At 55.4% G+C, this 67,086-nt stretch overlaps 4 protein-coding genes across 20 annotated transcripts; 3 read left to right on the top strand and 1 right to left on the bottom strand.

Moving 5' to 3' along the window:
- The first annotated feature begins 4,035 nt into the window (after positions 1-4,035).
- SLC4A1 (solute carrier family 4 member 1 (Diego blood group)) lies at positions 4,036-15,730 on the top strand. Its single transcript, XM_069481504.1, has 19 exons — positions 4,036-4,050; positions 4,161-4,251; positions 5,282-5,343; positions 6,121-6,301; positions 6,377-6,512; positions 7,308-7,431; positions 7,593-7,662; positions 7,830-8,014; positions 8,533-8,743; positions 8,993-9,187; positions 9,356-9,504; positions 9,615-9,809; positions 11,264-11,437; positions 11,877-11,966; positions 12,469-12,635; positions 13,443-13,696; positions 14,598-14,767; positions 14,862-15,035; positions 15,650-15,730. Exons 1-19 carry the CDS (start codon positions 4,036-4,038, stop codon positions 15,728-15,730), a joined length of 2,724 nt encoding a protein of 907 aa, XP_069337605.1.
- Positions 15,731-34,129: 18,399 nt separating this feature from the next.
- UBTF (upstream binding transcription factor) lies at positions 34,130-50,302 on the top strand. 8 transcript variants are annotated; one of them, XM_069482697.1, is made up of 21 exons: positions 34,130-34,246; positions 37,098-37,219; positions 39,042-39,217; positions 39,777-39,860; positions 39,961-40,116; positions 42,510-42,574; positions 42,810-42,930; positions 43,282-43,392; positions 43,726-43,859; positions 43,985-44,126; positions 44,421-44,462; positions 44,596-44,709; positions 44,803-44,958; positions 45,298-45,453; positions 45,541-45,651; positions 46,281-46,369; positions 46,471-46,660; positions 47,438-47,485; positions 47,585-47,656; positions 47,735-47,878; positions 47,974-50,302. In XM_069482697.1, exons 2-21 carry the CDS (start codon positions 37,162-37,164, stop codon positions 48,097-48,099), a joined length of 2,295 nt encoding a protein of 764 aa, XP_069338798.1. In that variant the 5' UTR covers positions 34,130-34,246; positions 37,098-37,161; the 3' UTR covers positions 48,100-50,302. The 8 variants fall into 8 exon arrangements, with proteins under 8 accessions (XP_069338798.1, XP_069338799.1, XP_069338805.1 ...); XM_069482698.1 differs by lacking the exon at positions 34,130-34,246 and adding an exon at positions 34,496-34,691 and having other exon boundaries at positions 47,974-50,247; XM_069482696.1 differs by lacking the exon at positions 34,130-34,246 and adding an exon at positions 35,746-35,967.
- A 4,301-nt stretch (positions 50,303-54,603) lies between these two features.
- On the top strand, positions 54,604-62,530 carry ATXN7L3 (ataxin 7 like 3). Of its 7 annotated transcripts, none has more exons than XM_069482687.1 (13): positions 54,604-55,163; positions 56,513-56,623; positions 56,925-57,057; positions 57,245-57,416; positions 57,603-57,700; positions 57,895-57,917; positions 58,242-58,287; positions 58,514-58,542; positions 58,843-58,911; positions 59,182-59,225; positions 59,508-59,579; positions 59,669-59,826; positions 59,916-62,530. In XM_069482687.1, exons 2-13 carry the CDS (start codon positions 56,573-56,575, stop codon positions 60,062-60,064), a joined length of 1,044 nt encoding a protein of 347 aa, XP_069338788.1. In that variant the 5' UTR covers positions 54,604-55,163; positions 56,513-56,572; the 3' UTR covers positions 60,065-62,530. The 7 variants fall into 7 exon arrangements, with proteins under 7 accessions (XP_069338788.1, XP_069338785.1, XP_069338786.1 ...); XM_069482684.1 differs by having other exon boundaries at positions 58,457-58,542; XM_069482685.1 differs by having other exon boundaries at positions 58,221-58,287.
- A 605-nt stretch (positions 62,531-63,135) lies between these two features.
- On the bottom strand, positions 63,136-66,676 carry TMUB2 (transmembrane and ubiquitin like domain containing 2). 4 transcript variants are annotated; one of them, XM_069482694.1, is made up of 4 exons: positions 65,961-66,462; positions 64,402-64,679; positions 64,113-64,290; positions 63,136-63,869 (listed from the first exon to the last, which is right to left on the bottom strand). In XM_069482694.1, the coding sequence occupies exons 1-4, from the start codon at positions 65,993-65,995 to the stop codon at positions 63,506-63,508; spliced, it is 855 nt and encodes a 284-aa protein (XP_069338795.1). In that variant the 5' UTR covers positions 65,996-66,462; the 3' UTR covers positions 63,136-63,505. The 4 variants fall into 4 exon arrangements, with proteins under 4 accessions (XP_069338795.1, XP_069338793.1, XP_069338792.1 ...); XM_069482692.1 differs by lacking the exon at positions 65,961-66,462 and adding an exon at positions 66,586-66,676 and having other exon boundaries at positions 64,113-64,679; XM_069482691.1 differs by having other exon boundaries at positions 64,113-64,679.
- Between the last annotated feature and the right edge of the window lie 410 nt (positions 66,677-67,086).

The following is a 67,086-nucleotide window of genomic DNA, read 5'->3' as shown; positions in this document are numbered from 1 at the left end:
TCCTCTCTGCAGGACGTAGCTCAGCGCAGGCTTGTGGTTGAGACCACCAAATGGTTGCGGAATTGCGGGTCACGCCTATCTCCCTGTCCCTGTCTCTGAGCTTCTATTGCTTGAATCTGGACTTCAGGCTGGTGGCCACAGAACCCATCACTCTCACTTTATCCATGAGGAAACGGAAGCCCAGACAGGGCCAGGGACTTGGCCAGGTTCCCACAGCCAGTCAATGCTAGAGCGGGGCTGGGGCAGGTTCCTCTCTCTGAGCTCAGAGCGATGTCCACAACACGTTTTCTGTCTGCTCTGAAACCTGTCTTCATTTGTGCTGATCTGAACTCATCTTTCAGTCTCTGTCCCTTTAGCAACCAGAGCCTAGGAGCAGGTGACCAGTCCCTGGCCACCCCCCAGGAGCAGAGAGACTGCCCCACTGGGTTGTGGGGAGAGGCACTTGGTGGGCCGAGAATGCGGGCTGCTCTGGCCTGGGGGCCTGGGCCGGGCTGCGACAGAGGAGCCAGTGTGCCCAGACATTGGGGCTTTGTGAGCTGCAGAGCTCGGTGTGGGGACGGTTGTTTTTGTTGACCTGACATTGTTTCGGGTTGACTAAGTGTCAGCGTCTTAGCCCCCAGGGGCCAGCTCTTTGGAGACAGCTGGGATCTTGGGGAGAGGGTGGCTAGGGTGCTCTGGTCTGGGGCAAGGAGGGGAGGGGCCTGCCTGGGCCCTGAGTGCACTGAGCAGGTCCCCGTGGGGAAGGCTGCAGAGGAGGACTGAGTCCTCAGGGCAGATGCAAGGAGAGAAGAGAGGAGAAGGTGCCCGTGCACCTGGGGCCGGAGCAGGAGGGCCTGGCCAGAGTGGAGGATGGACAGGGACTTCCGGAAGCTGGTGCCTTCCTGCCGGGGGCCGGGAGCCCTGAGAACCCAGCCATCAAACCTTCATCCACGAAGGAAGACCCAGGAAAACCCTAGGGGGCCTTGGGGGCTGGCCAGGCCAGGGTGGGGTGTGCCAGACTCACAGCTGTCCAGATGTGGGTGAGAGATAACTGTGTTTACTGGGCACCCGGTGGGAGCGGAGGGGGGGTGGGAAGGGGCTCCCAGTCCCGTGGGGCGGGCAGATAGGAGGCGGGAGCATGAGTCAGGGGTTTGCAAGCTGCCCCCGGGGCGCTGGTGCTGTCAGAGCGGGTGTGAGCTCAGCTGGTCGCAGAGGGCACCTGTGGCTGCAGGACTGCACCGAGGGACCCTGAGACTCGAAAGCAGGTGAGCAGGGCAGGGAGGGGCTGGGGGTGGTCCTTTGGCGCCTGCTCTGAGGGTTTCTGCAGGTGCCCAGCCTGAATCTCTGCCCAGGTGGGCACCGCCGACCTCCAAGGGGGTGCAGGTGGGTGGGGTAAGAATGTTACCGTGTGTGTTGCCCCAAAAGGGCACAGGCCCATTGGCACCTGCAGCCAGGAAGAGGAGGGTGGCCGGTGGCTCATGGCAGCAGAGAAGCACGGTTGGTGTGTGTGAACAAGACAATCCGCTCCCCTGCAGGGCGGGTCCTTGTCAGCTTGGATTCCGCTTACCCATCCGAGACCCCTCCTTCCTTGGTGATGGGGGTCCCCAGGCCACCTTATCTCCCACCTAGGAAGCCAGACGTCAGCTGACACTGCTTCCCATCTGGGACAATTCCAGGGGTCTACCTGGGGGACCTGGCACCGTCCCCAGCCTGGGAGCATTTGGAGGGAAATGTGGAGCCTCCTGTCACCTGAGGATCTTAAAACACTTAGCCTAGGCTAATTCCATGGGGACCGAAGACAAATCCGAAGGGGATGAAGATAGCAAGTCTGACCTTGACCCCAGTGGCAGGGACAATGACAGCAAACATTTACATAGAGCTCTTTGTGTGCTAGGCACTGTTTTAAGTGCCTCCTCTATATGAACTTCCTTAATGCTCACAGCAGGTCTATGAGGGAGGTATTAGTCTGATCGTCCCCATTTGACAGATGAGCAAATCAAGGCATAGAGGGCTTGAGTCACTTGCCCAAGGTCGCACAGTTAGTAAATGGCGGGGCTGGGGTTTGAATCCAGGCAGACTGACTGCAGAGTCCGTGCTAGTTAACCACTAACTCCAAGCCACTAGTAGTTGGTTTCTTTTCTGGGAGGCAATTCCGAGTAGCGCTTACAGACTGGGGTCAGGCTGGCTGGGGTTTAGTCCTGCCTCTGCTGCCTACCCGCTGGGCGACTGAAGCAGGTAAACTTCTAGGAACCTCAGCTTTCCTGTCTATAAAGCAGGCTAATGGCATTACCCACTTCACAGCGTGTTTGGGGATTGTACGAGATAAGGCAGGACAGCTTTCTGTGCCATGTGGGGTGATTACACAGGGGTGGAGCCGTCCCTGTCATCTGGTCACCCCCCAGCCTCTCCCTGGCTGTGCCCCACCTCTTGGGCTCCAGATGTCGCTTACCCTTATCTGGCCCAGCCCTGGCTGGCTGGCTGGCCAGGTGTTTGGTGTGCTTCCAAACACAGGGCAGCCATGGGTCGGCCCTTATCAGTGCCAGGCAGAAAGGCCTGCAGCTTGGGGGCCACTGGGCTTGGGGGCAGCAATCTGAGTCATGGGTGCACCCTACAAGGCCCTGGCTGAACTCAGGGCACCTCCGTTTTCCCCTTTTCTCTCTCACTGCGGTCTGAGAACCCCGGTGGGAAGGCCCTCCCATTTTACAGATGGAGTGACTGAGGCCTAGAGGCTGACAGCTGCCCACGGCCATGTGGCCAGCCAGTGGCAGAGGGGCAGCCTGGATCTCTGCATTCTCTACCTCTGGAGGGCCCCTCTGATCATCCCAGCCCCCTGATGGGAAACCAAGGCCACAACACCGGCCCTCTGGGTGGGACTTTCAGCACCTGAGGCCACTCGGGATCAGAGGCCCGGGAGGGCGCGTGGGCAAGTGCAGAGGAGGAGGAAAGAGAGTAAAGGTGGGAGAAGGGAGGGAGGAGAGGAGGAAAAGAGAAAGCTGTGTGGCCAGAGGCCTCAAGGGGAAAAGCCCCTGCAGTAGGGACGGCCCCATCCTTAGGCTCTGGGACCCTCCCCTGGCTGTCACTTGCTCTGCCCCCCAAGGCAGGGACCCCTCCCTTTTCCAATCTGGTGGGGCTCGGTCATGCCCCTCTCCCTGTCGCCGAGGACTGCAGGACCACCCATTCCTCAGACAGAAGGTTCTCTGCCCCCAGCGCAGGCACCCAGCACCGCCCTGCACAGCCCACCTGTGTGTCCAGGCCCAGCTCCCGCGACCCCTCCTCCAGGCTCGCTCCAGCCCGTCCCTGCCCCACCAGTGGGTCCTGCTCTTCCTCCTGCCACACAGGCCCTCGGCATTCAGCACACTCGGCCTTGTAACTTGTGTTTGTTTTGGGAATTTGTCACTTCTGGGAACACCGAAGCTGCCCCAGCTTCCTGGGCTGGGAGCTTCCTGAGAGGAGGAACGTGCGTTGTTCAGCTCAGCCCTCTGGCACGTTTGTCAACCCTACCCAAGTCCCTGTCACCACAATGCCCTGTGCTGTAGGCAGGGAGGGAGGAAAGGAGGCCTCCCTCCCCAGACTGGGGCCACCTTAGAGACCCCTGTCCTCCCCGCGGGCCTGTCTCGCATTCCTGGGGCAGGCACACCTTCCTCTCTGCTAGAGACACGCCTGAGAAAACTGAGGCCCAGGGCTCAGTGGCCTTCTGGCTGGATCCTGGTCACTCTGTCTCCCCAGTCCCAGAGCCCAGGTCTACAATTAGGAGTCCCTAGGGAGCCGTTCTTACAGTCATTCCACAAATATTTATTGAGCATCTACTATGTGGCAACCACTTTGCTGGGAGCAGGGGACTCCGCGGGGACTGAGACCTGCAGGGTCTTTGCGCTCAGTGGCCTCCCTTTCAGAGGCTTCGTCAGACAGTGAGTGCGCAAGTCAATCACCAGAAAAGGACAGTCTGGGTCAGGGAGGGCCCCACTCAGCCTGTGCCCCTCCTCTGCAGGGACCCACGGTGTGGGTTATGCTGGGGTCTTGGATCGCCGTGGACAACTGGACACTCAAGGCAGCACCATGGCCGATCTGCAGGTGGGTCTTTCCTGGCATCTGGAGGCTCTGGGGACCCGGCCCTGGCCTCCTACCTTTACGGGGGCCTGGAGAGCCCCTCACAGCCCAGCCTTGATGGCCACTTCCCACAGGAGGATTACGAAGAGGAGCTGGAGGAGATTATGGAGCCGGGGGAGTATGAAGAACCAATCGTCTCCGTGCCCGAAGAGGCGGAGCCAGCAGGTGAGCCCCATCTCCCTCCCTCTGCTGGGATGAGCTGCTGAGCCCTGGACAGGGTCACAGGGGACCGTGTCCTCTCCCCTTCTCCACAGCACCCCGCCTCCCTGCCCCGCAGCCCCTTGGCCAGTTCTCCCCACGATTCTGGCTGATTGAAGGATAAACAGCATTTTGTTTGAAATGATCACAGGAGGTGACTGGGGCGGGGCAGGGCAGTCACCCATCGCAGTGCCCCTTCCAGGTGTGAGAGGGCAACCAGGCCCATCTGGGACCAGGCCGTGAGCCCACATGCCACCTGTGCCCACCCAATGCCAGCTTCCAGGCTAGAGACTGGGCCTGCTCTTGGGGGCCAGAGGTCCTGAGGAATGAGGGGCCGTGGGGACACCCCTGGGCAGACAGGCATCAGGAACTGGCACCACCTTCCTTGGCCTGTCCAAGGTCTTAGGTGGGGAGCCCCAGGCAGGGACCTGTTTACTGTCAACAGGACTTAAGTGCTGGCGATTGGGATTGAAGTTAAGAGGCCCCTCTGGGAAATGAGGACGGGGGTGGGGGTGGAATATAAGGGGCTGCCCCCACCCTGGTGCCCGAGCTCAGCTTGGAGGCGGTGAGAAGCTGGCGGGCTTGTTGAGGCCTGTGGGCAGGTGCGACGAGGGAGGCGAGTCTGGCCCTAGAGGTGGCAGGGAAGGAGGCCTCTCTAGGAGGGTCCTGAAAATTGCCATTCAGGACTCACCAGTCACCTCGGAGAGGTCCCTTCCTGTCATCACTGAGGAGGGGCCAGGCCACCCGAGTTGCATCTCCGGGGTCCTCAACAAGGCTCAGGTGGGGGGCGTGAGGCTCACCTAGGGGATGCCGGGCTGGGCCTAGGACAGGTGTGGGAAGCCATGTCCCACTGGGGCACCAGGGGCCCAGCCCAGAGCCAGAGGGAGGGAGCCAGGCATCCGCCACGCCTGGGCCTCTGGGGCTCAGAGTGGACGGTTGCAGAAGGGCCTCAAGGGGCATTGTTGGGGGCGACACTAACCGGCCGCTGGGTTTTCAGCTGACCTCACTGAGCTGACAGCCCCAGACTACGCCACCGCATCGCAGCCGGGCACGCACGAGGTGAGGACCCCAGGCCACCTGATTCTCTCTCCCACGCTGCCTCTGGGACCCACCATCCCACCAGGGGAAGGGAGGAGCAAAGGGGCAGAGGCAGCTTCAGGCTGCCCGTGAACAGGCAAAGGAGTGGCGGGTCCCAGGAAACAGGTGGGAGGAAAGAGGACACCCCCACTGACAGGGAGACCTGGGCCCCCTGGGGGAGGTCCCTGGGCAGAGATAACCGACTGCTGAGGGCTGAGTCGCAGGCCCCGGGCCCTGGCTGGGCTGTCAGGTGCTCGCTGGGGAGGCACAGAATTCAACACATGCTCTCCTCTGCCTGGCCCCCCAGGTCCCTGCTGGGCGCCAGCCTGCCTAGCTGGTTAGGAATTTGGGCTGGCCCTCAGTTATGGCCTTGGGAGTGGCCACCTGGCCCCAAGACATGCTGAGACTCACATCCACTCAACGTCCCTGGAGGCAGGATCGGATGACTGACCTGATGACTCCCCAGGGCCCTCTAGCCTCAGCCACCAGGCCCGAGCTTCCCACGCCTTCCCCTCCCCGCCCCCCGCAGTGGCCACTGCGCACCCCTTTTGGTCCAGAGGTTCTCCAAATGCCTGCTGAAATGGGATGAGGGCCTGCTCAGGAGGCTGGGACCCTCGAGCTTCTCCCATGCTCTCAGCTCAAGGTCTGCCCCTGGCCCTCCAGGGCCCTGGGCCTCTTATAAGCCCCTCTCCAGGGCTGCTGATGCCCGCTGTGCCCTGGGCCCCGCCAGGGGACTAACTCAGGCCGGTGGGGCCTCAGGTCTACGTGCAGCTGCAGGAGCTGGTGATGGACAGGAAGAACCAGGAGCTGCAATGGATGGAGGTGGCACACTGGATGCGACTGGAGGAGAACCTGGGTGAGGACGGGGCCTGGGGCCGCCCGCACCTGTCTTACCTCACCTTCTGGAGCCTCCTGGAGCTGCAGAGAGTCTTTGCCAAGGGTGAGTCTCCTGGGCCCCTCTGGGACCCCTGCGTGTGAGCTTTGTTGGCCCCGCTAACCCCTTCACTGCCTGCAGGTACTGTCCTCCTGGACCTGCCGGAGACCTCTCTGGCCGGAGTGGCCAACCAACTGCTGGACAGGTTTATCTTCGAGGACCAGATCCGGCCTCAGGACCGAGAGACGCTGCTCCGGACCCTGCTGCTCAAACACAGGTGCCCCTGCCTGGCAGGGCCTGAATTCCACACCCAGCGAGCCCAGCCCCGCCCAGGCCACCTGGCTCAAGGTCTCCACCAGGGTCCACCTGGCCCATCAGGCAGGGGCCCACTTTTCCTCCACTATGGATCCCACCTGTGACACCTCGGCAAGAGTGGCCATGTTTCATGCTCAGAGTCGGGAGCCGCTGGTCCCCAGGGAGGCAGACCCGTGAGGCCCTTTCCTCCATCCATTCTTTTTTTTCATTTTTTTATTTTTTTTTTTTGAGACAGAGTCTCGCTCTGTTGCTCGGGCTAGAGTGCCATGGCATCAGCCTAGCTCACAGCAACCTCAAACTCCTGGGCTTGAGCAATCCTCCTGCCTCAGCCTCCCGAGTAGCTGGGACTACAGGCATGTGCCACCGTGCCTGGCTAATTTTTTCCATATATTTTTAGGTGTCCAGCTAATTTCTTTCTATTTTTAGTAGAGACGGGGTCTCACTCTTGCTCAGGCTGATCTCGAACTCCTGACCTTGAGCGATCCTCCCACCTCGGCCTCCCAGAGTGCTAGGATTACGGGCATGAGCCACTGTACCTGGCCCCTCCATCCATTCTTGATCCCACCTAGTCGTTCCACAAAGAGGCCACTCACTTACATCCACAATGTCCTTGGAGCGGAGGCTCTGATTCTTCCACCCCAGGGTCACTCTGGTCTGGTCTGGGAAGTCTCACTTGATGTCCACCCTTGATCCCTCACACCACTGATAGCCCAGCCTGAACAGCTTGCTCAGCCCATGTCCCCTGTATGTCCTTCAGCCACGCCGGAGACCTAGAGAGCCTGGGGGGTGTGGAGCCTGCGGTCCTGGAACGCTCTGGGGACGCGTCACGGCCACTGCTCCAGCAACAACCCTCGCTGGAGAGGCAGCTCTTCTGCCAGCAGGTGAGGCTGTGACAGGGGTGTGTAGGGAGAGCAGGAAAGCCTCCAGCCCAAATGGAACGTGCTTAGAAGTGAGAATGGGAAGGGGAGGAGGGGGCTGGATGCTCAGGTCTCCCAGGTCCAGAGTGGCCTGGGGACTCCCCTCAACACCCTCCTTCCCACAGGGAGGGCACTCGCCATCTGAAATTCTGAAAGAGATGCCCCCGGATGCAGAGGCCACCCTGGTGCTAGTGGGTAAGAGCTGGTGTCTCTGCCCCTCAGCCCTCCACAGTCCCCGCTTCTGCCCCATGTCCTGGCTTAGCCAGCCCTTCCTTGAGCCAGGACCCCCGCAGCTCCTCTCATGAGTACACCGCCCCCAGGCCCCCTCAGCCTGGCCTGAGCCCCTCTTCCCCCCACAACAGGCCGCGCCACCTTCCTGGAACGGCCGGTGCTGGGCTTCGTGCGGCTGCAGGAGGCCGCACCGCTGGAGGAGACCGTACGGCTGCCGGTACCCGTGCGCTTCCTCTTCGTGTTGCTGGGACCCGAGGCGCCCCACACCGACTACACCCAGCTCGGCCGGGCTGCTGCCACCCTCATGTCAGAGAGGGTGAGGAGGGCCCGCGAGGGCTGGGGTGGTGGTTGAGACCCATTCTCCACCCGGGCCCAGCCTGGGTCACGTTAGGTTCACTAGTTTGACCCATTCAGTCTAATTCAGCTGCTTTTGTCCCCCCTGGCCAGGGGCAGCCCAGGTATGTGTCGTCTGGCCTCCGCTGCCTGAGTGGCCTGGTTTAGTCTGGTTGGCTCTGGCCTGGAGGCTCCAGTCTGGCCCGCTCTGACCTGGTTCCGCCTGCTTAGGTCTGGCGTGATCTGGCCTAGTCGCTCTAGTTCCAGGTGGTCTGCCTGACACACCTGGTTAGCTTTAGCTCCTCTTTCCCCACCCGGGGCCCTGTCTGTCTCCCCAGGGCCCTTTCTTAGTGGGGAGCAGGGGGCAGAGGGGCAGGAAACCCAGTGCCTGGCAGTGGGAGCTGCACGAGAGGGTTCTGGTCCCTGGAGACCCTGGCTGCGGACGCCTGGGTGCCTCCGCTGAGCAGGCCCAGGCAGCCTGACCCTCTCTCCTGCCGCCAGGTGTTCCGCATAGATGCCTACCACGCCCAGGGCCGGAGGGAGCTGATGCGCTCCCTGGAGGGCTTTCTGGACAGCAGCCTGGTGCTGCCCCCCACGGACACCCCCTCCGAGCAGGCCCTGCTGAGTCTGGTGCCCGTGCAGAAGGCGCTGCTCCGGAAGCGCTACCTACCCAGCCCTGCCAAGCCAGACCCCGGCTTCTATAAGGGCCTAGGTAGGTACCTGCCCTGCCCAGCCAAGGCTCTCTGTCCCCACAGACCCTCAGACACCCAGCACAGCCTCCACCTTCCCACCAAGTGCTCCTCTATCACCACCCCCTGTGCCCATGCCTGCCAGCCTCCTTGGCCACCTATTCCCATCAGACAATCGCCCTCGCCCCTCCACTCACCTCTCCCATGCCTCCCCCTGCTGCCCTCCCTGACCATGCTCTTATCCTCCACCACAGCCTTGGCTGAGGACTCAGGGGGCCCTGAAGGCCCAGATGACCCCCTGCAGCGGACAGGCCGGCTCTTCGGGGGCCTGGTACGTGACATCCGGCGCCGCTACCCCCATTACCTGAGTGACATCACAGACGCACTGAGCCCCCAGGTCCTGGCTGCCGTCATCTTCATCTACTTTGCTGCCTTGTCACCCGCCATCACCTTCGGTGGCCTCTTGGGTCAGTGCCAACACCTGTCCCCCTAACTCTCACTTCTGATTCTCTGGCCTCTGTCTTGGACCCGGACTTCCGACCTTTGGACCTCTGCAACAGCCTACCCATGACTTGCTCTATTGGCCCCTGGAAATGATCTCCTGACCTTGACCCCACTGTGATCTCTACCCACAGGAGAGAAGACCAGGAACCAGATGGGGGTGTCGGAACTGCTCATCTCTACTGCAGTGCAGGGCATTCTCTTCGCCATGCTGGGGGCTCAGCCCCTGCTTGTGGTTGGCTTCTCGGGCCCCCTGCTGGTGTTCGAGGAAGCCTTCTTCTCGGTAGCCCTGGCCTGGGCCCCCTCTGACCCTGACCCTGTACCTGACCCCTGGCTCCACCTGCCTGGTGCCTGAGGCCCTTACTGACCTGACTCCCTCTGTCTGCCCCGCAGTTCTGCGAGAGCAACGGCCTGGAGTACATCGTGGGCCGCGCCTGGATTGGCTTCTGGCTCATCCTGCTGGTGGTGCTGGTGGTGGCCTTTGAGGGCAGCTTCCTGGTCCGCTTCATCTCTCGCTATACCCAGGAGATCTTTTCCATCCTCATCTCCCTCATCTTCATCTATGAGACCTTCTCCAAGCTGATCAAGGTGGGGGCCCATGTGGATGTGACTGCACGTGTGAGACTATGTATAAGGCCATGTGACAGTGTGTATCCTTGTACAGCATTTGTGTGGCCTTGTGTCCACCTGTGCATATAACCGTGTGTCTGTGCATATGACTGCGGGAACACGTGTCTATGTGTTGTCACACGTCTACACACAGGACTGTGCCACTGTGTTAACTGTGTACGTGTTGACACCTGCTGCCTGTGGCCCAGGATTCTTGTCCTGACTGTGTAGTGACTGTGCCTGAGAGGGCGCCTGTGTGCACAAAACCAGTTCACGACCACACACGATGTGACTAATGGGCAGGTGTGTGTGAGATGGGATACCGGACGGTGCCTGCATAGCGAGGACAGTGGACGTTCTGGAGGCTCTGAAGTCCCTCACTCCTTCTCCTGCACTTGTCCTCAAGAACTTCAGGGCCTGTGGACCAAGGGCCCTGCCCCTTTAGCTTATGTCTTGTCATCTTAAGCTGTGCTTGCCTCGGTGTCTGCCTTTCATATGGAGGAAGGCTGGAACGTTGTATGCCTTCCCTGATTCTGTTGGTTGGTGGGGCTTTCTGTGTCCAGATCTTTTAAGCCCTTTTTAGAAACCTCCCTGGCAATTGTTTCCTGTCCTCCAGGCTTCTCTCATCTCCCAGGCCCTGGTGTGAATGTACGCATACACACACACACTCATTGCCTCTGTGGCCTGCCCCATCCAAGTCTAGCGTGGTCTTTACTCCTGAAAACCACACCGTAGAATCCCATTGCTCCTCTGTTACCATGTCAGTTGAGGAAGATGGTTGAATGGATGGATCATCGATGGATGAATGAATGAATGGACGGATGATGGTTGGATGGATGGACAATGGATGGGTGAATGAATGGATGGATGATGGATGGATGGATGAATGAATGGATGGATGATGGATGGATGATGGTTGGATGAATGAATGGATGGATGACGGTTGGATGGATGAATGATGGTTGGATGAATAAATGGATGGATGATGGTTGGATGGATGAATGAATGGATGGCTGGATGATGGCTGGATGAATAAATGGATGGATGACGGTTGGATGGATGAATGATGGTTGGATGAATAAATGGATGGATGATGGATGGATGATGGCTGGATGAATGAATGGATGGATGATGGATGGCTGGATGAATGAATGGATGGATGATGGTTGGATGGATGAATGAATGGATGGATGGATGATGGCTGGATGAATGAATGGATGGATGATGGTTGGATGACGGTTGGATGGATGAATGATGGTTGGATGAATAAATGGATGGATGATGGATGGATGATGGTTGGATGGATGGATGGATGATGGATGGATGAGTGGACGATGGATGGCGGGAACGGCAGTGCTGGGTAGATTTAGCTGATCCTTTCCAGCCCAAGCCAAGGCTGGGAAGGAACAGGATGCCTGGGTTTTCTGCTTCAGATTTTCCAGGACCACCCACTGCAGAGGAACTATAACTCCAGTGTGCTGACAGTGCCCGATCCTCAGGGCCCCCTGCCCAACACAGCTCTCCTCTCCCTTGTGCTCATGGCTGGCACCTTCTTCTTTGCCATGATGCTGCGCAAGTTCAAGAACAGCTCCTACTTCCCTGGCAAGGTTGGCACAGCCTCCCCACCCATCCTTGCCTACACTGCCCTATCTCAGCCCTAATCCCTCACCCCAGCTTTCCCAGTGCCCTCAGTTCCCCTTCTTTCCCCAGATTTCCATTCCCAATCCCAAGGCTCCCTGGCCCCCTCCCTACACGGGGCTTCACTCTGCATGCAAGGCTGTCTACCTTCCTTGGCATGCCCAGGCTGAGAACCCAGCGGGGAATGAAGGACAGTTCTTGGGAGGAGTGGAGAAGCTGTGGGGCCAGGGCTGGGGTCAGGGGAAGAAGAAAGGAGGCAGATGTGGTCGAGGTGCAGGACAGGGCATTGGATGCTGATGTGTCCCCCAGGAAGAGCAGGGCCCCTGGGTAAATGTGGGGAAGGGGGGAGGAGGGGGAGGAAGAGGTGGGGAGAAACCACTGACCACTGGTCCCTTTGCTTCCCTCCAGCTGCGTCGAGTGATTGGGGACTTCGGGGTCCCCATTTCCATCCTGATCATGGTTCTGGTGGATTTCTTCATTGAGCATACCTACACCCAGGTGAGCCTCCTCCCAGCGCTCACACCCATGACACTCCCCAGGTCCTTATTTCCTTCCCCCAGCATGCCCCCTCCCCAGAACAGCTTTCCCCAACCTGAAGCCAATTAGGGTACCTCTACCCCCTCTCTCCCTCCCCGGGAGCCCTATGTTCTTCTCACAGCCCCACGGGACCCCTCTGGCCAAAGCAAGGGGTTGGCTCAGTCGTCCCCTTTATTCTTTAAACTAGGGCAGTAGAAAAAAGTCTGCTTTGGAGCCAGACAGATTTGGGCATGAATATCAGCTCTGCCACCAAACAGCTGTGCAATGTGGGGCAAGCTGCATAACCTCTCTGATCTGGTTTCCTCATCTATAAAGTTGGGAATGAGCAGATGGTGTAAAGGCATTAGTGCAGTGGCTGGGTTCAGAGCAGGTGCTCAACAAGTGCCCCCCACCCAACCCCCCGATGCCCGGGATCCTGGGTCCCCCTGCCTCTAATGTTCTCACCAGCTGTCCCCTCCCACAGAAACTCTCGGTGCCCGACGGCCTCCAGGTATCCAACTCCTCTGCCCGGGGCTGGGTCATCCACCCGCTGGGCTTGTTTTCTCCCTTCCCCATCTGGATGATGTTCGCGGCCGCCCTGCCTGCACTGCTGGTCTTCATCCTCATATTCCTCGAATCCCAGATCACCACGTGAGAGACGGGGCGGGAGGGGGGGGGGGGCCCTGGCCAGAGGCAGGGAAGAGAGGAGGCTCCAGGCCAGAAAAGACCAAGCACTGCAAACTAAGTCTCAGCGGGGCATGTGGCCTCCCTGCATGCTCAGGGGCAAGTCTGTTTTGTGGGACCCGAAGTTGTATAACTTGGAGAGCTCTTTTTAAGAAAAAGGATGCAAAATGAGGCCGGGCGTGGCTCACACCAGTAATCCCAGCACTTTAGGAGGGCAAGACGGGAGGATCATTTGAGCCCAGGAGTTCAAGACCAACCTGGGCAATATAGAGAAACCTCATCTCCACAAAAAAGATTAAAAATTAGCCAGGGGTGGCAGCACATGCCTGTGGTCCCAGCTACTCCGGTGGCTGAGGCAGGAGGATCGCTTGAGCCTAGGAATTTGAGGTTACAGTGAACTAGGATCACGCCACTGCACTCCAGCCTGGGTCAAAAACCAAGACCCTGTCTCAAAAGAAAACAAAGCAAAACAAAAAAAGAATGCAAAATGAAAAGTATAGAATTAGGAGCTGGATCTTGGAAGGGGCAGAAGCGAAGGCCCTGGAGCTTAAGCTGCGTGAGCCTGTGACTCGGGCTGCGCAGTTCTGCAGATGTTCATGCTCTTAGAGTCTGCATTTTCATGCCGGGCAGGAGGGCAGGGAGCAAGAGCTCACAGAGGGAAACGCACAGAAGACAGAACCAAGGCTCAAGGCCCCCAAGTGTGGAGAAGGAAGGAGCGGGCAGGGTGGGGTGGGGGGAGAGCGCTGCTGACCCCTGACCTCCCCCCTCCCCCAGGCTGATAATCAGCAAACCCGAGCGCAAAATGGTCAAGGGCTCTGGCTTCCACATGGATCTGCTGCTGGTTGTGGGCATGGGCGGGGTGGCTGCCCTCTTTGGGATGCCCTGGCTCAGCGCCACCACGGTGCGTTCTGTCACCCACGCCAACGCCCTCACCGTCATGGGCAAGGCCAGCACCCCAGGGGCTGCGGCCCAGATCCAGGAGGTCAAGGAGCAACGGATCAGCGGGCTCCTGGTCTCTGTGCTTGTGGGTGAGTGAGAGCTACCTTCCCTCCCCCATCCTCCTGCCCCACCCCCGCTCCCAACCTGCCCTTAGGATGCAGTGCCCCCCAGCCCTGCCCACGCTGCAGCCTGGTCCCCACACACCCACTGCCCACATCCCCCTGGCATCCACAAGGCACTGGGTTGGGCATCTGAGCAGGGAGGAAGGGAGTCCTCCACTCCTGGGGCCGTCTCTAGACCAGACCCTGCCTTCTGAGCTTGTCCAACAGAAGTTCAATGGACTGTGGCTTCCGGCCTGCCCTGCTGCTAACTCGGCATCCCTCCTTGCCTCTGGGTCTCAGTCTGCACGGTTACGGGGGTCATGCGACATCCCCAGTTCTGTCACAGCTCAGCTGCTCTACGGCTGATGCAGGGGCCAATGCTCCAGGCACAGTCTGGGGGGTGCAGGGCAGAAGACAGAAGAAGGGTCACTGGGGTTGATCCCTGTTCTGGAGCAGTCAAGAGTCCAGCCGGGCTCAGGGTGGGCAGTGCCATGGTCGCTGATGGAGGGTGGGGGAAGTTTCTCAAAGGAGGTAAAGTTGACTTGGAGGAGGGTTAGGATTTGGAAGGTGATGGAGGCGTTCTGGGCCTGGCTGAGCGGGAAGGTGTCTCTCTGAGCTCTGTGACCCCCACTATGTTAAGGGAGTGGGCTTAAGTCAGTTAGGCAGGCGTCTGACTGCCTGCTCGCTGTGTGGCCTTAGGTGGGTTGTTCACCTCTCTGAGCCTGTTTCCCCATCTGTAAAGTGGGGGCAATGCCTATTAACGGGGCCCATAGAAAAGGCTCCATATGGCACCTGTTGTTTCACTCCCAGCCCCAGACAGGGTCCTGGCCCCGCTGGCACAGGGTCACTGGGTGCCCGGGGATGAGAGTGTGTGTGGCTCCCCCCACAGGCCTGTCCATCCTCATGGAGCCCATCCTGTCGCGCATCCCCCTGGCTGTGCTGTTTGGCATCTTCCTCTACATGGGTGTCACATCCCTCAGCGGCATCCAGCTCTTTGACCGCATCTTGCTTCTGCTCAAGCCACCCAAGTACCACCCGGATGTGCCCTACGTCAAGAGGGTACAGGACCCTCCTGGCTACCCGGCCAGGCTGGGGCTGGGGGGGGTGGGTGGGTGCTGGGGTGGGCAGGCACTGACCCAGCCTCCGCCTGCAGGTGGAGACCTGGCGCATGCACCTGTTCACGGGCATCCAGATCATCTGCCTGGTGGTGCTGTGGGTAGTGAAGTCCACACCTGCCTCGCTCGCCCTGCCCTTCGTCCTCATCCTCACTGTGCCCCTGCGACGCTTCCTGCTGCCACGTATCTTCAGGAACCTGGAGCTGCAGTGTGTAAGTGGCTGCCTGGGCCTCGGGCACAGGAGCTGGGATCATGTGCGGGATGCGTCTCAGAACGAGGGCAGGTGGGACAGCATCATGGGTACAGTCCAGGTCTGGGGCCCAGCCTGCCATGTCCTAGCATATGATCCAGAGCAAGTGGCCTCACCTCTCTGCAGCTCCGTTTTGCTCACCTGTAAAGGGAGGAATGACGACAGGGCTAGAGAAACTGTTAAGTGGCACACAGGATATGCCCCACGGGAGCTGTGCCAACCCCTGAGCGGCTAGTCCTGTGGTCTTCCAAATCATTTGGGACAGAGTCGCTCCTCTAATAGAATTCTTCCAGACACGGCACAGGTCACTGTGGGGCTGCCCTGGTGAAGGGGTCCCCTGCTCACCCTCCACAGCCCCTCCCCTGCTGGGGTACTAGGTCCCCGAGGGCCCCTCCTCCTTTGACAGCCATTCATCTAGACCAATCCTAGAGGCTGGGGGGACAGAACAAGACTTGCCCAAGGTTCAAATAGAATAGACCCTCCCCCACATCCAGAGGTGCCTCTGAGCACCCAGGGAGGTGCTCGTCTGGCCCCTGGGCCTCTCACCCGCTCTCCTTCCTGCCCCGCCCCCCGCAGCTGGACGCAGATGATGCCAAGGCGACGTTTGACGAGGAGGAAGGTCTGGATGAATATGACGAAGTGGCTATGCCCGTGTGAGGGGCAGGCCCAGGCCCCAGACCCCCTATTCTGCTTCCACACCCTCCCAGAAGCTGAAGTTCATGGGCATCTCATGGACTCCAGGCCCCTCCTGGGGCTGTGGCTGGGGAAGGAAGGGGTGTCCAGGAAACCTTCCACAAAGGGCAGACTGGCTTTCCTGGCTGGAGATGGCTGACAAGACCCACATTAGGGGATCTGCTCCACTGTCCCTCCTGTTGCCACACTGCCACGGGGGTCCCCCACTTCTTCATGGCACAGACAGGGGCAGGAGCAAAGGAGGGAGGTAGGGGTGGTAGTGCTTGTTGTGTGACCTTGGGCAAGTCCCTTGACCTTTCCAGTCTGTACTTCCCCTTCTGTAAAATGGGCATATTGATAGTAATACCCACGTTGCAGGATGGTAGTCATCATTCTTCTTTGACTGCCCAAGGTCACACAGCTCCTGAGCAGCACAGCTGGAATTTGAACCAGGCCTTCTGACTTTGAGGCCAGAGCTCTGTCCTCTGTCAGTCACCTGCCTTCCCTTCCCTTCCCAGAAGTGGCCCTGCTGACACCTTCCTCCCCTACTGCTCCCAACCCCTACCTCAAGACCCCCTTTTCTGGGGCCAGAGAGAGGTGTCTGGGGAGGGATAGGTGGGGGTGAGGATCCAAACGGCCCCGGGCCGGGACTCAGGGCTCCTAAGTGCCTGCTCCTTCCCTCCAAGCGCTCATTAATTCACTCATTCATTCATTCCACAAACATTTACTGAGGGCTCTGGACCCTGTGGACACAGCGGGGACTGAGACAAGACCCTGCCCTGGGGTGGGGGTGGGGGGCAAGGCACAGTCTGTCCTAGATTCAGATGGGGGTGGGAGGAGGGCAGGAAGGGAGGGCTGAGACAGGGAGGGGGTGGGGGGAGGTTTGTATTCATAATTTATTATGTATTTTCTAAGAGCTTTCTTCATACTTTGGCTTTGCACGCATATACCCAGCCCCCCATTTGAGACTCAGTGTCCCTGACCCTATCTAAACTGAATCTTGGGGAGAACCCGGATTCGACCAGCAGGGGTAGGAGACGGTGGGCTCGCCAGAACATGGGCCAATCTATTTTTTTATAAAACAAAAATATAAAAAGAGTTGAAAGAACTGGAAGTGGTGACAGAGGGGGAGAAATGAGAATCAGGGAGTGACAGAAAAGAGAGGAGGCTATGGGCTCCAGCAAGTGGGGGGCCACAGACTCCTAGTGTGAGGGGGTGCCAGCCCAACATGGGGTGTCACTGTTAGTAACTCCCCAGCTAGCTCACTCAGTGGAAGGCTCCCGGGGGGATCCCTGAAAGCTGACACCCACCTCCCACCACTTGACCATTCTATGCCTCAGTTTCCTCGTCTGTGAAATGGGAACGATAATGGTACCTACCTTGTAGGGTTCTTATAAGGACTAAATGAGACAGTGCGAGTCAGGCCCTGGCTTGCACAGAGCTTGCCTCAGAGGGGGAGCTGCTGGTCTTGTTATGCTGATTGGAATAACAACACACACACACACACACACACACACACACACACGCTCTGCTCCTTGAACATTGCTAAGAATGAAAAAAAAAAAAAAATCCCCCACTCTGCTAGTGCCCTTTCCCTTCGCACTTGGGAACAGGTTTTGCCAATAAAGATGTCTGTGTTGGAGTGGCTGCCTCGCTTGAATTCCTCTTCCCAGAGTTGGGGGAGCCCAGGGGTCTTGGCTGGACTAGGCGGACATGATGTGCCCAGTGTGGGGCAGGTGGAGGCTGCAGCCAGGCTGGGGGGTGGCCCTGAGCCCTAGGGGGGGGGCTGGCACCCAGAAACTGGGTCGGGAGTGCTCTGGGAATCCCTCCTCTTCTGAATAAGCAAGACCCGTGGGGGTGGGTAGGGGCTGTAAGGGGACCTTGCCCCCTTCCCCTTGTACCTGTGGACCAAGTCCCTTTGAACCAGTCAGCCCCTTATCCTGAATTAAAAGCTGGGCAGCACCTTTGACAGAGATCACCAAAGAAGAAAACGAGGCCCAGCGAGGGAACGTGGTTTGTCGTGGGTCACACAGAAACAGCGTCTCTTGATCAGCTTTCCACTTGCCCCCACCCCATCCCCCCTGGAGGCTCTGCCCTCGTGACCCCACCCACTTCCAGCAATTCTTGGGAGCTGCTGCGCCAGGGGTCACCCACCCCGAGGGAAGGGTGCTGGGACTAGACGGAATCCCTGCCCGCCCTCCCCAGACCTCCAGCAAGAGGTCAGCCCCGGGCTGGGCCACCCAGCTTCCTTCCCTGGGTCTATATTTACTCGCGGCCTATCCCCAGCTGACCCCTCCGAGGTCGAGGCAGCAGCCAGAGCGCCAGAGGGAGAGATACCTCTGCCCCGGGAGAGCAGGCCCAGCCTCCGCCTCCCACACATGGCCCCGCCTCCCACACACAGCAGCTGCGGGTCCCCCCAGTGCTGGCCCTGTCCCCATTCCCGCCTCCATGTACCCAGAGTCGGGCTATGAGACAGGCCTGCATAGGGCTCAGGCTGAGGGTGTTCCTAGCCCCCTCCCACACGCAGGCTGGGCGGCCCTGGACAGGCAAGTCCCCTCTCTGGGCCTCAGTTTTCTGCTGGGCCAACTCTTTCTTGCAGATCCTTCCCATCTGCCGAGGGAGGAACCGGCTCATCACATCCGGACTTAGGGAACAAGTGCCGCCTCAATTCGGGAGACAACTTTCTGCCTCTGCCAAGGCTTAAGCCCCTTCTCCAAGTTTTTATCTCCATACTGAGGCAGTACCAGGAGCTCTAGGCAGCAGGGGAGGCCGCAACCCTGGCCAGAGTCCCTAGGGATTGCTGCTCAGTGGGGCTGGAGGGCCAGCAGTGGCTGAGCCACAGGGGAGCTGGCTAGCAGGCGGAATCGCGCCCCGGGGCCCAGCCCCGGAACTGAGAAATAAGAATCTGTGTTTTGAGCGGACCCCCAGGTGATGTGCCTGCAGGAACCAGCTGGGGAGGCCGGGCTGAGCAGGTGCAGACCTCAGACCTCTGCGCCCGCTCCGCCCACTCACTTAGAGAAGATTCTGGGGCCTTCTTGATGGAGTGGTGGGGGCGGGGTAACAGGGCACAGAGGGGGCTGCTGGACCACAGTCTACCCAGAAGGCTTTAGGGAAATGTGAAGGCCTCAGGAATCGCCAGGATCCACTTCCTGCCTGGCCCGAGGCCTCACTCCCCGTTGCTTCCTGCCCCTCCCCCAGTCCCCCAACTCACACACTCCCTGGCAATCTCTGAGTTTTACATCCTGCTAACCCATTCAACCCTTTCCTGAAAACGATCTCAACGTGCATGAACTGCTGTAATAAGGTCCACACTGGTGTAACCCCACCGTGGTAAGGGAATAATTGAACAGAATCAAAAAGCTCTGTACCTGAAGCTACTTGGCAGGGCTGTCTAGGAAAGCAAAAAATTAGAAAGCGTCCAAATACTCAGAAATAGGACAACAGTTAGTAAATTACGGTAAATTACCCTACATCAATCTAATGGTCCCCTAGGCAGGCCTTTAAAAAGAATAATTATGATGAAGCTATTGGATCAGCTTGGTGGTATCATATGATCCGGGGCCTTCGAGGCCAAGGGGTTTGGAACACCAGGTTGGTGATTTAGTAGGAGTTGGAAAAATAACCTAATCTCTGAGGCTAAATACATCCGTAAAATGGAGATAATGATACTTGCTTGCCAATGTTACTGAGAGGATAAAATGATATCATATGTCTAGAGATCCTAGACTTTTGGTAGGTAAAAATTCATTTCTGTTTCTTATTTATTTATTTAGAGATGGGGTCTCACTCTGTCCCCCAGGCTAGAGTACAGTGGCGCCATCATAGCTCACTGCAGCCTCGAACCTGAACTCCTGGCCTTAAGGGAGTTTCCCACCTCAGCCTCTCTAGTAGCTCAGGCTACAGGCAGGTCTCGCTATGTTGCCCAGGCTGGCCTCAAACTCTTGGCCTCAAGTGATCCTCCCACCTTGGCCTCCCAAAGCACCCAGATTACAGGCGTGCACCACCGTGCCCAGCATTCCTATTTCTTAAGCAAGGCACAAAGGGATGCATCCCTCATGGTGACAGGCGCACTGAAACTTACACAGTAGTGTGTACAGGAATGAGGGTTCGGGGCTTAGAAAAAATGAAGATGCCACTGTGGTAGAGTTATAGGGGATATCAAATTTTTTTTCTTCTCCTTCTTGTAGACTTTAAATGCAGAGGGTTAAGTGAATCTTCCTCCCGAGGTCAGGGCAAGTTACCATGGACCTTCCTTGTTTCCCGTCCTCCCTCCATTCCTTCCTTTCTCCCTTCTCTTTCATCTCTGCTACCTGGCCCTATTTTCTGCCCTCTCCACAGGCAACCACTCTAAGTTGTTTAATTTGTACCTTTTTCTCTGAACAGATTCTTGATGAAAATAGGTATCACTGGTGTTGTTTTAAATTTTATTGTGGAAATTTTAATATTCAGGCAAAAGTAGAGACAATAGCTCAATGAATCCCAATACACTCATCTGTCAGATTCATATATGATCACGATTTTGCCTTGAAATAGTGCTTAGATCTTTGCCTAAAATACATTTGTTTTATCTTCCTCTCTCTTCGTTTTGCTGAAATATTTTTTTTTTCTAGAGAGAATGAGAGTGAAGAGAAATATTTTAAAGCAAATCCCAGACTTCATGCCATTTACCCCTATATTCTTCAGCTATGCATCCCTCCAGCATTGAACATATTCTTACCTGTCCTCAATGCCATCATCACACCCAACAAAATTCACAATTCTTTGGTTGGTATCATCTCATATCCAATCCATACTCAAATTCCTAAGTTGTCTCAAAATGTCTCTTTATACTTGGTTTATTTTGTGTGTGTACATTCACATGCATAATCAGCATTGTGTTCTAGGTCTTGATCTATTGGTTCCTCTTCTCAGCACTGTGACTTTTTTATTTTTATTTTTTTTTGAGAGTCTCCCTACATCACCCCAGCTAGAGTATAGTGGCATCATCATAGCTCACTACAACCTCAAACTCCTGGGCTTGAGCAATCCTCCTGCCTCAGCCTCCAAAGTAGCTGGGATTATAGGCATGCCCCACCACACCCGGCTAATTTTTTCTATTTTTGGCAAAGAAGGGGTCTTCCTCTTGCTCAGGCTGGTCTCAAACTCCTGACCTTGAGTGATCCTCTGGCCTTGGCCTCCCAGAGTGCTAGGATGACAGGTGAGAGCCACTGGGCCTGGCCAGCGCTGTGGCTTTAAGGCCTGGCCATGAACTGCTACTGGGTGCTCCTCAGAGCACCCCCACCTTCTGCCTCTGCATTCTCCCAATGAGGGACCCCAGAGCACAGCCAAACACTCTCCCACAAATGCAGCTGTAATGCACGTCCTCACAGTATGTCCCCTTATGGATCTGTATGAAAATCTTTTTGAGTTACAGACCTATGAGCCAGGAGTGGGATTCTTGGGTCATAAGGTATAAAAGTGTCTGTCTCAGTTTGACTAAATGGGATACCACGAAACACATATTTGATCTTCATTCCCATTTCCTAACATACAACCCCTAAAATCCTTGGACTCTCCAAATAATAAATGTCTTTTTGTATGCTAGTGAATTGACCCCGGTGGCTGGCAGCCTGCAGGTAGCTTCAGGATGGTCACCAGAAAGACCCAGGCTGCATTAGAGGGTTGGACTTTCAGCCCCACCGCCCACCTCCAGGGAGGGGAGGGGACTGAAGGGGACTGAAGTCACCAGAGAAGTGGTTGCTGGTGGGGAGAAATCCCCACACACATGTTGGTGGCCTGAGGCCACAGAAGCGATTTGTGTTGTAAGAAAAGAATAGGAGAAACTGAGTTCGTTATTCCTATATTTGAGCCGAGTACAGCCATATGTTCCCCAACTATGTCCTGCACCAGTCCACGCTCCCACCGGCAGTGCCCGAAGTTCCTATATCCTCATGTGCTGGACATTATCCAGGTTCTAATTTTTGCCAGTCTGATGGAGGTGTTATCTCATTGTTTAATTTGCATTGCTCCGGTCACTAGTGAGTTTGAGCATCTCTGCATTTGCTGAGTATTTAAGCTTTCCTCTTATATATATATATATATATTTTTTTTTTTTTTTTTTTGAGACAGAGTCTTGGTTTGTTGCCCGGGCTAGAGTGAGTGCCATGGCATTAGCCTAGCTCACAGCAACCTCAAACTCCTGGGCTCAAGCAATCCTTCTGCCTCAGCCTCCCGAGTAGCTGGGACTACAGGCATGCGCCACCATGCCCGGCTAATTTTTTCTATATATATTTTAGTTGGCCAGATAATTTCTTTCTATTTTTAGTAGAGACGAGGTCTCGCTCTTGCTTAGGCTGGTCTCGAACTCCTGACCCTGAGCGATCCACCCGCTTCGGCCTCCCAGAGTGCTAGGATTACAGGCGTGAGCCACCGCGCCCGGCCTTTCCTCTTATATGAATTGTCTTTTCCTATTATTGGATCATATTTCTATTAAGGTTGCTGCATTTTGGATGTTGATTTGCAAGAGAACCCTATATTTTTTATCCCTTGTTGGTTTTAGAGCTTGTAAAAATATTCTCCCATTTTGTCATCTCTTAACTTTGTCCACCTCATTGAACAGAAACCTTTCATTTTGATGTAATGAACTGTATCCTTTTTGAAGTTATTTCTAATAAAATTGCCCTGCCTCTTAGTGACAAAAATATTTTCCTCTATTTTTTTTTCTATTAGTTTTATAGTTATACCTATCACATTTAGGTCTTTGATCCGTTTTGAACCCACTTTTGTTTGTGGTGTTAAGAGATTGAGTTTTATTTTTCTTTAGTCAACCAGTTTTCCTAACCCATTAGTAAATCAAGCCTCCTCTATTAGTCCGTTTTCTGTTGTTCATAACAGAATACCTGAAACTGGGTAATTTATAAAGAAAAGGAATTTTTTTCTTATAGTTTTGGAGGCTGAGAAGTCCAAGGTCAAGGGGGTGCATCTGGTATGAGAGCCTTCTTGCTGGTGGGGACTCTTTGTGGTGGCGGCACAGGGCATCCATGGCAAGGGAGCTAAGCATGCTAACATGCCAGCTCAGGTCTCTCTTCCTATTCTTATAAAGCCACCAGTGCCCCTCCCACGATAACCCATTAATCCATTAACCCATGAAGTGGAGCCCTCATGATCTAATCACCTCTTAAAGGCCCCACCTTTCAGGCTGGGCCTGGTGGCTCACGCCTATCATCCTAGAATTTTGGGAGGCCTAGGTGGAAGACTCAGTTGCGCCCAGGAGTTCAAGATCAGCCTGGGTAATAGCAAGATCCTGTCTCTAGAAAAAATAGAAAAATTGGCTGGGCATGGTGGTGCGCGCCTGTAGTCCCAGCTATTCGGGAGGCTGAGGCAGGAGCCCAGGAGTTTGAGGTAGCAGTGAGCTATGATGACACCACTGCACTTCAGCCTGGGTGGCACAGTGAGACCCTGTCTCAAAAAACAGAAAAGAGGCCAGGTGTGGTGGCTCACGCCTGAATCCTAGCACTCTGGGAGGCCGAGGCGGGAGGATCGCTCAAGGTCAGGAGTTCAAGACCAGCCTGAGCAAGAGCAAGACCCCGTCTCTACTAAAAATAGAAAGAAATGATTTGGACAGCTAAAAATATATATAGGAAAAAAAATTAGCCAGGCATGGTGGTGCATGCCTATAGTCCCAGCTACTCGGGAGGCTGAGGCAGGAGGATCGCTTGAGCCCAGGAGTTTGAGGTTGCTGTGAGCTAGGCTGATGCCATGGCACTCTAGCCCGGGCAACAGAGCGAGACTCTGTCTCAAAAAAAAAAAAAAAAGAAAAAAGAAAAAAGAAAAGAAAGAAAGAAGGAAATAAAGAGGAAGGAAGGAAGGAAGGAAGGCAGGCGGGCCCCACCTTTCAAAACTGCCTCATTGGGGATTAAGTTTCAACATGAGTTTTGGAGGGGACAGCCATAGCACATCCTTTCCCTAATGATTTGTGGAGCCAAATTCAACTTAAGTTCTCACATGTGGAGTCCTGTCTCTGTGTCCTCCATTGTATTCCTTTAGTTTATTTCACTGCTCTTTTTATTGCTATAATTTTATAGAATGCCTTAATACCTGGTGAGCCAAGTCTCCCTTGTATTGGGATAGGATAGCTTGTCTCAAGGGCTTAATCCATGAATGTTTATTTCCTGCTTACACGAGTCCACTGCGTCGCTCCTGGGCAGCTTCCTTCCATGAGAGGCACGTAGGTCCAAGCTGATTACATCTGTGGCTAAAGTGAAATACATGACTTCCAGGTCACTTTGGCAGAAGAAAAAAGGGCTGCAGGATGCACAGGAGCTCCTTAATGCTTTAGCCAGGCAAGGACAGTCATTCTGCTTGCAGCCCATTGGCCAGAACTAGTCACGTGGCCCCGCCTAACTCCAAAGCAGTCTCCAAACTGGAAGAACACATGGATATTCAGAGGGAACTAAAATGTCTCCACCAAACACTTTTTTACTTTGGCTATAATGAAGGCCTTTATTATTACTATTACTACTATTACTATGGTCTTCCAATAAACTCAGTTGGAAATTTGATTGAAATTGCTCTTTTATATATATATATATTTTTTTTTTTTCTGGTTTTTTTTTTTTTTTAGAGACAAGAGTTTTGCTGTGTTACCCAAGCTGGAGAGCAGTGGCCTGATCACAGCTCACTGCAACCTCGAATTCTTGGGCTCAAGCGATCCTTTTGCCTCAGCCTCCCGAGTAGCTGGGACTACAAGTGCACCTCACCTTGCCCAGATAATTTTTTTTTTTTTTTTGTAGAGACAAGGTTTTGCTACTTTGCTCAGGCTGGTCTCAAATTCCTGGGCTCAAGCGATCCTCCCACCTCGGCTTCCCAAAGTGCTGGGATTACAGGCATGAGCTACCACACCTGGCCCACATCTTTTTCTTTTAATGAGGACTATCTATCCTTTCAAGTCCAAATGCTGAGGCTGAAATTCTGTCTGTTCCATAAAGCCTTCCCTTATGTCCCCAAAGGCTCCCATTACTGGACTCCTGGGCCCTAGGTTTATATTCATTCTCACGGTTGTGCAGTACTGTCTATTTTGAATTTTGTTGTTTATGCATATCTAATCTCTCCTTCCACTCAGTTGAGTGAAAGGTCCCAGAAGCAGGGACTTTAGCTTGGGTGTTTCTTTCCTCCTCCCACCTACACCTTAATCCCCTGTTCCTAGCACAGCTTATGGAAAGACTGCACCCTGGTCCAGTGTCAAGGCCAGGGTGGGGGTGGACACCTGCAAGAGTCCTTGAAGAACCAGGGATAGGGCCGGGCGTGGTGGCTCACACCTGTAATCCTAGCCGAGGAAGGCTAGGGAAGCCTGGGAAGCCGAGACGAGAGGATCACTTGGGCTCAGGAGTTCAAGACCAGCCTGAGCAAGAGTGAGACCCCCGACTGTACTAAAAATAGAAAGAAATTAGCTGGAAAACTAAAACTATATAGAAAAAATTAGCCGGGCATGGTGGCACATACCTGTAGTCCCAGCTACTCGGGAGGCTGAGGCAGGAGGATCACTTGAGCCCAGGAGTTTGAGGTTGCTGTGAGCTAGGCTGACGCCACGGCACTCTAGCCCAGGCAACAGAGCAAGACTCTGTCTCAAAAAAAAAAAAAAAAAAAAAAGAACCAGGGATAGGATAGGAACATCACCCCGCTTTTTTGGAGGGTGGCAGAGCCAGGAACTTAGGGAAATGAAATTTGTTCTTCAGTCTTCTAGGTCCCTGAGCTTTGGGCCCTATGGACTTGTCAGGGGAGGGGTGTCACTCCTGGGCTGGGTAATAAACACTTTTGTCCTCTGATCTCACTGATAACAAGCTGTGTCATCTTTGAGAGGTTTGTTTCTGTCTCTTTCTAAAATGTGGGGTCTAGGCCCTCATGTCTGCTGGCCTTACGGAACAGCTCCAGGGCAGCATGGCAGGATGCAACCTAGATTTGGCAGGCTGCAGGGACATGAGTCATGGAAATTGAGTGGACTGAGAGCAGAATGGGCTCAAGGAATAGCTCTTAGCATTTACTGAGCTCTTACTATGTGACAAGCACACTTCCACATACTTTACATGTTCTTGCTCTTTTCATCCTCACAATAACCCTGCGAGGTAGGTTCCAGCCCTATTTTACCCCCGAGGAAACTGAACCACTGAGAAGATAAGGAACTTGACCTAGGTCATATGGCTTCTAAGAGGCAAAGTGGGATTCAAACACACATCTGTTTGACCAAAAAGCCCAGTCCTCACGGCTACCCCATCAAGCGCATGTGGTGCAGAGACAGAGGCTTGGGGAGAAGAGGAACTAGATTTCGGACAGAGGATAGAATTCAAGTTGGTCTCAAGCCCAGGAGTTTGAGGCTGCAGTGAGCTATGATCACACTACTGCACTCCAGCCTGGGCAACAGAACAAGACCCTGTCTCTAATAAATACATAAATGTATATTTTTTTAAAATAAAGGAATGCCTGCTTTTCCCTTTCTCTTAAAAAACAAAACAAAATAAAACAAAACAAAACCAAGTTGGTCTCAAGGGTCAGGGAGAGTAGAGGGTGGGGTGACTTCCAGGTAGGCAGGGGAATGGTTTGGCCAAGGGCAGGGAGGTGGGAATGGTGTGTGGACAGCACAGGGAAGGCTTGACTGCAGAGGTGAGTCCTTCTTAGAAAACAGGTTAGTATAAGATAGGGACAGCAAGGTCAGGTTTGGAAAACCCTGAATGCCAAGAGGAAGAGTTTGCACTTGATTTGGCAGGCACTAGGGAGTCATTGTAGGTTCTTGAACAGGGGAGTGACATGATTAAAGTGGTTCACCTGGGAGCTACTTACAGGAGGAATTTGCTGTAAGGGGGTAAACTGGGAATCTTTGCTTGTCAGTGAGTCAAGAGCAGAGGTAGGTAGACAGAGGCCACGCCCTCACAGTGCATCGTCAGGATGAGGACCGGCATTCAGCAAGGGTGCAGGAGGTGGTGAGAGCAGAGTGGGGCTGGGGTTGGTCAGGCCTTCTTGGAGGCAGAAATATTTGCTCTGATTCCTGAGGGACAAGTAGAAGTGAAGTTGGCCCAGTGATGAGAGAAGGGCAATGTCTTGAGAGAATAGGGTCTGGAAAAAGGGACACATCTGAGAAACAGCCTGCAGATAAAATGGGTGAAATTTGTTCAGCAAAGTCAAGTGACATCATGGAAAGCCTGCTGGGTTGGCAGGCTACACGGTGACCTCAGAAAATTGTTTCTTTCTCATGTAGCTAGGCCCAAAGCCAAATGACAGGAGGTGAGGAAGGAAGGGCTGGGGAGGAGGCAGAAGCAGGAGGTGTGAGCCACGGGCCGGCCAGGAGCTCGGCAGGAGCAGGATGGGCAGAGAGTGCTCAGCAGTGTTCCAAGATGGACCAGAGAATGCTTTGCTGGCCAGAGGGACACACTGATAGGCATAAAAAAATCCTATCTCTCTTTCCTTTAAAACATATCTTAGCCTGAGCAACATAGCAGGATCCTGTTTCTACAAAAAGCAGAAAAATTAGTCTGGTCCGAGTGCAGTGGTGTTTACAACTAATTGATCACAACCAGTTACAGATTCCTTTGTTCCTTCTCCTCTCCCACTGCTTCACTAGACTAGGATAAAAAAAAAAGAAAGAAAGAAAAATTATCCCGGTGTGGTGGCACGTGCCTATAGTCCCAGCTACTCAAGAGGCTGAGGCAGAAGGATCTCTTGAGCCCTTGAGTCTGAGGTTGCTGTGAGCTGGCACTACAGCACTCTAGCCTGAGTGACAGAGCAAGACTGTGTCTCAAAAAAACCCATGCCTTTATATTTTCAGATTTCAAAAATAATACATGCATATTATAAAACACTTAAAATTATAAAACCATTTAACATAAGGAATAGAAACCTCCAGTAACTACTGTTAATAATTTAGAATATATTCCTCCAGGTTTATTTATATGTGAATACTTTACATATTTATATGTGAATAATTTACATATATTTTTTAATAGAGCATATATAACTTTTTAACGGAGCTTCAAATACATGAAGGAAAAACTAAACGAGAAATAGATAAGTCCACCATGACAGTAGGAGACTACAACTATTCTCTCAATAATCGATAGAACAAGTAGACAGAAAATCATTAAGCATATATAACACCTGCACAGCACCATCAACCAACTTGACCTAATTTACATTTGTAGGACACTCCACCCAACAGTAGCAAAATACACATTCTTTTCAACTGCACATGGATCATTCACCGAAATAGACCATATTCTGGGCCATAAAACAAACCTTAATAAGTATAAAAGAATTAAAATCATAGAAAATATAATCCATGTTCATAACAGAACTAAATCAGAAATCAATAACAGAAAGACATCTGGAAAATCCCTAAATTTTTGGAAACTGAACAATGCACTTCTAAATATCCCATAGACCCAAGCTGAAGACATAAGTGCAATTAGAAAATATTTTGAACTGAATGAAGATGAAAACATATCAAAATTTGTGAGATGCAAGTAAGCAGTGATTAGAGGCAAACTGAGCATTAAATACTTAGATTAGAAAATAAGCTACTCACTGGAGTAGAAGAGTAAAAAAAAAAAAAGAGAATAAGAAAGAGCTCAGGCCGGGCGCGGTGGCTCACGCCTGTAATCCTAGCACTCTGGGAGGCCGAGGTGGGCGGATCGTTTGAGCTCAGGAGTTCGAGACCAGCCTGAGCAAGAGCGAGACCCCATCTCTACTAAAAATAGAAAGAAATGATATGGACAGCTAAAAATATATATAGAAAAAATTAGCTGGGCATGGTGGTGCATGCCTGTAGTCCCAGCTACTCGGGAGGCTGAGACAGGAGGATCGCTTGAGCTCAGGAGTTTGAGGTTGCTGTGAGCTAGGCTGACGCCACGGCACTCACTCTAGCCCTGGCAACAGAGTGAGACTCTGTCTCAAAAAATAAATAAATGAAATAAATTTTAAAAATTTTATTTAATTTTAATTAGTTTAGACTTAAATAGCCACATGTGCCTAGTCACTACTGTATTGAATAGTACAGCCACAGAGTTTTCCAAACTTCACTCACCCATCACTTTAATGATCTTTGCCAGATCTTATCACTAACACTATTGTTTACTTAAATATATTTATTTTCCTTAATTTACTTTTTTTTTTTTTTTGAGACAGAGTCTCACTCTGTTGCCCAGGATAGAGTGAGTGCCGTGGCGTCAGCCTAGCTCACAGCAACCTCAAACTCCTGAGCTCAAGAGATCCTCCTGTCTCAGCCTCCCGAGTAGCTGGGACTACAGGCATGCACCACCGTGCCCAGCTAATTTTTTCTATATATATTTTTAGCTGTCCATATAATTTCTTTCTATTTTTAGTAGAGATGGGGTCTCACTCTTGCTCAGGCTGGTCTCGAACTCCTGAGCTCAAACGATCCGCCCACCTCGGCCTCCCAGAGTGCTAGGATTACAGGCATGAGCCACCGCGCCCGGGCCCCTTAATTTACTTTTAAAACTCAAATCAAAATATTTAAAAATAAGACTTTGGGCCAGGCAAGGTGGCTCATGCCTGTATTCCTAGCACTCTGGGAGGCTGAGGGGGGAGGATTGCTTGAGCCCAGGAGTTCAAGATCAGCCTGAGCAAGAGTGAAACCCTGTGTCTACCAAAAATAGAAAAAATTAGCTGGGCAACTAAAAATAGAAAAACATAGCCGGGCGTGGTGGTGCGCACCTGTAGTCCCAGCAACTCTGGAGGCTGAGGCAGGAGGATAGTTTGAGCCCAGGAGTTTGAGGTTGCCATGAACTATGATAACACCAGTGTACTCTCGCAGGGTGACAGAGTGAGACTCTGTCTCAAAAAAAAAAAAAAAGGCTTTGTATATGAAAAGCTGCTCATTTCAGTAGTTATCAGGGAAATACAAATTAAAACCACAATGAAATTTCACTATGTCCAGGGCAAAGTGGCTAAGATTAAAAGGACTGACAATATTAAGTGTTGGTGAAGATGTGGAGCACCTGGAACTCATATACTGTGTTAGCGGTGGTGATGGTTGTGGTGGGTAAATTGTTACCACCATTTTGGAAAATCATTTGTCAGTATCTATTAATGTTCCATATATTTATATCCTATGATGTGAGAATTCTGCTCCTGGAAATATACCCAGAAGGAATGAATAGATACATCCACCAAAAGAAATGTACAAGAATGTTCCATGAAGCTTTATTCATAATAGTCAAAAACTGAAAACAACTCAAATGTCCATTAGAAGTAGAGCAGATAAATGTGGTATGTCCATACAATGGAATACTACAAAAACAGGCAAAACGTGTCTATGGTGATAGTACTCAGAATATTGATGACATTTGGAGGGGACTATTAACTTTGAGTGAACTGGCTAAGTGCTGGAAATGTTCAATATTTTGATCTGGGTAGCAGTTACATGGCATATACATATGTAATGTGTATGCTATGTGTATATATGTGTAAAAATTCATCAACCTGTATACTTAAAATGTGTGCACTGTCTCTAAGATATATTGCAATACAAAATGAAAAAATAAATGAGACAGTAGCCCCCAAGAAAGGAGTCTTTATACCACTATCTTATATAAAAATTTAAAAACAGAACATTTCCAATATACATTAAAAATATATTAAAAATAACATAACTCTGAGCTGGGTGCAGTGGCCCATACCTGTAATCCTAGCACTCTGGGAGGCGGAGGAGGGAGGATGGCTTGAGGTCAGGACTTTGAGACCAGCCCGAGCAAGAGCAAGACCCCCTCTCTACCAAAAATAGAAAAAATTATCCCGGCATGGTGGCATGCACCTATAATCCCAGCTATTCAGGAGGCTGAGGTGGGAGGATCACTTGAACCCAGGAGTTTGAGGTTGCAATGAGCTATGATGACACCACTACACTCTAGCCAGGGCAATAGAGCACAACCATCTCAAAAAAAAAAAAAAAAAAAAATATATATATATACACACACACACACACACACACACACATATATATAAACTCCGAAAATAATACCTGCATACCATCTAAAGTTACTCCTTGTATACCAGGAATTCAAGTACCACACTTTGGTTAACGCATTCTAGGCACTCTGGGGTTTTATATGAGCTGGGGCTTAGATGCTGGCAACCTGGGGAAGGGCAGGGGCCAAGTGGAGATTGCAGAGCTAGGATTATGCTTTGTTACCAGCCTGGGCTGGGGTTATTGAGTGCTGAGGCTCTGCTTCAAGGCACAAGCCAGTAAACTGGAGTGCTGGTTTGAAGGGTAGAGATGAATTGGGAACAGGGCAAAGAAAAAGGGCCAAGGGCAGATTCCCTCACGCCCTGGCCTGTAGCCCGAGTCCTAGACTCCTGACCTCACCACCGACGCAACAGATGTAAAACAAGGCAGTTGGTTTCCAAGTGGGAAGCATGCCAGCCATGAATTTTGCTGCCCAAGGAATCAATAATAATCACTCTTATGATTCATGTTTGTCCTGTTTTATTCTAAAGCACTTTACCGAAAAGCCCCTTGGCCCAGCCAAGAAGTTCAGGGCCAGGAGCCAGGACACCTGGACTCCAGATCTGCGTGTGGAAGATTTGGAACATTCTTGGGGTCTCAGATTCTCTCACTGTAACGTGGCAAGTGACATCTGTGAAGCATTTTATTTTACTTTCTTTTTGAGACAGAGTCTCGCTCTGTCGCTCAGGCTAGAGTGTCATGGCATCAGCCTAGCTCACAGCAACCTCAAATTCCTGAGCCTCCTGAGTAGCTGGGAGTACAGGCGTGCACCATTATGCCTGGTTAATTTTTTCTATTTTTAGTAGAGGTGGGGTCTCGCCTAGCTCAGGCTGGTCTCAAACTCTTTTTTTTTTTTTTTTTTTTTTAAGACAGAGTCTCGCTTTGGTGCCCGGGCTAGAGTGAGTGCCATGGCATCAGCCTAGCTCACAGCAACCTCAAACTCCTGGGCTTAAGCAATCCTACTGCCTCAGCCTCCCGAGTAGCTGGGACTACAGGCATGCGCCACCATGCCCGGCTAATTTTTTCTATGTATGTTTTAGTTGGCCAGATAATTTCTTTCTATTTTTAGTAGAGACAGGGTCTCGCTCTTGCTCAGGCTGGTCTCGAACTCCTGACTTTGAGCGATCCACCCGCCTCGGCCTCCCAGAGTGCTAGGATTACAGGCGTGAGCCACCGCGCCCGGCCTGGTCTCAAACTCTTGACCTCAAGCCATCTCCCTGCCTCTACCTCTCAGAGTGCTAGGATTATAGGCAATGAGCCACTGTGCCTGGCCTTTGGAGTATTTTACAGTTTTATATATATCATCTCACTTGACCTTCCAATCCCTGATGAGGAAAGTGGAGTAAATAGGATTGTTATTATATATATTTTTTTTAAGTAGAGCTGGGGTGTACCTATGTTGCCCAGGCTGGTCTTGAACTCCTGGGCTCAAGCAATCTTCCTGCCTCAGCCTCTGAGTGCTAGGATTACTAGCTTGATCTGTAAAATTCTGATTTTACAGATATGGAATCTGGGACCAGGTAGGTTAGGATATGCTCAGATACACACATTATTAAGGTGCGGAAACCGGGACTTTTAATTCCAAATCCTTTGCTCTTTCCCACTCAAAACAATAAAGTCAGTTGCATGCTCAATTTCAGTGCAGCTTGAATTAGCTTGATCCTACACAAATGCCCTGTGTATGTTTCAAGCACAGATCTGGGTTTGTGGAGCTGAAACGTGTACAACTGAGGAGGGTAGGACGGCTCTGTAAAAAAAAAAAAAAAAAGATGAATACGAAATTACGTACAGGGCCTTGAAGCTTAAACTTCATTAGCATCATGGTAAATCCACCTCTTCTACATGCCTGTGCCCTCTAAAGAAACCGGACACACCTGATCTTGACAGGGTTTTCCTCCCTGTTGTGAAACGTGGCAGAAGTGGGATGTGCAAGTCCTGGGAAAGGAATCTCACTTCTCCCAGGAGACAAGAGGAATTACAGCAGCAGCGATGCACGCTGTGTAGGGACGAAGGCTGCGCGCCCCGGGGAGAAACCAAAGGGGCTGGATGACCCAGCTGGCCGAGATGGTGGCAGCAGCACTGTTGGTGTGAGAGACTGGCCGCCTGGGAGCCAGGAGGAGCAATGGCGCTGCCCCGGGAGCGGAGGCCCAGACCACAGGCTGCCTGTTGAAAGCAGGCGTCCTTTACACTGTCTTCTGCCTCCCTGTGTCCTCTCCTGATAACCTTTCCTCCGAGAAGGGAAGGTAAAGACAGGCACCACAGCCGTGGCAGTAGGAGGGCAGACGGTCCTCTTCGCCCAGGCCTTTCCGTCCCGGCACGCAGGAGAGTGGACTGGGGGAGGCCTAGCCCGAGGCTGCCCCGCTGCAGCTCCGGCGGCGAGGCCAGGGTGCCGGGCTCCCCTCGCGGCTCCCCGCCACCGCCGGGGGGCAGCGCCTGCGGCCTGCTTTCCCAGGGCTGGCCGAGCCTTTTTGACAAGCTGATTGCGTGGCGGGGATTGGCTGGTCCAGGCGTGACGCCGGTAACAACAAAGGTGGAGTTGGAAGAAATTAGATTAAAGGAGAGGGGAAAAAAAAAAAAAATTAGAGAGGGAGCTGGTAGGGGACAGGAGGTAGAGACCGAGGGTAGATGTGCCAAGCCCGGTCTCCGGGTTCTGACTCCCGCCCTCCAAGCTTCTTCCCGAAAGCCCAGCGGGATTTTGCTCTTTATCCCCACCGCAGCCCAGTTACCGAAGCCAGGGTAGGAGGGATGGCTGCTGCTGCTTGAAAAATCCTAACTCCCACCCTGACACCCATTACTACGACAGAGGGGGAGAACTTTTTGCTCTGACTCCTCGGATCCTAAACCCAGCGGAGCTGTGGGGCATTGAGAACGACAAGAGGCTTGCTCTAAAACCCGGAAGGCCCTCGCGGGGCACGGAGATCGGACGAGGCGGGGTGTTCCCTCGGTTTTCCGATGTGTTGCAAATCTAAGAGCTTCTTTTCTTGGCATATATTTTTTTTTTTTTTGGTAAACCCCCGCCTTTGGGTTCAGGGTTGCAAAAGCGAAGAGCAATAAAAAAAAAAAAAAAAAAAGACGCGCACACACTCAGACACACACCAGTGGCGACAGGGGAGAGTTGGAAAGACGCAGGAGAGAAGCAGGAGGCAGGAGACAGCGGGGATGGAGCACTGGGAGCGGGAAGCAGGCAGGTTCCCTCGCAAATCCCCCTCCGGCCTCACGCCGCCTCGCCGGCCCCGGCAGGGGAGCGAGGAGCCGGGCGAGCAGATGGAGGAGTGGAGCTCGTTCTAGGCAGCGGGCTTGGCCGGAGAATGGAGGAGCCACCAAGCGACCGGCTGATTGGAAGAGAAACGCAGAGCGATGGAGGCGGGGGTAGGAGGACGATTTCTCTGCGGGGACTGGCGGCGGCGTACACGCCCGGGTCGGGCGCTGCAGAGCTTGGCTGGCTTTCAACCCGCGCTCGCCGGCTCCAGCCCCGCGCGCCCCCACCCCCAGCCCTCCCGGCGGCTCCGCAGGTGAGTGCGAGCTGGGGGCAGAAAGACCCAAAAGTCTCAACACGCCCGCCCTGTGGAAAAAAAAAAAAAAAAGGAAAAAAAGCATTTTTCTTTTTTTATTTTCGTGCAGCCCCTAGAGCGGTGGGAGGGAAGGGGTGAGGCTGAGCCGCCCGGAGGAGGCGGAGGGGCCAGCGAGGCCGGGGTGGCCCGGGAGGCGGCAGCGCCGAGGCGGCTCTGACGGGCGAGCGCTCGGAGCGGCGCTGCGCTGCGCCGAGGCGGGCGGGCGGAGCGGGGCGGGCGGAGCGCGGCGCGTGGGGCTCGCCATTAGCCGTCGCTCCGCTTCGCCATCTCGGGCTTTGTCTGGCGACTCGCTGCCCCGGCGTCGGCTGCGGCGGAGCTGCGGCTCGGCTCTTCGGCCCGCCGCGCCCCCAGGTGCCCCCGGCCTGCGCTCCCATCCACACGCTCGGTAAGTGAGCCCCGGCGCCGCAGATTTCGGGGGAGAGGGGTTGCTACGAGAGGCGGCTGCGCGGATCTCCATGCGCCCGGGCAGGCCGGGGGAGCCATGCCGGGCTGGATTGAACCGGCTCCCAGAGCGGCTCCTCCGCCGGAGCCCGTCGCCCCCTCGCCGTTTCCGGGATATAAGGAGCAAAGGGGATTTTTTGGGGGGGGTCAGAGGTGATTTTTTTTTCAAGTTTCGTGTGTGCCGTTCGGCAGCGAGGGCACCGCGAGGTAGGCGCCGAAGCCTGGTGCTGCGATCGGCGTGCGTGCGCCCCAAGCCGGCGGCTGCGCTCCGGGGGATGAGGGTGGGTGCGGACCGCCCGCTCCGGGAGGCAGGAGAGGGGAGCGGGTGAAAGCTGGCCTGAAAACCCGAGCCTGAGCTGGGAGGGCCTGGGGGAGAGCTCCAGAGTAAGTCTGCGAGCACCCCCAGAGCCTCCGCGGCCGCCGGGGGGCCCTTCGGGGACTCTCTCCGCGGCCGCGCCTCGGCCCTCCCTTCCGCACCGGCGGAGCCTGCTAGTTCCCCCGCGGGTCTGGCGAGGTCGCTCTCGGCGCCCGCCTGCCTCGGCTCCGAGCCCCGCCGCCATCCGGGCGGCTGCGTGTCTCCCTGCCCCGGCCCCCCCTCCCCGGCGGCAGCAGCAGCAGCAGCCGCCGCCGCCGCCACCACCAGCACCACCACCCCCCTCCCCTCCTTCCTTCCCTCCGCCTCGGCCGCCCGGGTCCCCCCAGCTCCCGCCCCTCCTCCCAGCTGCCCCCCGCGGAGCCCGCCCGGGCAGGCTGTGGGAGGGAGCGGAGCCGGCGAGGCGGGCGGGCTGGCGCTCGCTCCCCGGGGGTCGGTGTGCGCTCTACGGGGAAGGACGCGCTCGCTGCCCCGCTTCTCCCGCCCCCCTCCCGCTCCTCCTCCTCCCTTCTCCCTCCTCCTCCCCGCTCCGGCGGCGGAGGCTGCGGCGGCGGCGGGGGGTGTGCGAGCTGAGGCCGGGGCCGGCGGCGGGCGGGCTGCCTGCAGGCGGAGGGCGCTGTGCTTTGTGCTTTTCGCCGCGAGGAGCAGCAGGCAGCAGCCACAGCCGCCGCCGCCGCCACAGCAGCAGCAGCCGCCGCCCCAGCGCCGCCGCCTCGCCCGGAGGAGGAGCCGCTGCCGCCGCGGGAGGGAGCTGCGGCTGTGCCCGGCCGAGCGGGGGAGGGCGCCGCCGCTCAGAGCCGGGGAGGGAGCCGCCGGAGCGGGAAGCCCGGAGGCCGCGCTGCGCCGGGTAACCGAGGCGGCTGAGGACGCGCGCTGGGGTCGGGGCCGGAAGGCAGGGAGCCAACAGCGGGTGCGGTGGACGCCCGGTGGGGACCCGGGACGACCTCCGAGCGGGGGACTGGGCGCGAACGGACCAGGGGACTGGGGAGGACGCCGAGAGCCGGGGGAGGGGAGGGCAGGAAGCGAGGCCCGAGCCGAGCCTGGGCCGCGGGCTGAGAAGCCCGCGCTTCTCCGAGCCGGCAGGCGCAGTTCTTGCCGGCCGCCGGAGGGGGCGGCGGGGCCGGTGAGCGCTGCGCCCCCGCCTCCCGGCCGCCGTCCTCCCGCCCTCTCCTTGGCTCGGCTCCCCGGAGGCCGGGGCGGGGGCGCCGGCGGGGCTGGGCCGCAGGCTCGGGGGAGGAGGCGGCGGTTCCCGCCGCGGTCGCGCCTCTGCGCCGGGCTCCTCTGCGCGTCGGGGTGGCTGGGCGGTGGCGGCGCCTCTGGCCGGGGTGGGTGGCTCGGGGGCGGGGGGCAGGCTAGGCCGCTTCTCTTCGGCTGCTCGCCCGCCTGGGCGGGCGGGGACGGCGGTGGGAACCCGGGAGGGGGGAGCGGCGGGAATCCAGATCCAGTCCCCGGGGGCGGTGCGGCCGCTGCGCTCCGGGGCTGGCGGCGGCTGCGCTGCGTCCGGGTCCCCGCCGGGTTGCGGAGGCGGGGGGAACCGGCCGGGGGGAGGCGGGAGGAGGAGACTGGGGCGCGTGCCCGCTTCCGTGGCCGCGCGCGCCCTTTACCCGCCCTTCCTCCTCCCCCGCCCTCCAGCCTGGGGCCTCCCCGGGGCGGGCGCTCCGAGGAGGAGATTTTTTTTTTTTGGCCGGGGTGGGGTAAGGAGGGCGGAGGGCGGGTGCTAGCTGCACGCGGGAGCTGGGAGCAGTCTCTCGCGTGGGCAGGGGAGGGCGCACGCCGCGGAGCCGGGCTGCAGGGGCAGAGGGAGGGGGTTAGAAGTAGAAGGGTGCACTCCCGCACCCACCAACCCATTAAGTTTAATAGGGTCTTGGCTGGGTCTTTCAGAGAGTGTGGACCTGAGGCCCCCTCCTTTTGGGGGAGGGGATAGAAAGTCCCTCACTTCTCAGCCTGCCTGAGTGGGGTCTGGTATGTCTTTTAAAGGGTGAGGTGGCTTTGACCCCGGGTTGCCCGGCCAGCACGACCGAGGTGGCTGGACAGCAGGAGGATGAACGGAGAAGCTGACTGTCCCACAGACCTGGAAATGGCCGCACCCAAAGGCCAAGGTAGGGGCCCCCACCTCCAGCCCTCTTAAACTTAAATTCTCTTTCCCACGTGCTGTCTGCAGGGCTCACTCCCCTTCTAAAGAGTTCTCCAGTCTGCATTCTGTGAACTGGGGGGAGAAGGTGTCTGGAGTGTTTATGAGTCAAGCATCCCTCACACTTGGAGTTTGGGTAAATCCAAATTACTTGGCCTGGGGCCATTCCCCTCCCCTCCATGTTAGAGGCAGGTGGAGGGAGCTTGTGCAGGTCTTCCTTCTGGGGTTCCCAGTCAGCCTGAAGGGTGTCCCAGCCCATTGTCCTGGAATGGGAGGAAGGATCAGTGTGGAAGAAGGGGGAGGAGGGGAGTTGGGAAGGCTTCTCGGGCTTTTTATTGTTATTAAGATGACAAGGTTTTTGTGGAGGCTGATGGAATGAGAGGGTGCCATGGTGGTTTGAGGCCCCAAGCCATGGGATATATATATACTAGACCCCTACCTCATCCAGCAGGGATCCAGTCTGTGTGGGGGTGGAGTGTAGGATGAAGCTGAGCATCTGGCAATGCTTGTGGCACATTGAGGGGAGAGGGGATTATGGCTCTGGGGGGATTATGTGACCCACTCTGCAGAAACCCTGGTCCAGGTTACCAGATGCAAATGAAAATGAAGAGCCCTTTTGACTTCTGGCTGTGGATAGCTGTTCTCCTAGCTCACCTTCCAGAGACACCTGGAGCTCTCAGGGGCTGCATTTCAGTGGCTGAAAATAGCTGGTCCAGACCCCCTTTTTCGCCTCCCTGAGGAAGTGGACTGAGAAGACAACTTGTAATTCTGTAGGTCTTCCTGGAGCAGAGAGGCCTCCCTGAGAGCCTTTGCCCACCTGCCTACCTGCTCTCAGAGCTGCCCTGTGTGGTTCTTCCATTTCCATCCCCTTTTTCTTATATGTCAGAGATTCTCCTCTGGCCTACCTTGAGATGCTGGAAGAGGGCGGTATCTCTAATGTTGGCTTCCAGCTGTGCTGGAGAGATCTGCATGGATTTTCCCTACTGCCCACACTCTATCCTCAGTCCTTGCACATTTAGGGTATCCACTTAGAACTTAGACTTGAACTTGGCAACACATTTAGATATGTTTCCCTACTTCCCTCCCTCTCTCTTTTTTTTTTTTCTTTTGAGACAGAGTCTGACTTTTCCTTGGGCTAGAGTGCCACGGTGTCAGCCTAGCTCACAGCAACTTCAAACTCCTGGGCTCAAGCTATCCTTCTGCCTCAGCCTCCCGAGTAGCTGGGACTACAGGCATGTGCCACCATGCCCGGCTAATTTTTTCTATATATTTTTAGTTGTCCAGCTAATTTCCTTCTATTTTTAGTAGAGACGGGGGTCTCACTCTTGCTCAGGCTGGTCTCGCACTCCTGAGCTCAAAGGATCCATCGATCCACCTGCCTCAGCCTCCCAGAGTGCTAGGATTACAGGCGTGAGCCACCATGCCCGGCCCCCTCCCTCTGTGATAACCTAGCTGCATTCCCAGAAGGCCCCAGATCACTGTACCTTCATTTCCACCACTCTTCCCCTATAGTAAACAGCAGCCTGTGGCAGCCTGGCATGTTAGAAATGACAATAGCTTTGAAGCAAGCCAGACCTGGGTTTGAGGCTTTCTAGGTATGACACTGTATGGACTGGAATCCCAATATGGCCACAGTTTCCTTAGGGCTGGGCCATGTCTTGTCTATGCCTTCAGATGGGAAGAAACCAAGGGCTGAGATGCTCTAAGGAGGAAATGTTGAGCACTCAAGGACTGGGGACGGATGGGAGGGTAGCATGAGCCAGGCATGATGGCCTCTTTACCTTCTCCAGACCGCTGGTCCCAGGAAGATATGCTCACTTTGCTGGAATGCATGAAGAACAACCTTCCATCCAATGACAGCTCCAAGTTCAAAACCACCGAATCACATATGGACTGGGAAAAAGTAGCATTTAAAGATTTTTCTGGAGACATGTGCAAGCTCAAATGGGTGGAAATTTCTAATGAGGTAACCGATCCCCCCTTTCCTCAAATACATCTATGCATACCCGTATCTTGACCTTTCTGATAGGGGAAGTGAAACAGGCGTGTAAACAGGAAAGAAAAAGACTAAGAGGGGTGTTCGTGTGTGGTTGCTTGTTAGCTCTCTACCTGCCTTTGTCTATTTTGGGTGGTGGCACAGTTGACAACAGTGGCCACCAGAACTGAGTTCTCAGTTCTGCCACTTTCTATGTGGGTGGCCTTGAATATTTACCATCTTGGAGCTTCTGTTGCCTGAGCTGTTCTGGGATTGAATGAAGTGCTGGCATGGACAACCGTGTTGAGGTCAGGCAGTCACCTTGTTGCTGCCCTTTGGTGTGTACTGGCTGCCTGGGCCCTGCGGTAGGCACGGGCCAGTGCCTGGGCATTGGGCTGCCTGCATTGTGTGGCTCTTGGCCTCTGTTCTCTCCCTTTGGTAAATTCAGTCTAGTGGAGAATAGAGGAGACCTGTTGGAAAATGGGGTTATGCTTCTGTGTGGCATTTCCCTCTTCCCAACTTCCCCTTCCACTCCCACTTCTTCCTCCAGGTGAGGAAGTTCCGTACATTGACAGAATTGATCCTGGATGCTCAGGAACATGTTAAAAATCCTTACAAAGGCAAAAAACTTAAGGTGAGTTACCAGAACAAGGCGCATGATGGGTAGAGAAGGAATGGTCCAAAGAATAGATGGTGTCTTCTTACCTCCATTATGTCCTTGTCCCTTTTTCCAGAAACACCCAGACTTCCCAAAGAAGCCCTTGACCCCTTATTTCCGCTTCTTCATGGAGAAGCGGGCCAAGTATGCGAAACTCCACCCTGAGATGAGCAACCTGGACCTAACCAAGATTCTGTCCAAGAAATACAAGGAGCTTCCGGAGAAGAAGAAGGTGGGGGGAGGGGGGTTAAGGAGGGGGAGAGGGGGGTTAAGGTGGGAGCAGCTGGTGTGGTGTGGGTCAGTTGAGGGGTAGGCCTTAGACAGAGGGACTTGACTTCGGGGTCATGAGTGAGTCGGCGCAGCAGAGCAGGAGCTTGGGCAGCCACACCTGATCGCCTCCTCCCAAGCCCACACACAGTCAGGCACAGGCACCATCACAGATGGAAATCAAACCAACCTTTCCCCAACAGACAACTCCTAGCATTCTGCTTCGTACGGCTCCTCTCCCATACTTGTGTCTTCACTGCCTGCACAGCAGTTCTTCACTGTGACGTTTCCATCATGATCTCATTTGCTATTTGCAACGTCCTCGTAAAGCTAACCCCAGGAAAAAGAGTTATCCCGATTTTGTGGGCAAAGAATTGAGGTGCAGGAGGGTTAAGTGTCCCAGGTCACACAACTAATGATGCTAGAGCAGGACTTAGATTTAGTACCCTGGACTCCAAGTCCATGCTCTTACAGCCATGTCCATGTGTTAAATGGGTTCCCTCCCCTATATACACATGTTCACCCAAGGACACATGTCCCTCCTGGCCTCCTGTTGTCCCCTGCAGAGTTGGAGCATTGTCCTAGACCATCAGAGGGCTTTAACCTTGAGCAGAGATTGCCCAAGCCTCCCAGGCAGGGGTGGCCACAGTCAAGCACAGAGCTCAGGAGTCCCTTTCAGAGACAAGCAGCAAAACACTAAAGGAGCCCTGTAGATGGGACAGGAGTGAGATGGGCTAATGAGAGAGATCAACACAGAAGAGATGCTGGCCGGTAAGACGGAGCCAGGGCTAGATGTCAGTGAAAGGTAGTGGGAGAGACAAAAAACACATCTGCTTGGAGAGAAAACAAAATTGTACACAGCCAGCTCTCAAAAGGTGGCACCAGCAGCCACACTGTGAGTAGCCCTTTTTCCTGCTTGGAGTACCTTGGCTACAGACTCACATGTCCTTGGTGCTGTACCCGAAAAAGGAGCCAGCTTGCTTGGGTAAAACCAGCTGTCTGCACGACCGCTGCCCATGCCAAGCAGGGGTATGAATTGCCGGAGCTGTTGACCCCGTGGATGAGGTTGGACAGTTGACTGTACACATAACACTCAAACACTCACAGGACGGGAGGGAGAGGCCAAGAGGCAAAGGGTCTGAGAACCAGAGAAGGCCAGAAGAAACTGGTAGCGTGGAAAAGGTGCTGGCCTGGGTGGGGAACACAAGACTTGGGCCTGTTCTCCTGACTCTACCACTGAATTGCTGTGTGTGGGGCTTTTGGTAAGTCACTTCAGTTCTCTAGGTCTGGTCTTTATCTGCGTGTGGAGGGTGACCAGATCTATGGCTGTAAAAACTGCAGTTTTGTCTGAGGAGGACTAAGATTGGGGCAGAGGAGGCTGGGCTCTGCTCCTGGCTTTCTGTGGGAACCACGGGGGAAAGTGGAACTGCCTCTCTAGGCCTGGTGTCTCGTCTGTGATGGGCAGGGGTTGGGCTTAGCTGCTGTGAGCCCCTGGCACCTTCCAGTGCTACTCTTGAGAACCTCCTGGGGAAAAAGAAGAGATAGAAGTTGAGTGGGAGCCAGGACAGGAGGTGGATGAGGAAGGGGAAGAGACTGGAAAGGAAGCAGGGGAGGGAGGATGAGAGGTAGGAAAGATGCAGGCAGGGAGTCAGGTGGGGGTGGGAAGAAGGGAGGGTGAGGCTAAGAGAAGGGAAGGGAAGCCAGGTGGCAGAAGAGAATGAGTGGGCTGAGGGAGGGAGGGCTGCAGGAGCTGGAGGAGGGGATTGGAGGCAGGGAAGAAAGTGATGGTGTCAGAATTGAGAAGGAATGGAAGGGGCAGCTGGAGACCCAGAAATTAAGGAGACAGGATACCATTTCCATTGCAAGACTTCACTCTGGGTTCCCCTTAACACAGTCTCCCTTCATGTCTTGGAAGTAGGACTTGGCCTGCCCGTTCCCTGTGGGCCACCTCTAAGGGAGCAGACGAGTATCAGCTGCCACAAACAATGGGAAGAGGGAGCAATAGGGACAAAACCTACACCTGATTCCTCATTGTGGGGGTTCCAGCCCTGACACTGCCCACTGTTGGACTAGGTGATGCCATGTCCCCCTTCTGGGACTCTCATAAAAGGAGAGAATGGGACGTGGGATTGAGTGTCTGAGAGACCCCTGTGGCTCACCCTGTGTGGTTATAAGCCACCATGTCTGGTCTGTGGCCCCCATCCCACTGGAAGGCGGGCTGCCATCCTCCACTCCCCCGAGTCACAGGGCTGGGGGGAGGCGGGAAGAGCTGGTATGCGGGGCTCTGGGTAGCTTTTGTAGCTCAGGCTGAGAGGTAGGCCTTGGGTCCCGGATGACCCCGTCCCCTCCTTCCCCCAGATGAAATATATTCAGGACTTCCAGAGGGAGAAACAGGAGTTCGAGCGAAACCTGGCCCGATTCAGGTAAGGCAGTGGAGCCCAGAAGAGGGCCTTGGGGCACTGGGTATGACAGGATAGGCTAACCCTGGGCAGAGCCTGGAGCTTGCCAGCTGTGGTTCCAGATGGATGGGCCACATGTGGACCTCAGTGTGTCAGGGCCAGGGGCAGGCAGGGAGGCTTGGGGGGTTGGGGGGACAGCTAGCTTGGGTTTGACCTGGCAGTGTCCCCGGCTGACTCTCACTCCCCGTGCCCTGGCTAGAGAGGATCACCCCGACTTAATTCAGAACGCCAAGAAGTCGGACATCCCTGAGAAGCCCAAAACCCCCCAGCAGCTGTGGTACACTCATGAGAAGAAGGTGTATCTCAAAGTTCGGCCAGATGTGAGTGTCTGGCCCAGGTTGGGGGCGGAGGGCGCACGGTGGTGGCAAGGGGGGAGCCGCGCCAGGTCGGCCGGGCATGGTGCAGGGGAGCAGGAGAGGAGGCCCCTCCCCAGGGGTGGGCTGCATGGACAGGGCCTGGGCCAGCTGGCGAGCGAGCGTGTGTGTGCGTGTGTGTATGAGCCTGTCCCTTGCACCCAGGCGGGATCCCCGCCTCTCCGTCTTCCCCTCCTGGCCTGTGGGGGACACTGGTGTGACCTCCTGTGGCCTGAGGGGGCGGGGGCCTCTGTGCCCCCCACCCCCCTCCCCTTTCCCCTGGCTGCCTGTGTGTGTCTGACGGCTTTTGGTTTGCAGGCCACTACGAAGGAGGTGAAGGACTCCCTGGGGAAGCAGTGGTCTCAGCTCTCGGACAAAAAGAGGCTGAAATGGATTCATAAGGCCCTGGAGCAGCGGAAGGAGTACGAGGTTAGGCTTCCGCTGCGCTCCTCCCCATCCGGCTCTTCACGAGCCTCTGCCCTCTGACTCCGTGGCCACCTCGCTCTGCAGGAGGCGTCACTCCCCATCTCTCCATCGGGGGAGGGGCCTTCTGGGCCCCTCACCTCTGCCCCTACCTTCCCCACCCCCACCCCCATGAGGTCTCAGGCTAGGGCAGGGCAGGGCATCATGTCTCGTGTGGCACGCTGACACACGGCCACCCCCAGCTTTGCTCCCTGCCCCCCCTCCCCAGCGGCTCTCCCCCTGCCCCTCCCCTGGCTAATCCCACACCCCGTTGCCCTCCACCCCCACCTCACTCTGCAGGAGATAATGCGGGACTATATCCAGAAGCACCCCGAGCTGAACATCAGCGAGGAGGGCATCACCAAGTCCACCCTCACCAAGGCTGAACGCCAGCTCAAGGACAAGTTTGACGGGCGACCCACCAAGCCACCTCCGTGAGCGCTTCCCTGGGGTGGGTGGGCAAGTGGGCAGCTGGGGAGGTGAGCCAGGCTCTGCGGGTGAGGAGGCCCACTGCCCTGCTTGCTCACGGGTGCACCTCCCTTCCCGCTGGCTCTGATAGGAACAGCTACTCACTGTACTGCGCAGAGCTCATGGCCAACATGAAGGACGTGCCCAGCACGGAGCGCATGGTGCTGTGCAGCCAGCAGTGGAAGCTGCTCTCCCAGAAGGAGAAGGACGCCTACCATAAGAAGTGCGATCAGGTGAGCTGTGGCAGGGACTGCCTGCTTCGGACCCATCTTGGGTGTATGAAGCATGAAGTCTGACCCCAACCAGGGTCAGCCAGTCACTGGTGGCATGTGTGCCTTGGGCACCTGGTTCCAACTCAGTGTTGGGCTGGGCTTAGCCTCTGGGCCTGCAAGGCAGACAGCCCAGACGTCATGCTTATCTCTATGGAGGCAGCCACAGCTGCACCCGGGCTCCGGAGGCCTCCCGAGTACTGCAGCATCTCTGCTGAGGCTGTCCCTAGACTGACCCCGACTCCTCTCACTTTCCAGAAAAAGAAAGATTACGAGGTGGAACTGCTCCGTTTTCTCGAGGTGAGTGCTCCTCTGGTGGGGCAGTGGGCAGAGCGGACTGGAGCTTGGCAGGCAAAGCCCTTAGGAGCCCCTGAGAGGGCAGGATGCAGCCCGGCAGCCCGGCATGCAGCCCGCGCTCCTCTCCCCCGACCAGAGCCTGCCTGAGGAGGAGCAGCAGCGGGTCCTGGGGGAGGAAAAGATGCTGAACATCAACAAGAAGCAAGCCACCAGCCCAGCCTCCAAGAAGCCCGCCCAGGAAGGTGGCAAGGTGAGCAGCGGGCCCGCGCGCCGGTGGGCTGAACAAGGTGGGCTCCGCGACCACCCTGTGGACCCCGACCCTGACCCTCTCGGCCCCTGACAGGGCGGCTCCGAGAAGCCTAAGCGGCCCGTGTCAGCCATGTTCATCTTCTCTGAGGAGAAGCGGCGGCAGCTGCAGGAGGAGCGTCCTGAGCTCTCGGAGAGCGAGCTGACCCGCCTGCTGGCCCGAATGTGGAACGACTTGTCTGAGAAGAAGAAGGTCAGGCTTGCCTTGGAGAGCCCCCGGGGGCTGCCAGGGCCACTTCCTCCCCACGGGGGGCCGCACCCCTGCCCTGGGTGCCCACGCGGTGCCTGGGCTCAGATGGTGGGGCCGGGAGCCCAGCCAGCAGGAAGGCGGGAAGCTGTCAGCTGAGGGCTGCCGGCTCCCTGGGGAGCAGGGCCTCGGGCGGGGGCTGAGCCCCAGGCGGGAGACATCTGCACCAGCCCACGCCGCTAGGCCCCACCCATCGGCCCTTCCCACGGGGAGCCTCCGCGGCTGGACGGCGCGCGCGCGCCCCCTGGGGGTGGCCGGGAGGATGACGCCGGGCCATCCCCACAGGCCAAGTACAAGGCCCGGGAGGCGGCCCTGAAGGCGCAGTCGGAGAGGAAGCCCGGCGGGGAGCGCGAGGAACGCGGCAAGCTGCCCGAGTCGCCCAAGAGAGCTGAGGAGATCTGGCAGCAGAGCGTCATCGGCGACTACCTGGCCCGCTTCAAGGTGGCAGGGTGTGGGAAAAGGGTCGTAACTGCAGCCTCCAGCCCCAGGGGACCCCTCCTCCCTCAGCTGATACCCGTCTCTCCCCAGAACGACCGGGTGAAAGCCTTAAAAGCCATGGAGATGACCTGGAATAACATGGAGAAGAAGGAGAAACTAATGTGGATTAAGAAGGCAGCTGAAGACCAAAAGCGATATGAGGTGGGAAGGTGGCTGGGGCCACCCACTGCACTCAAAACCTGGAGGTTCCCCTTTGGGTGGGCAGCTCTCCTCACTGTGTGCGGCTCCGAGCCAAAAGTCCCAGCCTTGGCGTGTGACCCTGAGCAAGTCTCCTAATTTCCTTCTCTGAGCCTCTGTTTCTCATCAGTGAGATGGGGGTGACAACATTAGTACAGTTTTGAAAGGACCTTTAAATTGCAGGGCCTCCAGCCTGAGCAACATAGTGAGACCCCTGTCTGTACAAAAAATTTAAAACTTAGCTGGGCATGGTGGCACATGCTTGTAGTCCCAGCTCCTCCAGAGGCAGAGTCTGAGGCAGGAGTTTGAGGTTACAGTGAGCCATGATGACACCACTGCACTCCAGCCCTGGTGACAGAGCAAGATCCTGTCTCAAATAAAAAACAAAACAAACAAAACAAAAAAAAAAACAAAACCTGAGAGCCTGACAAGGATGTGAGTTGTTAGAAAGTTGCTCCCTGGCTGCGCTTGTTTCCCCTCCCTGTCACAGAAAAGCAGAGCCAGCTAAGGCACTGGTGGCGTGGGGCAGAAAGCAGCAGTATTTCAGGGGTGGCGGAGGGCATTGAGTGTGACCTCTCTGGGTTTCCCCACAGAGAGAGCTGAGTGAAATGCGGGCACCTCCGGCTGCTACAAACTCTTCCAAGAAGATGAAGTTCCAGGGAGAACCCAAGAAGCCTCCCATGTGAGCCTGGGAGCTGGAGCCCACCCTGGGGGTGGGGGGTCGGGGCTGGAGGGTTGCTCTGTTGGGGTCCTGACCCTCCCTATACCACCCCCACCTCCCAGGAACGGTTACCAGAAGTTCTCCCAGGAGCTCTTGTCCAACGGGGAACTGAACCACCTGCCACTGAAAGAGCGCATGGTGGAGATCGGCAGCCGCTGGCAGCGCATCTCCCAGAGCCAGAAGGAGCACTACAAAAAGCTGGCAGAGGAGCAGCAAAAGCAGTACAAGGTGCACCTGGACCTCTGGGTCAAGGTGAGAGGGCAAGGGACCCTCGGGAGGTAGAGGGAGGCATTGTCCTGGCTGGTCCTCATTCGTGATTTCATTCAGTGCCTCAGCAGTCCTATAGAGTAACAGTTATTGTCACCCTTTTAAAAATAAGGAAATCAAGGCTCAGAGGAGTAAGTTGCCCAAGGTCACAGAGTAAGAAGGAAAACCCAAATCGGACTGCCTTTTCCTCCCTCCAGCTGGGACCAGGGAACCTCTCCTGGACTCTGGCTTGGATCCTGGCCTCTGAGCATCCCCTCTGTACCTTGGTTGAGCAGTCAGATCTGTAAACGGGGAGAATCACCTGTGTCTTCCCCTTCTATCCAGGCAGGTTGGCCAAGGACCCAGGGAGATAGTGGGGATTAGGTGTTCCGGAAGTTTGGTGAACCTCAGTGCTGGAGGGCTTGGTGTTGGAGTAGGGTTGATGATGCCAGGTTATGTGAGTCATCACAGGGGGACTTCTCTGAGGTGAGGAAGGTCCTAACTGGAGCCTCCATCTTGGTAGAGCAACATGAAAACCAATAGTCTTGCTACAGGATAGGGTAGAGAAGGATTCAGGGCATCAGAAGCAGAAATACTGGAGCTGTGTTCTCAGATCCCAGGGGTTCGCTGCAGAGACTCAATATCTGCGGGAGCCTGGGAGGGGTAAAGATGGGGTGATGATGTGTGCACGCTCAGCCCGCCGCCCCGTACTGGGTCAGCAGGCTTGGTTGGCAATAGTCTGGGAAGCGTTCCAACCCTCACCTCCTGCTCTGTCTCCCCCAGAGTCTGTCTCCCCAGGACCGTGCAGCATACAAAGAGTACATCTCCAATGTGAGTCCAGGAGCAGGGCAGCGGTGGGGTGGGAGTCTTGGGGGTCTAGGAAGTCTAAGACTCATGCTGCCCCCTCTGTGTCCCCATCCTGCCCTGCAGAAACGTAAGAGCATGACCAAGCTGCGAGGCCCGAACCCCAAGTCCAGCCGGACTACCCTGCAGTCCAAGTCGGTAAGGAGCCCCTCCCAGACAGGGGGTAGGTGCCTAGAGTGACGGGACAGACCACTGATGTGCCTCCATCCCTCCAAGGAGTCTGAGGAGGATGATGAAGAGGATGAGGATGACGAGGATGAGGATGAAGAGGAGGATGATGATGAGAATGGGGACTCCTCCGAGGATGGTGGGGATTCCTCCGAGTCTAGCAGTGAAGACGAGAGCGAGGATGGGGACGAGGTGGGGCAGACAGGGCATGGTGGGAGGGGGAGGGTTGGGTCCTGCAAGGAGGGCCACCTGGTGACTGCTCAGCCTTTCTCACCCCCACCCCGCAGAATGAGGAGGATGATGAGGACGAGGATGATGATGAGGATGACGATGAGGATGAAGACAACGAGTCTGAGGGCAGCAGCTCTAGCTCCTCCTCTTCAGGGGACTCCTCAGACTCTGACTCCAACTGAGGCTCAGCCCACCCAGGGCAGCCAGGGAGAGCCCAGGAGCTCCCCTCCCCAACTGACCACCTTTGTTTCTCCCCCATGTTTTGTCCCCTGCCCCCTGGCCTCCCCCACTTTCTTTCTTTCTTTTTTTTTTTTTTTTTTTTTTTAAACAAAATACGGTGGGGGTAGGGGGCTGGAGGAGCCCAGGCCAGGACTCTACAGCCTCAAGAGACATCAGCCCTGGGGGGGGGGTCCCCCAGGGAGAGCATCCATCAGACTGAGCCAGCACTGGACCGGCCCGGCCCACCCCACCCACTTCTGCACTTGCGGTTCCGGCATGGACAATGGACCGAGGAGTGGGGGTGGGGGGTCCCAAAGAGTTCAAGGAGGCCCTCCACACCTGCAGCCCAACCCAAGGTGGGGTGGAAGCTTGGGGAAGACCCCTTCCTTCCCAGAGGGGCTTGCTGCCTGGATCCCTGCACTGGAACTGGAGGCAGGGAACATGTGGGACAAGGAGGGCAGGTGCCTTTGAGAAAACAGGCACTGCCCTGGTGGCCCTCTCCCCTGCCCCCTGCAGGAAGGAGCTGCCTGGACCCACTCATGGGGGAGGGGGCAGAAGTGTTTTTTATATATGTGTATATATATTTTTTTTTTTAAGCTCTGAGCTGTCAACGAGACGTTTCCTACCGATCTCGGCTGCCGTCTCTGTTGTCATTTCTGGGAGAGGGAGGGTTTAGGGGGTAGGTTTGGGACTTTTTAAAAATGGTCTTGATGCGTGTGGAAGAGTGGGTGAGACGTGTGTGTGTGTGTGTGTGTGTGTGTGTCCTGTACATAGCATGGGTGCACCTGTGGATGTGTGCGAGTGCGTGTGTGGAAGGGGGTTTGTCCTGGAGCCCACCTCGGTTTTTGTGAATCTGGATAAAGGGTTCGTGAGGGCCAGGGAGGTGTTGACCCTGGTGGGAACAGGCTGAGGCTGCCCCTTTCTCCATATCCTCTGCTTTGCCCAGTCTCTGATTCCATTTTGGGAAGTGTACTGAAGCCATTCTTCCATGCTTCCTAGATCAGTTTCCCTCTGCCAGGGTCATAGGCGTCTGAGCTGTGCTGGTCTCTGTCCAGCAGGAAGGGGGACGAGGGGGAAGATGGTGTGAACCTTAAAGCTTTTATGTGGGTGGAAAAGGCCTCCCCAGCTCAACTGAGGGGTCAGCCTGGCCAACCTAGGCTCAGAACCTGGGCTTCAAGAAATGTGTTGAGGGCTCTTAACACATCCCTCCTGCCTTCCCCATGTCCTCCAGCTGCCCTCATTTCCTTTGATTTCTCAGGTCTGCTCCCTCCTCCCCCAACCCCGCAGCTGGGGAAGTCTGCAAAAGCTGCTTCTGCAGCTGTCTCTGTAACCCTTCCCAGCCATCTCAAATTTTGTGGTACCCTGATTCCTTGACTCTTAATAAGCCAAGCCACCTTATCTCTGTGGATTTAATTTTTTTGTTGACTAAATTTAGGGGTTTCTTTTTTTGTTTGTTTTTACAATCATGTCAGTAACCTACTGGGGCTTTGTGCTTTTCCACCTTCCCCCTCTGAATGAAAGCCAAGGACTGGGGGAAGAGTGGGGACTCTTGCCGAGGAGGCGGGGCTGGTGAGGGGCCTCAGCCCCAAAGAGGCCTGGTGGGTCCCTCTCCCAAAAGAAGGCAGAGACAACCTCTGCTTTGCCTTGGACTGTGGTGCTGGAGGTGGGGGGACACACTCCCCACTCCCACTCCCCTTCCTTTGTCCTGATCCTGGAATCAGGTACAGGGGTTTATAGGTTCTATTTCTTCCCAAGAGCCCCTGCAAAGAACCCCATTTTCTTGTTTGAATGCCCCTGCACTGTTGTGTTTTAGTGGAATGTGTTTTCATTTAAAAACAACTTTGAATGGGGCGCTTTTTTTCCCTGTTTTAAAAATTGAAAAATTCTTACAGTACGAACAGGGCTGTGGGGGTGGGGGTGTTGGTGCTGTAAGAGGTCACTCTGAGTGCATTTTGGCACTGGGACGGAATGGCTGGGGTGAGAGGACCCCCGTTCCCCCTTTTTTTTCTAATATTTAAGGAGTGTTTTGTAGGTTTCAACAACAACCACAACTTGAATTTGTATCATGGGAGGTGGGAGGGAGTGGCTTAGAGTTGTCTGCCTAAGCTTCAGGCCAACTGTGGAAGTTTTGTTTTCCCTTTTTTTGTACAATAAAGTGAAAAACAAAGGCTTGACTGCTGTCTGGTCACTGGAATCAATGAAGGTGGGGGCAGGGGTGACCCAACAGGTTTGATGTGGAAAGACCCTGGAAACCAGCTTGTTTGCCCTTTCTAGAACTATCTTCCTTTGCCCTAAAGATTCCATAGGCAACCTACCTTCACACTGATCTCTGCTACTGTTCTTGCACTTTCTCAATTCAGTTTGTTCACCTTGGGTTGTCAGACCACTAAGGACTCTGCAAAGTTGGAGAACAGATGCATTTTCACTCAGAAGGCACTGCCCTGGGGAACTAGAGGGGACGAACTGCTAGGGTCAAGGGTTCGCCCTGATCATGCAAACTCTCCCAGTGTAGGGCTTGTCATGGGGAGTCGGGGGGAGCCCCCCACTTTGAGCCCTCAGCTCCGTCCAGGGTTAGGGACGGCTTTCCTCTGCAGTTAAGGAAGACAGCCTTCCCTGCACAGCCCTTGGCTGGGTTCCTGGAACCTGAAGGGGTGAAGAAGACCCAGGCCCTGTCCCAGAGCTCTCCCTCAACACCCACCCCCTCCTGTTCCTGCCCAAACTTCTAAAAACCTCTTTGCCCCTCATGATCTCCCATTTCCTTACCTCCTACTCACCATTCCCCTGAAGCTCCTTTCTCAGGGCACCAGCATGTTCATCATTACACCCAGTGAACACTGTCTCTTGCCTTCTCGTTCTACTCTGCTGGTGTCAGCTCTTCCTCCTCATTTTATCCTAGGTGTTCATGACTCTCCCCCGAACCTCCAATTACCACCCATATGAAACCATTCTAAAAGGTGCTATCTGCAGAGACTGCTATTCCAGCTGCAGGCCTGGGTAGACACTGTGCATACTCTGAGATCTTGCAGGCTCCTCATACCTCAAGACGTAGAATAATCACCAGCTGTTTAGTCATTCAACCCAGAAACCAGGGTGTCAGCCTTGACTTCTCTCTCTCACTTCCGGGTTTAATTGATCACCTTGACCTACCCATCCCACTTTCTAAACCTCTCTCAAATCTGGCCGCCCTTCCCCACAGCTGCCACACCCATCCAATTCAAGGCCACCACCATCGCTCACCTTCTGCGAAGACCTCCTAAAACTGGCCTTCCTGCTTGCACTCTCGCCCCTACAGTCCATTCTTCATACAGCAGCCAACATTGTCTTAAAAACAAATCTGATTATTTCTGTACTTAAAATTTACCATGTCCTACTATAGCCCTACAAGGCCTGGGCCCTGCAGGCAGGCAGAGAGAACATCATCTTTCTCCCTACTCTTCCTAACCACTCACAGTGACCCAGCCAAGTGATCGCTCTTCTGGTTCCTCAAACATGCCTACCATAGCGCCTTTGCATTTGTTCTCTCTGCCCAGAACGGCTATTCCTCCAACTCTACACATACTTGGTTTTTCATTCATCAGGCCTCAGCTCAAATATCACCTCACAGAGAGGCCTTTCCCAACCACTCTCTCTAGAGAGGCCCCCTCCTACATCTATGTCTCCTTGTTTATGTATTTGTTTACTTGTTTATTGTCTCCCCAAGTAGAAGAAACCTTACCTGCCTATTCATTACTGTAATCCCAGCACCTGAAACTGCCTGGTATACATTTGACACCCAAGAAACATTTGTTGAATGAGTGAATAAGTATGGCCCACAAGGGCCTAGGGGATCTGCTGCCCTTGCCAGCCTCTCTGCCCCAACTCCAGCCACACGAGCTACCCATGTTTCAGACTTACCGCGCTCTCTTCCAGGGCCTGCACATATGGTGTTCTCTCTGCCCAGTTAATTCAGGGCTCCACTTAAAAGGTCATTTCTTCCAGAGAGCCTTCTCTGAACCCCTGACAAAAAAACGTCTCCATGCTACATTTCTTCAGCAGCCTGGATGCTTTTACACTCAGGCTGGTTCCTTTCACATGAGGCTTTACTGGGCTGTAAGCTCCCCTAGGACAAGGTCTGTGTGTCTTTCTTGCTTGTTGCTGTAACCCCAGGGCCTCACCCAGAACCAGGACCAGCTCAGGCCCTAGTGTTTATTAACTGGTGCTAACTGTGGAGACTGGGCATGTGCCCAAAGAGGTCACCACCACAGAGCAGCCCAGGCCAAGTGCCGAACGAACAGTACAGTTCAGGTGTAAAGAAGTTTGGTATGAGGATGGCCATGGGTGGGGATATGAGGAAGGATTTAGGTAAACAGGGATGAGCCAGCAGGGTTTTCTGGGCATGTGCAAATTCCTTAGGGTAGATGCACTAGGCATACTTAGGTAAGAAACAGGACAGCATCACTGGAGTGGAGAATGCCTGAAAAGGAGGTGGGAAATAAGAGGAAAGGCAGGCTGAGGCCACCCTGCAGAAGTTCCAGAAGGCCTGCCTTATTTCTTTGCTCCAGACCCAAGTTCAACCACCTTTTGAAAATCTCTATTAGCTGATCCCACAGTAACCCCAATATATCCCAAACTGAACTTGTCACCCTCCTGCATCTTCCCATGTCCTTCTCAGAGTTCCCCACCCTGGTTAAAGGTGTTTTCAGGGCCTCCCACTGCCTTTACTCCATAGAGCACAGTCAGTAACACAAACCTACTGCTTCTAAAGTATTCTCCAGACTCCACATTGGAGTGATCTAAAAATGCAAGTCTGCTCAGACGATTCCCCTTGAGGACTCCTCACTGCCTGCAAGGTTAAAGCCCACAAACTTCTCCACACCAGTATGATCTGGCCTGCTCACCTCCTGCTGCTCCACCACCCATTCCTGTTCCAGCCAGTTCCCAGTCTGATCTATACTTCCAAAGCTCACTTTCAGAGATGTCTAATGCCTTCCTGGCCTACCTTGACCTGGTTCCTCTCTCCCTACAAGAAGCCTTTCCTGACCAATTCTCTCATATCATTCGAAGCCTCCTCCTGGCCACCACCTCTTTACTCTGCATCTCTCTCTTGTTTTTATCACACTGGCAGTTATCCTACAGGTCTGTCTACCTTACAAGACTGTAACCTTCTTGAAGAGGTCTTATTTCATCTTTGTATGCCAGCACCTGGAGCACCGTAAGAATAACAGCTAAAATTTACCAAGCACTTACACAGAGCGAAGAGTTTCACATGCACTGACTTGTTTATCATCACAGCCACCTAATGAGATAGGCACTATCATTACACCCACCGACAAGGGAAGAAACTGAGGCACAGGGAGTTCATTTGCCAAGTCCACCGATTGAAATTCAGATCTGACTCCTGGTCTTAACTACTTCAGAAAATTGCCTCAATACATTTCTCAAGAGAAACCAGTGAAAATAAATAAATTAATAAATGCTGAAAACTAAAGAGCCAATGATGGTCCCAAAGTATGTGATTTCAGACTATCCTCCTCCATTCATTCTTATCTCCTGAGGGGAGAAAGCTGTCACACTACCGTTCCAGGACACCAGACAGAGTAAACGAGATGGAAGCGCCAGTCTAGGCATCTACTATGGCTGGGAAAAGGCCTTTTCCTCCCGAAGGTAAAAGGGGACTGAGAGCGTGTGGATATAGGTACACTCAGGGGAGCGGCACTGACTCGGGGGAAGGGTCTGGGCAGTGCCAAGCAGGCTGCCTGAGAGGTAGGGGGTCCAGCGTGGGTTCCGGAAGCAGGAAAGGCGAGCAGGTGTGGGATCTAAATTAGGATGAGGGCGGGGAGGGTGCTCGCTCAGAAGGGCGCAGCCGGGCCTCCGCCTTCAGCAGTGGACCCTCAACTCGGGCGCTTGTTGGTTCGCAGGCCTGGAGTGGGCTGAGACCCGCCCAGAAACCGGGAGAACGGAGGCGCGGACGAGCCCCTTTGGTTCCACGGGTTTTCCGCCCTGAGGTCTTAACTGCGCCCCACTTCAAGTCTGGCCTCTTCACAGAAGTGGTTGCACGCCTCGGGGTAAAAGGGGGAGCGGAGGGAGGAGGGAAGACCAGGGAGCCCCGAGGGAAGGGCGGGGGAGCCTGGGCCGGAAGGCGTCCCAGGCTGGGCTGGGAGCCGGCGCTCTCTTTCGACGCCACCCGCTGCCCCCGCCCCCGAGCCGGCCGGGACGGAACAGCGTCTCCGCCCCCAGCGCACCGCGCACCTCACCTTGAACGCCGCTCCACCCACTCCCATCCTATTGGGCTTCCCGGGCCGAGACGACGCGGCGATTGGCCGGAGTGGTACTGAAGGCCCCGCCCATCTCTCCGCCCCCGTCCCCGTCCGCCGGTACTTTGGACGGCGGCGTGGCGCCCCTCCTCCCCTCCCGGTCCCCGCCCCCTGGAGCAAATGCTGCCGAGCTGCGGCCGCGGGGCAGATGCACGCGCTCGGGCCCTTCTAGCAGGCGCGAGCAGTCGCTGGGCGCGCGAAAGCGAAAGAAGGAAGAGGAAGGGAGGGCGAGGGCGGGGTGTTGAGGAGGGGCGGGAGGAGGAAGAGGAGGAGGTTGGAGCGCGCTCGCGCTTGGCCCCGCGCCCGCGCGGAGGGAGGGGGAGAGGGGCGCGCGCGCGCACGTTCGCGTTCTCGCTCGCTCCATCCATCCATCCTCCGGTCGCGGCACGCGCGCGCGCTCCGGGCTCGCGCCGCACCCCCCGCCCGGGAGAGGCGGGCTGGAGTGGGGGGCGGGGGGAGGGGCGCGCGGACGGCGCGCGGACTGCGCGCGGGCGGGGTGAGGTGAGGAGGAGGAGGCGGCGACGGGACGAGAAGGGAGGGGAAGGGGCCATGGCCGCCCGGTGAGGCGGCGAGGCGGGGGGGTGGCCCGACCCCCCGGCCCCGGGCCCTGGGCCCCGGGGAGAGGCGAGGACGGACCGACGGACATGGGGCTCCGGAGCAGCCGCCGCCGCCGCCGCCGCCGGAGGACGCGGCCCTAAGAGGCCGCCGGGCCCCGGCGCGGCCCCCCGGGCGGGGTGAGTACGGGACGGAGACGGGGACGGGGGAGGGGCCTGCGGGGGGCGGGGGGCGGGGCCCGAGGCGGGGCTTGGGCCCCCTCCCCCCAGGTCTGGGTCAGCGCCCCTTCCCCTCCCCCCGAACCGACGCGGAAACGCCCGGCTTCCCCCAGCTTCCCGGCCCGGCCGGGGCCCCCTGCTCTCCCCCGTCTGGGTCCCCCTTGGGCGGGGCAGGGCCGGCCGGGGAGGGGGCGCGGGGCCTTTGTTAGGGAGCCAGGCCCCAGCCCCCGGGACAATAGAGACACCCTCCCGGACTCCTCTCCCCGGCCGGCCGGGGCTGTTGGCGGGCGAGGAAGGAGAGGGGCCGGGACGCGTCCCACTCTGCCCACTCTCTGGGGGTCGGTCTGTCCCGGACCGGCGCCGGCCTCCGGCGGCTTGGCTCTCCTCCCCCCAGTCGGTATGATGCAGCAGCAGTGCCGCAGGGACGGGGGAAGAGCCGAGGCCCGGCCTCCTACCCTTCCCAGTGCCCCTGGCTCATTTGTCAGTCCCCACCCCACTCTAGGCCGGCAGCTCCTTAAACTCGTACCCATCGTTCAGAGGGGCCCTGGGCTGTGGGTGCTGTTTCTGAATCCTTTGGTGGGGGTTCCTGTACTTTGGGGCTCTTGGAGAGACTTCCGGGCTGGTCCTGAGGGAGGGAGGGTGGTTATCTAAAGGAAGAACAGGTAAGAGAAGTGCCCACTCCTGGCATGCCATCCCACCGGGCTGTGTCCCCCTCTTGCTCATGGTGGCTAGAAATGTCCCTTAGCTCTAGGCTTCTGTGGGCTCTGCTCCCCTCGTGGAGTGGCAGGCTTGTTTCAAAGGAAGGCAGACTAGGGTGAAGGTTGTAGGGTCCTAGGGCCATTCCTACTTCTGGTAGCAGTACCCCCCCAAGTGGACATCCTGGCTGAAAGCAGAGGTGACTCTGAGGAGAGCCTTTAGGGAAGGGGGGGTGTATTTAGGAGTCTGTGCAGTTCTTTGCCACACCCTGTGGGTTTGCTTTGAGGCCTTAGAGTTCCTTCTCCTCCCCCTGCTGCATTGCACCATGGGTATCAAAGAGGGGTTTGAGTTTTAGGGACCTGGGGTGAGCTGCTGCCTCCTATAGACCCAGACTCTGATTGGCAGTAGAGTCCAGGGCCTGAGCTCAGGCCTGGGAAAGACTAGGCCACCTTTAGGTTTCAGGCCCTGAAGGACCATCCAGACTTAGTGAGCCTGGGCCTTGGGGAGGGAGATACCCTGATGCCAGGATATCTGGGCAGCGAGGTGGGGAGGGGAGGGGGCAGTCTTTAGAGGTGCCTTGGACTCACACCAACACCCCCCCACAATGTGTGCAGCCGAGTTGCCGCCCGCTGTGCTATGAGCAGTCAGAGCGCCGTCTCCACAAGAGTTTACAAATGAAAATGGAGGAAATGTCTTTGTCTGGCCTGGATAACAGCAAACTAGAGGTGAGGGCTCCCCCACGTGTGCCTCTAGTTCTTTCTCTTGATGTCTCTACGTCGCTATATCTGGCATCCACACCAAGGAGGAATTTGGGTAATCAGCCTTGTTCCTTAAAGGGAATAGCCAGCTGAAAAGGCCCATGGATCCGGGAAGAAGAAAGAACACAAAGTCAAGATGGGGAAAATGGCAAAGAAAGCATGATTTTTTGGCTGGGGCCAGTTGGCAGGAGATTTAGTTGGTGAGAATTGCTATCAGTCCAGGGGGCTGTGACTCTTGTGACCATGGATGTTCTCCCCTGGGGCCCAGGCCATCGCTCAGGAGATATACGCGGACCTGGTCGAGGATTCTTGTTTGGGATTCTGCTTTGAGGTACACCGGGCTGTCAAGTGTGGCTACTTCTTCCTGGACGACACGGACCCTGATAGCATGAAGGATTTTGGTGAGCCTCAGGGAGAAGGACAGCAGTCTAACCCTGCCCTGGGAGTGCTTCACGTTTCCTTCTCCGGAAACCACTAGATATAGATCCTGGAGCTCCTGTGAGCCTGGGCAGGGGGGTTGAAGAAGCCACGGGAACAAGAGAGGAGGGTCCCTGCCTGCCCTGATCGCCACGCCTCTCCTGTCCCCAGAGATCGTGGACCAGCCGGGGTTGGACATCTTTGGACAGGTTTTCAACCAGTGGAAGAGCAAGGAGTGTGTTTGCCCCAATTGCAGCCGCAGCATTGCCGCCTCCCGCTTTGCTCCTCATCTGGAGAAGTGCCTGGGAATGGGTCGGAACAGCAGCCGAATCGCCAACCGCCGGTGAGGGCCTTTCCCCCTGCTGGAACCAGAGCTGCTCATCTTCTGCAGCCTGTGCCGTGGTGTAGTCCCCTAGGGGCGTCTGTAGGGGACAGAGGGTTGTGCTTGTTCCCAGATGCTCCATATACCTTGAAGTTGGGGGTGGAGAGGGTGGCAGCTTTGACCCTTTTTCTTCCCTACTCTTGGCAGGATTGCCAACAGCAACAATATGAACAAGTCTGAGAGTGACCAAGAGGACAACGATGACATCAATGACAACGATTGGTCCTATGGCTCAGAGAAGAAAGGTGTTTGGGGATCTTGGGGAAACTGGAGGATGTTGGGATGAGGTGGGCAAGCAGGAATAGGGTATACAGTGGTCACAAGCTGTTGCCTTGACCAATGGGGGGAAGGTATAGTTGTGTACTTTTCTTTAGATGTCCTTACTCCTTACTTTGGGAACTTAAAGTAACCCTGCTCTTTATTCTTTTGTTCCCCACAGCCAAGAAGAGAAAATCAGACAAGGTGAGAGCCGGGCAAGCATGGGGGAAATTTGGGCAAAGGACAGATACCCTCCCTTTTGGGGAGGGAGTCCTCGGGTGTCTTGACTCAAGTCTGAGGTCATTGGGGGCCTCTCTGGGTTTTGGGATGAGGGTGTGTGTGGTGGGCAGGGGGGCAGCAGAGGCCTTGGGGGAGTGGGGAAGGGAATATGGGTAGACAGGCCTCTTACTGGGGAAGAAGAGCAGGAATTTGAGGATGTTTCTTTGTCAAATCTTTTTTCCTTCCTTGGGTTCTCGGCTCCCCCTTATCGTTACCCTTTCCCCAAAGCTATGGTATCTCCCATTCCAGAACCCCAATTCCCCTCGAAGATCCAAGTCTTTAAAACACAAAAATGGTAAGTGGAGCTGGAACAATGGGAGTGCTTCTAGCTGTGTCTTCTGGGACTCATTGTGTGGGAGGTGGGGGGCAAGGGGGTGGAGGGTGGGGGCCTGGCGGGGGTAGGGGTGTTGAGGGAGGGCTTGTGATCCTTCTGTCACCCCCACTTCCTCTCTGGTTATTTTCAGGGTTCTCTGTCTGTACCTCTGCATCAAACACCCTTCCCCTTCTTTTTTCTTCTTCAGGGGAACTTAGCAATTCGGATCCTTTTAAGGTGAGTATAGGTTGCCCCTGTTACGTTCCCTTTCATTGTCGGTGTTGTGAGTTTGTTGGGATTTGGACAAGTGGGGATCAGAACGCTGACAGCCAGAAGCACTAGATGAGCTATTTGGGTCTTGTTTATGTTCTTTCTGGGTCCCACCCCCTCACCACGTGCAGGTGGGATGAAAGGAATCACTTGGAAAACTGTTGGGTCGTCCTAAAGCCCCTCACTTAGAAAGGCACGAGAGGGATTGATTCTCCACCACTCCTTGCATCTGCCTTTCTCTAACCTGTACCTCTGGTTCTCCCACAGTATAACAACTCAACTGGGATCAGCTATGAGACCCTGGGGCCAGAGGAGCTGCGTAGCCTGCTCACCACGGTGAGGGACCAGGGAAGGGGAGGCCTCTGGGAGTGGCCTGAAGCCATAGGCAGTGGTCAAGGCTCTGGAGGACGCTGGTGACATAGCAGTTAGGGTCGTATAGTTTTCTTTCCAGAATTAGGTTTCCTGGCCCATAGTGGCCTGGGACTGTCTGCTCTGACCTTCAGGCCATTTCTGCTTGCTCAGTCTAGCATTTGTACAGAAGGGAACATCTAGTGTTTAGAGTAGGTTCCCCTCCATCCATCCTTTCAGCTTATATTCCTCTTCCAGCAATGTGGGGTGATTTCTGAACACACCAAGAAGATGTGCACAAGGTGAGCACAGAACCTAGAAAGGGGGCCAGGGGGCCCTCCTGCACACTCACCCTGGGCACGGTCGGTAGTACCCCCGGACTTGAGCAGTGGGGCTCCTGCTGTTCCCCTCCCTCCTCCAGTGGCCAGGCCTTAGGCCACAGTATGGGAGTCTTCCATTCATCCCTTCCCTGTCTTTGCCCATCCCTCCCGCCCACCTCGGCTGAGGGGAGGGCCTTTACCTTTACCTGAGTTCGGCAGATCCTTCCCTGCCTTGTCAGGATCTGACAGTTCTCTCCCCACCAGGTCCCTGCGCTGCCCCCAGCACACAGATGAGCAGAGGCGAACCGTGCGGATTTATTTCCTCGGGCCCTCAGCGTGAGTGACCCTACGGGATGGGTGGTGGGTTGTGGCAGGTTAGGGTGATGATTGGTATCCCTAAAGGCCTTTGGCTCCTCCCCTTCCAGCGTTCTTCCGGAGGTTGAGAGCTCCCTGGATAATGACAGCTTTGACATGACTGACAGCCAGGCCCTGATCAGCCGGCTTCAGTGGGACGGCTCTTCCGATCTCTCACCCTCTGATTCAGGCTCCTCCAAGACAAGTGAAAATCAGGGATGGGGTCTAGGTATGTGACACTGTTGGGGCCCCTGGGCACAGGGCACCACCTCTCTTGCCACAACCCTGCTCTCATCCTTCCTGCGTCTGCCTCTGCAGGTACCAACAGCTCCGAATCACGGAAAACCAAGAAAAAGAAATCCCATCTGAGCCTGGTAGGGACTGCTTCCGGCCTGGGCTCCAACAAGAAGAAGAAGCCAAAGCCACCGGCACCCCCAACGCCCAGCATCTATGATGACATCAACTGACTTGGGTGCAAGGGATAGCCTTTGGCTGAGCAGAGCCCTCTCTCCCGACCCCCACCCAGGTGGCATAACCTGGCAAATGGACGGCTGCTGGGGGTTTGGGCTTGGGAAGCTTGGTGGGCCAGGCAGGCAGAGGATCCAATTATGCACCCCTGGGGGGTGTCAGGGTCCTCTGCAATGGAGCACGACCCCTCGGCGTGCAGGACTCAGACCTGGACATATTATGCCTTGGACATAAGTTTGGTGGGGAGGCGGTTTTCCTATTTATTCTGTGAGTTACTGGATGTCCAGCTAGGCCAGGGGCCTGACCTGGGCACTGTGCCAGGGCACTGCCTGCCCCCCACCCCAGGAACTGGACTAAGCCCTGCCGAGGGGCACTGTGGCTACCCCGGGAGGCTGTGGGTCGGAAGCTGAGCCTGGAGGGGGCTTCCTCCGGCTGCCCTCAGCAATGTGAATGGGTCCGGTGCTTGGAGCCAAGGGGCAGGGCTGGGCATGTCCTGTCTGTGTGCAGAATCCTATCAAATGCCCCCAGTCCCAGGGGTAGGCAGGCACAGCGTGCTGTCTGCTGAGGTAGGCGTCCAGAACTGCCGCCACCTTCCCTGCCCCTCACAGGGGCAGCCCTTTCCCCTCAGTCCCCATGGGCCTCCTTGGCAGCAGGAGCTGTCCTTTTGTTGTTGGGTGCCAGGAAAGGGCCTCCAGCCTCTACAGCTTCAAGGAATGGGAAAGGGGAGGGTAGGAAGAGGGAGCTATGTATCAAAATGACTCCCCCCTGCCTTTCCTCCCTGACCCAGGGCTGGTGAGGAGTGGGGCCCCAAGGTGAGAGGGAACGGTGCTGCTTTATTTGAAATGTTTTCTTACCTCATTCCCTGCCCCAGGAAGGGGCCCAGCCTCACCCTCCTGGGGTGGCCCCATGTTCCTCCTGCCCACCCTGCCCCACTGCCCTACTGGGGCGGCCCAAGTTCCCAGCTGCTGCTTGCCACCCCTTTCACCTCGACCAGCTTCTGTTCCTCTCAATGCTCCTGCCTCCAAAGCCTGCCCTGTTTCCCCTTCCTTAGCCGCTTTTAAGTTATTTATTCTGTACTTGTGGTTTGGGGCTCTGAGGAAAATCCTAATCTTGTGCCTCTCCCCCTTTGTTAGGAGTAGGGTGGGAAGAGAAGGTGGTCTCTGCTCTTGAGTTGTCAGTGGAGGGGGGGGTGTCATTGCCCCTCTATGGGACTGTCATGCCAGTGTGCCCACCTGCCTGGTCTGTATCCTGGAGAGATGTACCGTCCCCCTCTGTGCAGGCACCATCACTTCCAGGAGCAGAGCTGGAGGACGGCAGTTGGGGCTGGAAGCAGAGCTGACTGACACAGGGGTGGAGTCGACCCTGAGCCAAATTCTCTGGCCCTTGCTGGACACGTCCCCTGCCCTCCTCACAGGAGGAGCCATCCCACTTTTGGGTAGCTAGTACCCAGGACTGGTTGGACTGATTTGGGTTAGGGACCCTAGAGGGCTAAGGGAACAGAGATTAGGGCCCTGTCTGGAACCCCACTCTCCCCCTGGGGTTGTTCTCATTGTGGCTGATGCCTGGTTACAAATTGGTTTTTAACCCACGAATTGTGATTATTTTTTAAAAAGCCAAACAAATTTTGGCAGGAGTTGGAATAAATCCTGGGGCTTGGGCTCCTCTGTTCTTGGCCCTCCATAGCCTTCTCCCTCCAAGGGGAAGCCAGAGGGGAAGGAGGATCTCAGCAAGCCTCCAGCCTGCTTCCAAAGGGAGTCTTGGGAGTAGGTTGAAGGTGAAGGGAGGAAGGCTGTGGGCCACTCTCCCTTCTGAGAGGCAGCTGCAGCTCAGGCCCTAATACACCCTTTCCCCTCTGGCCTCTCCCTTTCCCCCTTCTGGTTGGAGGAGGGAGAAGTGGGAAGTAGTCTGGGAACTGGTTTGTCCACATAAACTTCCCCGTTGTTCCTTGGCCCGCCCTCAGGGCAGAGCCCCCTGCCCAGGCTGGGTAAGAGACGGGCTTGGTCCAGCAGGGACCCTGAGGGAACAAACCCCTTTCCTTCTGGGGAGAGAGAGTGCCCCTCTACCATGTAGTTGAACAGGGGCTAGGAGCTCCCCACTCCCCTCCCTCTAACAGCAGGCTGTGTGGGTTTCAATTCCCATCCTTTCCACCCCGGCTAGGTGTCGTCCACCCTGTATCCTATCATATGTCTGAGTGTGTGTGGGGGGGTTCTGTACTAATTTCCATGGCCGGTGGCTTTTCCTTCCATGCATCACTCCCCCCCGCATGCCCAGGGGCCACCCGCCTGGCATTACCGCATGCTGGGGTCATTGGGGGAGGGGGGTGGGGCTCACGCTGTCCTGTGGTCTTGAGATTTTTATTTTTGCATATGTAATCCATCCTGTACAGGTAGCTAACTTTGTAAACGCTGTGTATTCCCTCTGCCCCCATGGCTGCTGGTGTAAATAAACTGCATCTCCCGTTGGTAGCCCAGCCTACCCACCCTCATTGCCATGTTGCTGGGGGCAGAGCAAAGCCATTCTCTTACTGTCACAGAAGGAGGCTCCACAGCCACGAAATGGAACTTTATTCAGTCACAGACACTGACCCTCCGACCAGAGCCCCAAAGGCAAAAGCCTAGGGCCCAGTGATCCATACTCGGAGCTCGTCCTTGGAGCTGGGCAGGGTAGGACACTGGCCAAGGGCCAGTGCTGTCTTTCACTTACAGCCGTCGGCCTGGGGTAGTAGCAGCTGTGGCCTGGCTGCTCCCAATGCTGGGGGCTTGGCTTTCTGCCCCAATCCCCTTCCTGACTGAGCTCTATAAAGGACTATTAAAAAAAATAATAATGCAAGCAAAGTGCATTGAAAGAAAGGAGAACACTGGAAAATATCTAGAATATGGAAAACACCCTATTCCTGCTACAGGGGTAGAGGGGGAAGGTGGGGGTGGCTAGGTGCCTATAGGGAAAGCTGGTACAATCTTCATTCCTGCCTGTGTGATTTCAGTCTCAAAAGATTGATATTTGGCTGAGGAAATGAAGGATATTCCAGGTTCCCTACAGAGGTGTGCTGGGGCCATGCTGAGCTGCCCTGGCAGGCAGCCCTGGGTGCTAGGGGACAGGCATGCAGGAAAAGGGGAAGAGCTAGGGCCACAGTTGGGAGGGAATCCTCAGAGCCCAGGCTCCCCACTGAGTTTGGCCATCAGCTCTGAACTCCTTCAGGACCCTAATAGTGAAGGAAGATGACATCCTCATTTCTACCTGAGTTGTGCTTGCACAGAGGGGATGTCTGTACTCCCATGGAGAATGGGAGGCTCCATACCTGCCTCCTGTATCCTATGGAAGAGATACCCACCACGTCCTTTCCACCCCCCCCTCCCAGGCCCTTGGGCCCAGCTCTGGCCAGGAAAGGTGGGGAGGCCATAAAGGAGGAAGACCATGCCTTTCATTTTCTCCCTCTGTCCTTATCGTCCATACATCCCAAATACTAGGAAGCTGAAGAAGACGGTGACCCCCACCAGGGAGACAGTAGCAGGTGCTGTGAAGAACTGGCGGTAATTGATTCGGAAGTACCAGACCACACCCAACAGCACCACAAACACGGGCACCATGAGGCTGCCCACATTGATGCCGAGGCTGGGTGGCTCAGTGGCTGAGGGGGCCAGAGAGGCTGAGGGCCCTGGAACAGCTGACCCTGGGGGTGAGCGGTGGCAATGAATCACACAGTTGTCAGTAATGTTCAGAGAACGCAGTGTGCGGGCTGGGTCCTGCAGCAGGCGGCCCTGGTAGATCAGTTTCATCTGGCTCTCTTGTCCAGGGAAGTATTTGCTGTAAGGATGAAAGAGATGGAAGACAGAGGGTGAGGAAAAAGAAGACAAACAGGCCTGGACCGACAAAGCAGGGCAGCAGGGAAAAACTAAAGGGTGGCCTAAGAAAGTATCCCACCCACCCTTAGTAGAGGCTGCACCTTACACTTCCCTGCTGTTCCCACATCTGTACCAGAATCCTCAGAGGCGCCCAAGGGCTGGGGGCATGGGGTACAAGCAGCCTCCCATTTTCCAGCTCACTCACCTCTTCAGGGTACCCACAGTATCCTCTGGCCTGGCCACAGCCAGCTCCTCGGTGTCATTGAGGAATTTGAGCCGCACGTTGATGAGGCCAGGGCTGGGAGGGAGGCAGGTGCTATCCTCAGATCTCAGGGGTGCCTCTGGACTGCCACTGTCTGCACCCGCTTGTCTTTTGGGCAGGCCTTGGATGTCAAGGAGATGCTCAAGGCTGGGCTCAACACCACCCCCAGCTCCAGGTTCCCCTGTGGAGTCTCCCCCACCTTCTCCAGCCTCTTCAGCCTTCTCATCGTTACCCTCTGATGGGTGGGGGAGTTCAGTTGGCTCTGGGGTGCCTTGGCCTGCCACCAGGTGGTCCACATGCCCCAAGTGGAGGACAGACGTGTCGCCTGCTGACACAATAGTGCCCAGGAGTTGGTTGCTACCGCTGTCTGCTACGTAGGTAGAGAGCCAAGCTAGGACCAAGGCTAGAATCAGCACCACCACACCTGCCACCACCATCACCTCATTACCCACACCCTCAATGAGGGTGACATCAGAGAGCTCCATGGCCTGGCTGCTGACTGGGTCCACGCTGCAGGAACAAAGGGGATAGCATCAGCAGAGCCTGAGGGCTGCAACCAGGTTTCTAGTCTGTTTAGGTTCTAACTGACCCAGGCCTGAAAGAAAATGGAATTCAGTGTCCCGTAGAAGGGGGGACGAACCTTCCTAACTTTGGACTCCCAGCCTAAAGCTAAAGGCTTACCCTTTGCTTCAAGCGTGAAACCCTAGCTTTCAGGTTCCACACTCTTTCCTCTCTTATACTCCAAGCCCCCAACAATCAAGAATCATCAAGAAAACCTCACAGCCTTGCTGCTGTTGCTGCTGATCACTGCTTTTTTGGTAGATGGGGAAAACTTTTGGCTTTTTGAGCCCTGAGTTTCTCTAGGATTTCTATCATTTGGTCAAGCAGATATGGCCCCTGAGCAGCCTCCAAAGTGGCTTCAGAGAGACCAAAAGGCTGGAATATTTTATTCTGGGGCCCCTATAGAGGCACTGTGCAGCCACCCTGGCCAGATTGTCTCATTTGAGCCTATTTCATTCCTGGTCACAGATCCAGGCCCAGATGTCGAGAGCCAAAGAAAATTAACCTATCGACAAAAGCAGAGTCAGATCACATCAAAGGGACAACTCTGTAAGGGCCAACAGCAGCAGACATTATATCTGCCTCCTCCGAAACCCTTCTGGCAAGCCCTGGAGAGCCATGTGGGGCAGACACCAGAAACAGCACCCTCCCGGGTCACCATGGGCTCATGACTGCAAAAACCCTCCCCAAGTGGAAGGGATTTGGAAAAGATTCCACACCATCTCTCACAATCCATATCTGAGTTTCTTTTCTTTTACTATGAAGTTCTCCCTCTGCAGTTTCTTTGAAAGGCAGGAAGGATCTGTGTTTGCTCCTTGGAGTACCTACTCTTCCCCTTGGAGAATCTGCTGCTTTCACACCTGTCTCCGGGCAAATCCAGTCTGGTGATTATCATCATCACGCTATTCTCACAGCACCTATAAAACTTCATTATACTTATCTACCTGTCCATCTCTCTATTAGACTCCTGGCAGACAAGGATCACATGTATTTCTCTTTGTACCGCAGTCCCCAGCATAATCCCAGGTACTGGCTCAAAGAATATTTGGGGAACATATCAACATCTGAATAGTTTCCACAGCCTTATTTAATAAACCGTCTCTGGAGTCAAAAAACAACAACAACAACTAATTATCATCTCAGTATTGCCTCTTACTAGCTATGTAACCTCGGACATTTTCACAGCTTCAGCTTTCTCATCAGTAAAATGGGGTTAAAAATCGTACCTACCTCATGAGGTTGTTTTGAAGATGACGTGAAATCATCGAAGCGAAATACTTAGCACAGTGCCTGGCACATTACAATTATTCAATAAACAAATGGTAGCAATTATTTATCTCTCCCACAACTAACCACTGATGGTATGATGGTTAATGTCATCAACGGTGATTTACAGAAAAGGAAACCGTGGCAAAGAAAGACGAAAACGACTGCCAGAGACACAGGGAACGCTCGTGGGAAGGGGTAGAGCAGGACCCCAAGTCTCCCGCCTCAAAGGCCTTCGCTCTCTCCTCAGCCTGTGAGCTCCCCTAACCACGGTGAGGAGGGGTCCCCGACCCTGTTTTTTCTGAGGCGAAGGTTCCGCGTTTGGACGCTCCTATTCCCGTGGCGTTGGAGTGGGGTCATGAGCCCACCCGAACCGAACAGCTGCGGGTCCCGGCCGCCGTGCCTAAGCCCAGCTCTTCCAGCCCGTGAGGGGTAGGGTCAGGTGAGGGGGGTCACAAACCGTCCACACCCCTCAAACTTCGGGGCGGGGCTGGGGAACTGGGGGCGGGGCTTTGGGACGCAGGGAGTCATGGGAAATTAAAGGGGGGTTGTACCAATACCGTGCCTGGATGGGGAAGGAAGTCCTCACCTGGAAAGGCCAGACTAAATGTTTTGACTTCGCCAGGATGGCCCCTGGTCTCTTCTTTCCGTAGGGGCCGGGGGAGGGGCTGGAAATCCCCAATTCTATCCAAGGTCCTGTCTCTTCCGGCTTTTCCCGGAAGCTGTTAGAACCAGGGACAGGAAGTCCCGCCTCCGCGCCCTGCACTGATGACGCAAAGCTACGAAAGGCGGCTTGACGTAAACGTATTCTTTAAATAAAAGGGACAGGTTTCTCAGCGGAAGGAGAGGCGGAGTCATTGTTGGCGGGATCCTGGGCCTCCCGGAGCGGGGCCACGCCTGGTAGGTGGGGCCTTAGGCAGCCTGGGTTGAGAGGCGGGGCCAAGAGGGAAATAGGGGACGTACTTGCTAAGGGGCGTGGCTTCGTGTCTGTAGAGGGATGCCCTGGTTGGCGCTGGGGGGCAGAGGCGCTGCGGGGCAGAGCCCCAGTGAGGTTTCCCTCTTTCCAGTCTTGTTCTTCTGGCCTTGCTTT

This window comes from Eulemur rufifrons, chromosome 9 (genome assembly GCF_041146395.1).
Source record: "Eulemur rufifrons isolate Redbay chromosome 9, OSU_ERuf_1, whole genome shotgun sequence".
NCBI lineage: Eukaryota > Metazoa > Chordata > Mammalia > Primates > Lemuridae > Eulemur > Eulemur rufifrons.
Note: the sequence above shows the minus strand (reverse complement) of the source record. Positions and strands in the feature narration are given on the sequence as shown.

Excerpts from the sequence above, each read along its gene's own strand:
- ATXN7L3 (XM_069482684.1), top strand. The coding sequence starts at position 56,573 with ATGAAAATGGAGGAAATGTCTTTGTCTGGCCTGGATAACAGCAAACTA. Across the intron at positions 57,417-57,602 it reads AGCCGAATCGCCAACCGCCG|GATTGCCAACAGCAACAATA; the intron begins GTGAGGGCCTTT and ends TACTCTTGGCAG. Across the intron at positions 57,918-58,241 it reads AGAAGAGAAAATCAGACAAG|AACCCCAATTCCCCTCGAAG; the intron begins GTGAGAGCCGGG and ends CTCCCATTCCAG.
- UBTF (XM_069482697.1), top strand. The coding sequence starts at position 37,162 with ATGAACGGAGAAGCTGACTGTCCCACAGACCTGGAAATGGCCGCACCC. Across the intron at positions 44,710-44,802 it reads CCGCCCAGGAAGGTGGCAAG|GGCGGCTCCGAGAAGCCTAA; the intron begins GTGAGCAGCGGG and ends GGCCCCTGACAG. Across the intron at positions 44,959-45,297 it reads ACTTGTCTGAGAAGAAGAAG|GCCAAGTACAAGGCCCGGGA; the intron begins GTCAGGCTTGCC and ends CCATCCCCACAG.
- TMUB2 (XM_069482691.1), bottom strand. The coding sequence starts at position 65,995 with ATGATTTCACGTCATCTTCAAAACAACCTCATGAG. Across the intron at positions 64,680-65,960 it reads CTTCAAAACAACCTCATGAG|CGTGGACCCAGTCAGCAGCC; the intron begins GTAGGTACGATT and ends TTGTTCCTGCAG. Across the intron at positions 63,870-64,112 it reads ACTGTGGGTACCCTGAAGAG|CAAATACTTCCCTGGACAAG; the intron begins GTGAGTGAGCTG and ends TCATCCTTACAG.
- SLC4A1 (XM_069481504.1), top strand. Across the intron at positions 7,663-7,829 it reads GGCCACCCTGGTGCTAGTGG|GCCGCGCCACCTTCCTGGAA; the intron begins GTAAGAGCTGGT and ends CCCCCACAACAG. Across the intron at positions 9,188-9,355 it reads CACCTTCGGTGGCCTCTTGG|GAGAGAAGACCAGGAACCAG; the intron begins GTCAGTGCCAAC and ends CTCTACCCACAG.